Raw genomic sequence first — 72,089 nt, 5'->3', positions numbered from 1 at the left:
TGTGATGTCATATAGTCACTGCTGCATGTTAATGTTCAGGCGGCGCCGTATAGCGCAGTGGTTTAGGAGCCCAGGCTCAAAACAGCTCGAGATCTTGAGGTAGAAAAATGCTGTTTTTGAGGACTTGATTAGAAATACAAAACAATGAATAAAAAAAATATATATATTACAGAGGTGTTCCATAGACTCACAGGAATTGTGTAAAAGTGCCCAAATAGTGAAAGAAATAGTAAAATAGTTCCCCTTTAATATAACGGGCTATAATTCAGACTGGCAGACGGAAAATATGTGTTTTTGACGTTTTTCCTACTGGATTTGGCACAAAAAAAACATGTTATGCCGATTGGTTTGAAGGAGTTTATCTGTCAGGTACTCCCGCCCACAGAAATGGGTCTGGGCACCTGGATGTCCATGCTCGGTTTGTGGTAGAGCCCGGCTTCCAGGCTTGATATGGAGAGAGAAGGAAGAAGATTAGAGAAAGAGAAGGGAACAAGAGAGGGATGCAGAAAGGTTTACAGCCAGACCGTTCTGGCGCTCCCACACTAATTAAGACAATCAGGGTCAGATTAAGTGGCAATTACACACACACACACACACACACACACACACACACACACACACACACACACACACACACACACACACACTCACACACTCACACACACACACACACACACACACACACACACACACACACACACACACACACACACACACACACACACACACACACACACACACACACACACAGAGAGAAACACAGAGAGAAATTGAGAAACAGAGAAAGAGAAGGTGGTCAACTGAGTTTATGTGGGTTTACCCTCCACTACATAAAGGTGTGTTAAACTAAGTTTACCTTTAAACCTAATTGTGCTGCAATTTTTATGTTATCATCGTGTAGAGCCATACAATGTGTGATAAAAGTGTCATAGAATTATGTTTGTGCGTATAAAGTAATATATTTTTATAAAGTAATCAAATATATTTTCTTAAGGGTTTGTAATCTGATCACTGTACTATATGTGACAGTACTGTAACTGTAACAGATTACATTTACCAGTGTGTTTAATCCGATTAAATGTAATCTGTATATTCCCTGCCCAGTGAGACACGCACGCACGCACGCACACACACACACACACACACACACACACACACACACACACACACACACACACACACACACACACACACACACACACACACACACACACACACACACACACTCACACACTCACACACACACACACACACACACACACACACACACACACACACACACACACACACACACACACACACACACACACACACACACACACACACAGAGAAACACAGAGAGAAATTGAGAAACAGAGAAAGAGAAACAGAGAGAGACAGAGAGAAACAGAGAAACTGAAACAGAGAGTTATAGAGAAACAGACAGAGAATCACGCACAGAGAGACAGAGAAACAGAGAGAGAAATAGAGACAGAAACAGAGAGAGACAAACAAGACAGAAACAGAGAGATAGAAACAGAGAGACAGAAACAGAGAAACAGAAACAGAAAGACACAAACAGAGAGAGAGAGAAACAGAAACAGAGAGACACAAACAGAGAGAGAGAAAGCGATAGAGAGAGAAACAGAGACAGAAACAGAGAGACATAAACATAAACAGAGAGACATAAACATAAACAGAGAGACATAAACAGAGAGACAGAAACAGAGAGACAGAAACAGAGAGACAGAAACAGAGAGACAGAAACAGAGATACATAAACAGAGAGAGAGAAACAGAGAGACAAACAGAGAAAGAGAAAAAGATAAATAGAGAGAGAGAGACAGTGGCTCAGAAGGTAGAGCGGTTGTCTGGTAATCGGAAGGTTCCCGGTTCGATTCCCACTCCTCCCAGGCAGCATGTCGAAGTGATCTTGAGCAAGACACTTAACCCCTAATTGCTCCCGATGAGCAGGTTGGCACCTTGCATGGTGGCCTTTGCCGTCGGTGTGTGAATGTGTGAGTGAATTGGTCAAATGTGAGGAACAAATAAAGCACTTTGGATAAAAGAGCTATATAAATGCAGCCATTTACAGAAACAGAGAGACACAGAGACATAGAGAGAGAAACACAGATATACATAGGAATAGAGAGATACATAGATAAACAGAGAGAGATACACACACACACACAGAGAGAGGGAGAAACAGAGAAAAACTGAAACAGACAGAGTAACAGATAGATAAACAGACAGACAGAGAGAAAAACACAGAAACAGAGAGATAAACAGCGCTAAAAACTAAATTACCAACATCACAAAACAAACTGGTCAGACTACTGCTTGACCTGACTCCTAGAACCCACCTCACCCCTGCCCACTTTGACAACCTAGGATGGCTTAGAGTAGACGACAGAGTACAGCAACTTGCAATGTGCCTGGTCTACAAGATACACTACACGACTAAGGTACCCATGTACATGTCAAAATACTTCCCAAAGGTCAGTGAATACCACGCCCACAACCAGTGGTGCAGTGCTGGGCAACCGCGGTCAAACGGCGTTTGGGCTTCGAAGTGCGCGCATCCTATTATTATGCAAAGTCTAGGTGATAAGTGCCTAGACTTTGCATAATAATAGGATACCGTTTGGCCTCCGCCCATATTACGACTGCACCCCTGCCCACAACACCAGAGGGAGCTCCACAAATCATGTTAAACCCAGATACGGCTCAAACAAGGGACTAAACACGTTTCGCAATTATGCCATCAATGTGGAACGCCCTATCCACAGTTGTAAAGGAATGTGAATCACTACCCACTTTTAAAACCACTCTCAAGGAGCACCTACGGGAGACTGCAATTCAAAACTGGCCCTTGTAAATACCCTAACCCAACCCCCTCCAATGTACAGTAAATGTCCTAACCCAGTAATACACGAGACCCTCTTCTTGGACCTAGTAAGGTTTTGTCGATAATCCAATGTACAGTTACCCCCCCCCCCCCCCCCGCCTACCCACCCCCCCGCCCCACCCCACCCACCCAACCACCTCCAATGTACAGAACCGCCCCCCCCCCACCTACCCAACCCCCCTCCCACCCCACCTCCTACAATGTACAGTTTCTTCAACAAATGTATATACTCTCTTCTTTTTTTTTTTTACTCTTTTTGTATCACAAACGGTACTGTATTTGTAAATCTGGTATGTCATAAATGTATAGATGTAGCAGTATTGTCTATCTGTATGTCATGTATGTCATATATGTTATGATGAATTGAAAATGGGGGACCCTGATGTAAACAAGACGAAAGTCTTTCTCTGGTCTGCATCCCCTTAACAATTGTGTGTATTGAGCTGTACTGTATTGTACCCATTCTGCAATCTGTTAATACAATTTTCAATCAATCAATCAATCAATCACAGACAGACATAGAGAAACAGAGAGAAAAACACAGAAACAGAGAGACACAGAAAAACTGAAACAGAGACAGAGAAACAGTGAGATAAACAGACAGACATAGAGAAACAGAGAGATTTGTTGAATAGAACATTGTTTTTCCTGATAGAACGTTGTCTAATTGAAAACAGATTTTTCAGTCAGCTTCATCTTATTTCACTCTTTCTTATTTTTTTTGTCTCTCTCTGTCTCCCTCTCTCTTGTCTCTCTTTCATGGCCTACATTTCCACTCCCTCTCTTCCTTTGATCCGTCTTTATATCTCTACCTCTCTCTCTGTATCTCCCTCCCTCTCTCTCTACCTGTCTTTCTGGTTCTTTATCAGTGTCTCTCTCTCATAGCAGACACACACAAACACATCATACACACACACACACAAACACATCACACACACTCACACAAACACATCACACACACTCACACAAACACATTACACACACACACACACACACATACACACACACACACACACACACACACACACACACACACACACACACACACACACACACACACACACACACACACACACACACACACACACACACACACACACACACACACACACTAAATCACAGATATGAATTGCATACCCTTCTCCCCCTCCCCCCTCTCTCTCTCTCTGTCATGGTAATAAAAGATGAGATGAGGGGAGCAGAGAGAGAGAGAGAGAACGAGAGAGAGATACAGGCCCTGCCCACATTCTAGAACACTGAGAACGGGTTCCATTGTTATCGCTGTTGCCAGGCAACACGGCCCCGGTCGTCATGGAGAGGAGAGTCTCTTCCTCTCTGATAGCTACACCATTACCAAGATGACAGGCACACACACACACACACACACACACACACACACACACACACACACACACACACACACACACACACACACACACACACACACACACACACAGATGCAGCTTCCATCTTATGCCTGCTCTGGCAGAAATTTGACGCACGCAGGAAATATATTGTTCATTTTCACGGGTACTCTTTCTCACTCAGACACACACAACATACACATAACATACACACAACACACACACACAACATACTCACAACATAGACACACAACATACACAGTATACACAGAATATAGACACACAACATATACACACTCAACATACACATACAAAACACACAAACACAACACAGACAAATGCACACTTACACAGACACAACATACACATACATACACACACACAACATACACACAGTATGCATACAATACACACACAACATACACACACAACATATACACGTACACAACATGCACACACACACACTCAACATACATACAAACATACACACAAACATACACAACACACACATACTCCCACACACAAACACATCACACACACAGAATCTAATAGCGTGTGCTGAGAAATGATGCAACTATTAGACATTTTCCTTGACATTCATTCAACCTCCTCTCACACTCCTCTCACACACACACATACACACCACAAACACACACATCTCTATCTGTCACACATTCTCTCCCTGTCTCTCCCTGTCTCTCTCTGTAACACACACACACACACACATACATACACACAAACACACACGTACAAACACATCTCTTTCTGTCACACATATTCTCTCTCTCACACACACACACACACACACACACACACACACACACACACACACACACACACACACACACACACACACACACACACACACACACACACACACACACACACAAACACACACTCCCAGTATTCTTTGAAAGTCTTTATTGTAATGAGAAGAGGTTCACACAGACAGAGACTGAATACAAATCCTCCTCTTCTTCCTGTTTCTTCTAAAACCTTCCACACTGAGATTAGAGCCCACAGCCACGCAGAGCTCTGAGACTAGAGCCTCCGAACTGAGATTAGAGCCCATAGCCACGCAGAGCTCTGAGACTAGAGCCTCCGAACTGAGATTAGAGCCCACAGCCACACAGAGCTCTGAGACTAGAGCCTCCGAACTGAGATTAGAGCCCACAGCCACGCAGAGCTCTGAGACTAGAGCCTCCGAACTGAGATTAGAGCCCATAGCCACGCAGAGCTCTGAGACTAGAGCCTCCGAACTGAGATTAGAGCCCACGGCCACGCAGAGCTCTGAGACTAGAGCCTCCGAACTGAGATTAGAGCCCACGGCCATGCAGAGCTCTGAGACTAGAGCCTCCGAACTGAGATTAGAGCCCACGGCCACGCAGAGCTCTGAGACTAGAGCCTCCGAACTGAGATTAGAGCCCACAGCCACGCAGAGCTCGGAGACTGGAGCCTCCGAACTGAGATTAGAGCCCACGGCCACGCAGAGCTCTGAGACTAGAGCCTCCGAACTGAGATTAGAGCCCACTGCCACGCAGAGCTCGGAGACTGGAGCCTCCGAACTGAGATTAGAGCCCACGGCCACGCAGAGCTCTGAGACTAGAGCCTCCGAACTGAGATTAGAGCCCACGGCCACGCAGAGCTCTGAGACTGGAGCCTCTGTTCTCTATGCTTAACCCTTTCACTACCACACTACAGAAAGTTAACCCTTTCACTAACACTAACACTAACCGTCTGTAGTGTGTTAGTGAACGGGTTAACCTTCTGTAGTGTGGCAGTGAAAGGGTTAACCCTTTGTCGTGCGGCAGTGAACGGGTTAAAGGAGAACTCATTGCTGTGTCCCAGGACAGCTCAGTCAGTATTTGTGAGCACCGCACCACTCTCTCTCTCAAAAGATAGAAATGAGAGGGGGAGCTATCCAATCAGTGATGCAATTGATCTGGGGCAGCTCCACAGACAACGGATGGCACTCTGACTTTATGAGGACATCAAATGTTTGTGTGAGCTCTTTACACCCAAATTAGGTTTAGAATCTGGCATTGAAGGTCTGCATCAGAGTTTAGACCTCATTTGGGTGTAAGAGCTCACACAAACCTTTTATGGCCTTGTAAAGTCAGCTCTAGGAGAGAGTGGCGTGTGTTATGTAAGTTCTTGAATTGGGTGGAATTCTCCTTTTAAAATGGCAGTGTGATTTTCAGCGACATCAAAAAGTGTAATTTGGGACAACAAACATCTCGTCGAGGTCTAGAGATCATGAGGTTGTGTCCATATTCCATGTGCATGTGCACTTTAATGTGCATGTGCAGAGTAGAACTTCACAGAAGACTGTAAAGGTCCTGTGTTCCGTCGCCGTGGCGACTCCGAAGGTTCCGCGTTTGGTCACCTATAGGAAATTGTGATGGTGCCGATAATGCTGTTGTTTGTTCCCATGACAACCGTGTTGCCGGTGGCCAGTATCGTCGTCTGTAGTCACAGCTGTCACAAGGCAAGCTTGTAAATGAATGTTTGGCCGTTTTGCTTTTACACAAATTCTCCTGTTTCACTATGACTGTTACTATGGAAACACAACACATATTACCGTCATGTGAGAGGAGTTTAAATACAGCTTGTTCTCGTTGAAAACAACAACAGCTGTATTGAAATTACCTTTAAAAATCAACAGATTATCGGTGGTAGTGATTGTGAAGCCACCTGATAAACGTGACCAATTTAAATGTTTGGAATTAGAGCCATGTAGACTCAAAGCAACACTATCATGGAATAAACATGTGATTTAATGGTTGAGTCAAAACGCTCCTCGCTGCGATGGGCCCTAACGTGACGACTTAGCGTACAGGATCATCCCACCAAGCGGAACTTGCTTTGAGTCTGTATGGTTCCTATTCCAAACAATCACATATCTTACCGACATGACCTTTAGTTGACCAAACAGCCTTGTGATAGCAAAAAAATAGCAACAGAAAAAGAACGAAAAGCGTTAATAACCAACCTCCATTCTGTTTCTATAGAGACGAGAGTAAAACAAGGCTGGTCCTTTGTGCTGAGAAAGATCCACTCCCCCAGAAGCCATGACACTCACAGCAAACACAGTGTATCAATTCAGAATTACAGTCGTGTCCGTTCATAACATAAAAACCTTTCCTGAAAAGTTGGCATTTAGGAGATTAAAGTTTTTCAAAACGACGGCAGCAAAAGAGATAAATGTTTGTTTGTTTCTTCTTTTTGGAGGAGGTAGAGAGGAGAGACAGAGAACAGTGATGCTGGAGTCCCAGCGTGACAGGGTTTTGTAGTCCTTCGTGGTCCTGGATCACTTCCTGTTGAGGGCAAATTGTAGTTCATTATCATCCTTGGCCACTTCCTTCAGAAGGTCATGTTGTAGACCCAATATTGTCCTTGTTTACTTCCCGTGAGGTCGTGTCGTAGTCCTGGGGGGTGAAGTTGTAGTTATGCTGCATTCCAGTTAAAGTCAGAAGTCGGAAATTCCGAGGTGGGAAGTCTCAAAAAACACCCAGAAGGAGGATCTTTGACCAATAACATATCCTGAACATGTCGGCTATGTGAACTCAATTGCTATTTTCATATTCAGAATAGAAGCCTTGCACTGAATGTTTTATGCATTTGTCTCTCTTCCAAAATGGCTGCCTGTAACCATTGGTAACCACTTTAGAAAGAAAATGCCTAATTTCTGTGAGTAGGTAACACTGGGAAAGCATGATGTTACTGTTCCACTGCGACGTCATCACAAGATCCAGTGATAAATCAAATAAGACGCCAATGTGTTAATTTTTTTTTTAGATATTTGTCACATAGCAACTGTTGTTATGCACATAGCAACTACCATGGTTTCTTCCAACATGGAGGGGAAGAGGGGTGTTCTAAACATTCTGTGAAAGGCCTCTATCGAGATTAAACATGAATTCTAAAGATTACAAACATGTTTACATTAACGTTGTTTGGAGTGTACTGTACTCTTGTGACGTTGTTGAGATATATCTGGAAAACAGCATTATTTAGGGTATTATTTAGAGTCTTATGGTGAGGTGAATTTGTAGTCCTATTATGGTAGTACATTTGTAGTCCTATTATAGTAGTACACTTGTAGTCCTATTATGGTAGTACATTTGTAGTCCTATTATAGTAGTACATTTGTAGTCATATTATATAAGTACATTTGTAGTCCTATTATACTAGTGCATTTGTAGTCCTATTATAGAAGTACATTTGTAGTCCTATTATAGTAGTACATTTGTAGTCCTATTATAGTAGTACATTTGTAGTCCTATTATAGTAGTACATTTGTAGACATATTATAGTAGTACATTTGTAGTCCTATTATAGTAGTACATTTGTAGTCCTATTATGGTAGTACATTTGTAGTCTTATTATAGTAGTACATTTGTAGTCATATTATAGTAGTACATTTGTAGACATATTGTAAGTCATTTGTAGTCCTATTATAGTAGTACATTTGTAGTCCTATTATAGTAGTACATTTGTAGTCATATTATAGTAGTACATTTGTAGACATATTGTAATTCATTTGTAGTCCTATTATAGTGAATGTGTAGTCCTGTTGTAGTGAATGTGTATTCCTGTTGTAGTGAATGTGTAGTCCTGTTGTAGTGAATGTGTAGTCCTGTTGTAGTGAATGTGTAGTCCTATTGTAGTGACCTGAGCCGTGCCGAGCCGTGCTGCCCGCGCTGAACTACCACTCTGGGGGCGGTACCAAAGCTACTATCCGTGCTGCAGACCATTGATTGGTCGATGGAAATTGCCACAAATACGTCATCCCATGTTCATGTTTGTTCATCTGCACCAGCGAGCCATTTTCAAATACCACAAAAGCAGTAAACGTTCACCTAAAACGGTTCACTAAAATGTGTTTCTGACAACATTTTAGGCCAGAAATAGGATATGCAATTGCTGGATGCTAATTCCTATTTGATCTGCAAACATCTAAATTGTGTGAGCCATTCAAATACGACGCAAAACTAAATGTAGAGGCAGCGCAAATGTATACAAGGTCAATGGAGACACGTGAACGGACACAGACCGACACAGCTTCACTCTAGGAGAACAGACACAGATTCACTCTAGGAGAACAGACAGCTTCACTAGGAGAACCGACACAGCTTCACTCTAGGAGAACAGACAGCTTCACTCTAGGAGAACAGACAGCTTCACTAGGAGAACAGACACAGCTTCACTCTAGGAGAACAGACACAGCTTCACTCTAGGAGAACAGACAGCTTCACTCTAGGAGAACAGACAGCTTCACTAGGAGAACAGAAAGAGCTTCACTCTAGGAGAACAGACACAGCTTCACTCTAGGAGAACAGACAGCTTCACTCTAAGAGAACAGACAGCTTCACTCTAAAAGAACAGACAGCTTCACTCTAGGAGAACAGACAGCTTCACTAGGAGAACAGACACAGCTTCACTCTAGGAGAACAGACAGCTTCACTAGGAGAACAGACACAGCTTCACTCTAGGAGAACAGACACAGCTTCACTCTAGGAGAACAGACAGCTTCACTCTAAGATAACAGACAGCTTCACTCTAAAAGAACAGACAGCTTCACTCTAGGAGAACAGACAGCTTCACTAGGAGAACAGACACAGCTTCACTCTAGGAGAACAGACAGCTTCACTCTAGGAGAACAGACACAGCTTCACTCTAGGAGAACAGACAGCTTCACTCTAGGAGAACAGACAGCTTCACTAGGAGAACAGACAGCTTCACTAGGAGAACAGACAGCTTCACTCTAGGAGAACACACAGCTTCACTCTTGGAGAACAGACAGCTTCACTCTAGGAGAACAGACACAGCTTCACTCTAGGAGAACAGACAGCTTCACTCTAGGAGAACAGACAGCTTCACTCTAGGAGAACAGACACAGCTTCACTCTAGGAGAACAGACAGCTTCACTCTAGGAGAACAGACAGCTTCACTCTAGGAGAACAGACAGCTTCACTATAGGAGAACAGACACAGCTTCACTCTAGGAGAACAGACACAGCTTCACTCTAGGAGAACAGACAGCTTCACTCTAGGAGAACAGACAGCTTCACTAGGAGAACAGACAGCTTCACTCTAGGAGAACAGACAGCTTCACTCTAGGAGAACAGACAGCTTCACTCTAGGAGAACAGACAGCTTCACTCTAGGAGAACAGACACAGCTTCACTCTAGGAGAACAGACAGCTTCACTCTAGGAGAACAGACAGCTTCACTAGGAGAACAGACAGCTTCACTCTAGGAGAACAGACACAGCTTCACTCTAGGAGAACAGACACAGCTTCACTCTAGGAGAACAGACACAGCTTCACTCTAGGAGAACAGACAGCTTCACTAGGAGAACAGACAGCTTCACTCTAGGAGAACAGACAGCTTCACTCTAGGAGAACAGACAGCTTCACTCTAGGAGAACAGACAGCTTCACTAGGAGAACAGACAGCTTCACTCTTGGAGAACAGACAGCTTCACTAGGAGAACAGACAGCTTCACTCTAGGAGAACAGACAGCTTCACTAGGAGAACAGACAGCTTCACTCTAGGAGAACAGACAGCTTCACTCTAGGAGAACAGACAGCTTCACTCTTGGAGAACAGACAGCTTCACTCTAGCAGAACAGACACAGCTTCACTCTTGGAGAACCGACACAGCTTCACTCTTGGAGAACCGACACAGCTTCACTCTTGGAGAACCGACACAGCTTCACTCTTGGAGAACAGACAGCTTCACTCTAGGAGAACAGACAGCTTCACTCTAGGAGAACAGACAGCTTCACTCTTGGAGAACAGACAGCTTCACTCTAGGAGAACAGACAGCTTCAATCTTGGAGAACCGACACAGCTTCACTCTAGGAGAACAGATGCAGCTTCACTCTTGGAGAACCGACACAGCTTCACTCTAGGAGAACAGACAGCTTCACTCTAGGAGAACAGACAGCTTCACTCTTGGAGAACCGACACAGCTTCACTCTTGGAGAACCGACACAGCTTCACTCTTGGAAAACAGACAGCTTCACTCTTGGAGAACCGACACAGCTTCACTCTTGGAGAACCGACACAGCTTCACTCTAGGAGAACAGACAGCTTCACTCTAGGAGAACAGACAGCTTCACTAGGAGAACAGACACAGCTTCACTCTAGGAGAACAGACACAGCTTCACTCTAGGAGAACAGACAGCTTCACTCTAAGAGAACAGACAGCTTCACTCTAAAAGAACAGACAGCTTCACTCTAGGAGAACAGACAGCTTCACTAGGAGAACAGACACAGCTTCACTCTAGGAGAACAGACAGCTTCACTCTAGGAGAACAGACAGCTTCACTAGGAGAACAGACACAGCTTCACTCTAGGAGAACAGACACAGCTTCACTCTAGGAGAACAGACAGCTTCACTCTAAGAGAACAGACAGCTTCACTCTAAAAGAACAGACAGCTTCACTCTAGGAGAACAGACAGCTTCACTAGGAGAACAGACATAGCTTCACTCTAGGAGAACAGACAGCTTCACTCTAGGAGAACAGACAGCTTCACTAGGAGAACAGACAGCTTCACTCTAGGAGAACAGACAGCTTCACTCTTGGAGAACAGACAGCTTCACTCTAGGAGAACAGACAGCTTCACTCTAGGAGAACAGACAGCTTCACTCTAGGAGAACAGACAGCTTCACTCTAGGAGAACAGACACAGCTTCACTCTAGGATAACAGACAGCTTCACTCTAGGAGAACAGACAGCTTCACTCTAGGAGAACAGACAGCTTCACTCTAGGAGAACAGACACAGCTTCACTCTAGGAGAACAGACAGCTTCACTCTAGGGGAACAGACAGCTTCACTAGGAGAACAGACAGCTTCACTCTAGGAGAACAGACACAGCTTCACTCTAGGAGAACAGACACAGCTTCACTCTAGGAGAACAGACACAGCTTCACTCTAGGAGAACAGACAGCTTCACTCTAGGAGAACAGACAGCTTCACTCTAGGAGAACAGACAGCTTCACTCTAGGAGAACAGACAGCTTCACTAGGAGAACAGACAGCTTCACTCTTGGAGAACAGACAGCTTCACTAGGAGAACAGACAGCTTCACTCTAGGAGAACAGACAGCTTCACTAGGAGAACAGACAGCTTCACTCTAGGAGAACAGACAGCTTCACTCTAGGAGAACAGACAGCTTCACTCTTGGAGAACAGACAGCTTCACTCTAGCAGAACAGACACAGCTTCACTCTTGGAGAACCGACACAGCTTCACTCTTGGAGAACCGACACAGCTTCACTCTTGGAGAACCGACACAGCTTCACTCTTGGAGAACAGACAGCTTCACTCTAGGAGAACAGACAGCTTCACTCTAGGAGAACAGACAGCTTCACTCTTGGAGAACAGACAGCTTCACTCTTGGAGAACCGACACAGCTTCACTCTAGGAGAACAGATGCAGCTTCACTCTTGGAGAACCGACACAGCTTCACTCTAGGAGAACAGACAGCTTCACTCTAGGAGAACAGACAGCTTCACTCTTGGAGAACCGACACAGCTTCACTCTTGGAGAACCGACACAGCTTCACTCTTGGAGAACAGACAGCTTCACTCTTGGAGAACCGACACAGCTTCACTCTAGGAGAACAGACACAGCTTCACTCTAGGAGAACAGACAGCTTCACTCTAAGAGAACAGACAGCTTCACTCTAGGAGAACAGACAGCTTCACTCTAGGAGAACAGGCAGCTTCACTCTAGGAGAACAGACAGCTTCACTCTAGGGGAACAGACAGCTTCACTAGGAGAACAGACAGCTTCACTCTAGGAGAACAGACACAGCTTCACTCTAGGAGAACAGACACAACTTCACTCTAGGAGAACAGACACAGCTTCACTCTAGGAGAACAGACAGCTTCACTCTAGGAGAACAGACAGCTTCACTCTAGGAGAACAGACAGCTTCACTCTAGGAGAACAGACAGCTTCACTAGGAGAACAGACAGCTTCACTCTTGGAGAACAGACAGCTTCACTAGGAGAACAGACAGCTTCACTCTAGGAGAACAGACAGCTTCACTAGGAGAACAGACAGCTTCACTCTAGGAGAACAGACAGCTTCACTCTAGGAGAACAGACAGCTTCACTCTTGGAGAACAGACAGCTTCACTCTAGCAGAACAGACACAGCTTCACTCTTGGAGAACCGACACAGCTTCACTCTTGGAGAACCGACACAGCTTCACTCTTGGAGAACCGACACAGCTTCACTCTTGGAGAACAGACAGCTTCACTCTAGGATAACAGACAGCTTCACTCTAGGAGAACAGACAGCTTCACTCTTGGAGAACAGACAGCTTCACTCTTGGAGAACCGACACAGCTTCACTCTAGGAGAACAGATGCAGCTTCACTCTTGGAGAACCGACACAGCTTCACTCTAGGAGAACAGACAGCTTCACTCTAGGAGAACAGACAGCTTCACTCTTGGAGAACCGACACAGCTTCACTCTTGGAGAACCGACACAGCTTCACTCTTGGAGAACAGACAGCTTCACTCTTGGAGAACCGACACAGCTTCACTCTAGGAGAACAGACACAGCTTCACTCTAGGAGAACAGACAGCTTCACTCTAAGAGAACAGACAGCTTCACTCTAGGAGAACAGACAGCTTCACTCTAGGAGAACAGACAGCTTCACTCTAGGAGAACAGACACAGCTTCACTCTAGGAGAACAGACAGCTTCACTCTAGGAGAACAGACAGCTTCACTCTAGGAGAACCGACACAGCTTCACTCTTGGAGAACAGACAGCTTCACTCTAGGAGAACAGACAGCTTCACTCTTGGAGAACAGACAGCTTCACTCTAGGAGAACAGACAGCTTCACTCTAGGAGAACAGACAGCTTCACTCTAGGAGAACAGACACAGCTTCACTCTAGGAGAACAGACAGCTTCACTCTAGGAGAACAGACAGCTTCACTCTAGGAGAACAGATGCAGCTTCACTCTAGGAGAACAGACAGCTTCACTAGGAGAACAGACACAGCTTCACTCTAGGAGAACAGACAGCTTCACTCTAGGAGAACAGACACAGCTTCACTCTAGGAGAACAGACAGCTTCACTCTAGGAGAACAGACAGCTTCACTAGGAGAACAGACACAGCTTCACTCTAGGAGAACAGACAGCTTCACTAGGAGAACAGACACAGCTTCACTCTAGGAGAACAGACAGCTTCACTCTAGGAGAACAGACAGCTTCACTCTAGGAGAACAGACAGCTTCACTAGGAGAACAGACACAGCTTCACTCTTGGAGAACAGACAGCTTCACTCTAGGAGAACAGACAGCTTCACTCTAGGAGAACAGACAGCTTCACTCTAGGAGAACAGACAGCTTCACTAGGAGAACAGACAGCTTCACTCTAGGAGAACAGACAGCTTCACTCTAGGAGAACAGACAGCTTCACTCTTGGAGAACAGACAGCTTCACTCTAGGAGAACAGACAGCTTCACTCTAGGAGAACAGACAGCTTCACTCTTGGAGAACAGACAGCTTCACTCTAGGAGAACAGACAGCTTCACTCTAGGCAGCATGAATGGCCTTCACTCAAGTTGAACATATTTGTGAAGATATTTGTGATATAGTGATATTATTGATTGAGTATGATATGTCTCACCTGCTCAGAGACCACATAGTGATATAATTGATAGAGTAACTTATGTTACTATATTGTATTCTTATTATCCTGCCTGTACCTCCTCTCTCTCTCTCCTGTTGCTGCTATGACACCTGAATTTCGCCACAGGGATTAATAAAGATCCATCTTATCTTATCTATTAAAAAACTTTACTATAAAACAAGACAAACACTTCTTTCAATATCTTCAGTTGTTGTCTACACCAAGCTGCAGAGGACGTGTTTGTAAAGGACCAAGCTGCAGAGGACGTGTTTGTAAAGGACTTTAGTTGGATCCATTGTGCGCACTGTCTTTTTAATACGGCAGGGTTTATATACATGCCGCTGCTGTGACACGCCCACCAAACGAGAGAAAACGTACCCCAAAGTCCGCTGCGCACCGGTTCATGCATTTCGAGCAAACATGTCGTTCAACCCGGAAATCGTAGCAAAACAATGCACAGCGTTTCCTGGATGAACGTGTGTCCCTGATCAGTCACGGCAGCGGACCTCTGCTTCCTCCTCCCACCTCCCCAACTGGATTCACAGGTCTGTTGTGTAACGGAGAAGCACACAGGCAACACGGCACAGGGCAGGGAGGCTTGGAGACACACCGTGCCCTTGGTCATTAACATTTGAGGTAATATTTGTAATACTGTTGTTTCTGAGTGAGTTACTTCCCTTTTAAGGTGAAATATAGTCCTTGGTGATTTTCTGGTGAGGTCAAATTGTAGTCCTACTGTTATTTGAGCAGCATATTATTGTAGTCTAGTCGGTTGGGGTCTGAATTATAGTGTTTGGCCAGTCATCGACAAATGGTAAAGTTGGACATTTCTATGTTTACCACCAGCAAATGGTAAATAGTAAACTACCAAGTGGTAAACTACCAAGTGATAAATACCAGTGGTAAACTACCAAGTGATAAATACCAGTGGTAAGCTACCAAGTGGTAAATAAATACCAGTGGTAAACTACCAAGTGGTAAATACCAGTGGTAAGCTACCAAGTGATAAATACCAGCGATAAACTACCAAGTGGTAAATAAATACCAGTGGTAAACTACCAAGTGGTAAATACCAGTGGTAAACTACCAAGTGATAAATACCAGTGGTAAACTACCAAGTGGTAAATACCAGTGGTAAACTACCAAGTGGTAAATACCAGTGGTAAGCTACCAAGTGATAAATACCAGCAATAAACTACCAAGTAATAAATACCAGTGGTAAACTACCAAGTGATAAATACCAGCGATAAACTACCAAGTGGTAAATACCAGTGGTAAACTACCAAGTGGTAAATACCAGTGGTAAACTACCAAGTGATAAATACCAGCTGTAAACTACCAAGTGATAAATACCAGTGGTAAACTACCAAGTGGTAAATACCAGTGGTAAATTACCAAGTGGTAAATACCAGTGGTAAACTACCAAGTGATAAATACCAGTGGTAAGCTACCAAGTGATAAATACCAGCGATAAACTACCAAGTGGTAAATACCAGTGATAAACTACCAAGTGATAAATACCAGCTGTAAACTACCAAGTGATAAATACCAGTGGTAAACTACCAAGTGATAAATACCAGCTGTAAACTACCAAATGGTAAATACCAGTGGTAAACTACCAAGTGGTAAATACCAGTAAACTACCAAGTGATAAATACCAGTGGTAAACTCGGGCAGGTTCCATGATACCCAAGAGTTGTAATGTATCATGTAATTTTCTGGTGCAAACATACTTTATTATGAACATGAAGTATCATGAGACGTCATCAGAAATACCTGCTTCACCTGCTGGGATTCTTAAAAGTTGATCAAACCACCTGCATGAAGAAAAAAAGTACTTAACAACTCTTAATTAAGTACACATGGTCACATGATCAATTTCAGACTTCAGACAAGACCAGCTGAATGCACCAGTAGTCATACTATAAACTAGTCCACTTCCTGTTTTCTGTGTCTGGGTTACGTAGGGTTTGTAATCCACATGATGTCAGATTGTAGTCCTCTACTGTAGTCTGATCCCATTTGAGGTGGGGTTGTAGTTTTCAATTGTAATCCACATGGTGTAAAATTGTAGTTCTATAAAATTCAACTTGTAGTCCTGTGACTTTTGGGTTCACTTCCTGTTGTAGTCCTATATCCTGGCCAATGTATAGTCCTTTTTAGTGATGTGAGGTGACTTCCTGGTTTTCCTCTAGGTGTGATCCCATTGGTGGAGGAGGGTTCTAGAAGAACCAACGGAATGCCTCGCCAGTTGGAACGGAGGGAGGTCGCTGTAAATGAACAGAAGACACAATTAGACTTAGTGTGTTTATGTGTGTGTACATTTTTACTGCGTGTATGATAGTGTATCAAATTATCATGTAGATATACTGAATAGTAGCAAGAGATGTAGTAGGTCATGAGTCATGACTGACACAATATGACATTTCACAATATGAAATTATCTATTGCCTTTATTTATTTTATTGTAACGTATACATTGTCGTGGAACCGGAGAGGTTACATATGCCTGTGATCAAATCATCTTGGTTGATACAAATGTATTTATTAAAACATGGTAATTTGAACACAAATTTGTTTAGGAGTTTGATAGAGGACTTGACGTTCTCTGACTTTCTTGTCATTTCACCTTATAACCTTATCTGACACAAAGGAAGGGGCGGGGAAGGGATTGACCAGGTGAAAGGGGTGAGGGGCGCGTGAATCGCTTCCGCAACGGAATTCGGTTTCCGGGTTCCTCTGATTGGCCGCGACCCCCACGTGACCCGCCCCCCTATCCACCGCTCTGCCACTGCCGCTCGCGGCAGAGCGAGCGGCCGCGGACTCGCTCGCTTCCTCAATTTATACGCATGGAAGTATTGACTGAATGAATGAATGAATGAAAACTTTATTTAACAGATTGCAGAATGGGTACAATACAGTACGGCTCAATACACACAATTCTTAAGGGGATGCAGACCTGAGAAAGACGTTTGTCTTGTTTACATCAGGGTCCCCCATTTTCAATTCATATAGAACGACTACGCCGTAACAAATCATTAAAAAATATATACTGTTAACTGGAATATGTTGTGCCTTTACACATAATTATGTTGGATTATGTAATTGGTTTGTCATGACAAACAAATAAAAAAATCGCGATTTACCCGCTGGCTACAACAACACACAGTGACTGCATGTAGTCACTGTGTGTTGATGTTGTAGCCACCTCCTCCGCGGCAGGAATACTAAGCTCCGGAGAGAGGGGAGAGGCTGAAAACCCGCAGTTCTTGCCCGCCTGATGGGAGCCGAATCCCTGCATCCGATTTGTCTGATGAATACCCAAAAAACTGCATGGCCAGATGCATGGAAGTATTGATTGCGCCGTAACAAATCATTAAAAAAAGATACCGTTAACTGGAATATGTTGTGCCTTTACACATATGTTGGATTATGTAATTGGTTTGTCATGACAAACAAATAAAATATTGCCGGCTGTCTCTGGCTTGCTCCAGCGGACACTGCGAGCGGCATCGCTGAGCTCTGGCTCTGACTACATGCAGTCACTGAGTGTTGTGTTGTTGTAGCCAGCGGGTAAATCGTGATTTTTTTATTTGTTTGTCATGACAAACCAATTACATAATCCAACATATGTGTAAAGGCACAACATATTCCAGTTAACGGTATATTTTTTTAATGATTTGTTACGGCGTAGTCGTTCTATATGAATTGAAAATGGGGGACCCTGATGTAAACAAGACAAACGTCTTTCTCAGGTCTGCATCCCCTTAACAATTGTGTGTATTGAGCCGTACTGTATTGTACCCATTCTGCAATCTGTTAAATAAAGTTTTCATTCATTCATTCATTCAGTCAATACTTCCATGCGTATAAATTGAGGAAGCGAGCGAGTCCGCTCTGCGCGTGGCAGCGGCAGAGCGGTGGATAGGGGGGGCGGGTCACGTGGGGGTCGCGGCCAATCAGAGGAACCCGGAAACCGAATTCCGTTGCGGAAGCGATACACGCGTGAGGGGCACAGGAAGGAGGGAGATATCTTACCTACTTTACCTAACCATACCTTACCTTATCTTAGCATATCTTATCTCATCTTGTCTTTTTTTTTTTATTGATCTTTTTCCCCCTCCTTTTTCCTCCGATTTTCTCCCATCCCAATGTCGTTATGCCAATTCCCAATCCCCTTCCTGGTCGCTGCGCACTTACCCCCCACAGTCGGTCTGGGAGAGTGGAGGCTATCACGTGCTTCCTCCGACACACGTCTAGCCAATCAACCGCTTCTTTTCACCTGGCAGCGCGGATTCCCACTGAGAGGGCGTAGCGTGTGGAAGGATCACACTATCCCACTTAGATCCTATCCTCGCTTAGCAGGTGCCCCGACCGAACTGTAGGAGTCGCTGTTTACAACGACCCGGACCCACCCCGCCAGCTTCTCCCACCCTCTAATACTGCCAATTGTATTAGTGTGAACGGCCAGCCAAGCTGGTGACAACCCCGGAGCTGTGAGCTGGATTCGAACAGGCGAATCCTAGCGTCTCCGGGGTTGGTGAATCTCATCTTGTCTTAAATAATTATTTTTAGTTAGCGTTCTATTCTCTGAGGCCTCAACCCCGTCCCACACGCTGGCTACTAGAGCCGTAGCAGGCAGGTAAACATTAGCCTATTTCACCTCAAAATGTGTCAGGTTTACAAAAGAAGACTTTGCACATCAAGTACCACCAACTGCTCTGATTGGCTGAGAAGGTGTCAGGCTCACATCAAAGAGAAATAATAGGAATGAGGCAATAGTTTGAAACTACCTGAAATACACACACACACACACACACACACACACACACACACACACACACACACACACACACACACACACACACACACACACACACACACACACACACACACACACACACACACACACACACACACACACACACACACACACACCACCACCATGCCACACACACACACACACAAGCACACAGTGAGAGACGTAATATACATCAAGTACATGCCAACCCACTCACTCTTTCTATCTCGCTCTCTTTCTCACACTGTTGACATCCAACTGCTCAGTACACGGATCAAACATTTCAAGTATTCAGGCTGGAGTTTACCCTCCCAGCAACCAAGTCCTAAGTCCCCGTAATGACCAACTGAGCCCACGTGAGAATACAGCAGATTCTTTCCCTGGACTCTGTGGGTCCAGACGAATCTGTCTATGTAAGCCACTCCCGTTTGCATCTAGATACATTTTCCACCATTTTGAATGATGTCCAAATAATCTTTTTTGCTCCTTCTACAAATTCTGAGCATTCATCATCAAATGTGGTACAGAGAATCTCTGGACAGAGCTGGAAAAAGAAAAAAGTTACCTCAATGTTTATTCTTTATTTTATTTTTATTTGGTTACCAAGTACGTCCGCTAAAAGTGCTTGTTTTTGCCACTGAATCACTCAAACATAAGTCTTGCTCTGAAATCCCACGAGGTGTGAGGAACAGTGGAAGTCTGAGAGAGAGTTGGAGAGGAGTAACGTCACCGCAAAAAGGTTGTTTGTTGCGTTGGAATACAGCTAGCTTAGTGTAGATAAAAAAAGAGGCTCATGTTTGTGCATTTCCAAATTGTGCCAACAACATGTCGCCCACTTTGCATAGTGTACCGCTGCAGACAGAGTGGAGGTAATGTGATTATTACAAATGGTAACTGACTGTTTTGACCAGTGTTGTAGTCGATTCACTAAATCTCGAATCCGAGTTTAGTCTCGAGTCCCCAGTGTTCGAGTCCGAGTCCAAGTCCGAGTCACCAAAGAAGAGCCCAAGTCGAGTCCCCATCACCCTAGTCCGAGTCCGAGTCATCAAGGTCGAGTCCACTCCACTCTGGCAGTCAAAGAGCTGACATACAAATAAAAAAAGGTCTACAGTAAACATAAATGACACAGCAGGAGTTTATTTACTTTGTGACACAATAACCAAACAAATGCACTAGCAATCAATATCTTATGCCAAATTATTAGGGCCTATTACAATATTTATCAATTAACAAGTCCGAGTCCTCGTCTGGACCTTCTGAGTCTGAATGCAGTCAATGCTCCAGTCCAAGTCCGAGTCATCAGTGTTCAAGTCCAAGTCGAGTCACGAGTCCTGAAAATAAGTCCTGGACTCGAGTGCTACAACACTGGTTTTGACTGACAATAAGCAGGTAATTATTGGCTATATTGTTGTGCATCGTTATTGCTGCTGCCATGCTTTTTAATCCTTTCACAACCACAGTACCAAAGGGTTAACCCTTTCACTGCAACAATACAGAAGGATAACCCTTTCACTGCCACACGTCAAAGGGTTAACCCTTCCAACTACCACACTACAGACAGTTAACCCTTTCACTACCACACTACAGACGGATAACCCTTTCACTACCACACTACAGACGATTAACCATTTCACTACCACACGACAAAGGGTTAACCCTTTCACAACCACACTACAGAAGGTTAACCCTTCTTTTACTAACACACTCCAGACGGTGTTCTAAACCGATTTCTCTCCGCGAGTAATCTATCACTACTCTAGTACTTCATGCGGTCGATCAATTGATCTTGGAAAACATTACTCAACATGGCCATCCCTAGTGTGTGTGTGTGTGTGTGTGTGTGTGTGTGTGTGTGTGTGTGTGTGTGTGTGTGTGTGTGTGTGTGTGTGTGTGTGTGTGTGTGTGTGTGTGTGTGTGCGTGTGTGTTTGTGTGTGTGTGTGTGTGTGTGTGTGTGTGTGTGTGTGTGTGTGTGTGTGTGTGTGTGGATGTGCGTGCGTGCCGTGCGTGCGTGTGACTGTTGCAGTGGGAATAATTACTGTTGGTTTGTGACGGTTCCCACAGGAGCCCTGAGTCAACCGCACAGTTAAAGACCCATTACACCACAGTTCAGATCGCGCATTGTGATTGGCCGAGCAACATTCCAATGACGGCCAAAATCTCTGTTGTCAGAAAGTCAAACATTTTCTTTTAAATAAATCACAATATCTTGATCGATCACAAAAATATTTCATTTTCATCTCTTTTAGGTTAACACATTCCCGGCCAAGCACGGACATGTCCGTGTTTAGGATCCAACGGTTGACGGCCAACCACGGACATGTCCGTGGCAAGGTTGTTTTGGCTTTTATTCCATTTTACTAACCTACTCAATGTCACCGAGCGGCACTGCAGATTTACCCTACTCTTGGAATTCGGAAAAGTGCATTACCGGCCAGATCCTCGTAGGGGCGCTGTCTCGATAATGCAGTGTTCCCTGTGGCAGAACGGTGTTTTATTTTTTTGGATCTCGAATGGACTTTCCTGTTAGGGTGAATCTATGCGTGTAGCATGTAGCATGGAATACGTTTTGGGAGCTGAATTCAGTGTGCAGTAAAGGAATATATCATCAGCAAATGGACATATGGATCTACCAGATGGCGATCGATAACTGGGAAATCCTTTTTACAGTCCAACCGGCCACAGGTAAGATCTTTTTCATGTAAATTACACGCTGATCAGGCCTTGTTATCATAGCCAACCAGGCGATCAGCGAATGTAGCTACTGAGGCTAACGCCGTTATTGGTAATCAATCATCAGAAACGACGTCCCCCGCCCCCCGCATAATTTCGCAATTATGCCACAACAATGTGGAACGCCCTACCCAAAGCTGTAAAGGAATGTGAATCACTACCCACCTTCAAAAACACTCTCAAAGAACACCTACGGGAGACTGCAATTCAAAACTGGCCCCTACAAATGTCCTAACCCAGTTGTACAATAAAGACCAAGCATGGCTTTGTCAGTATTCCAACGTACCCAACCCCCCCCCCCCCCCCCCCACCTCCAATGTACAGCCCCACCCAACCCCACCCCACCTACCCAACCTCCTCCAATGTACAGTTTCTATGTCAAATGTATGTCAGTATTCCAATGTACAGTGTGTGTGTCCCCTACCCAACCCCCCCCCCCCCCACCTCCAATGTACAGCCCCACCCCACCTACCCAACCTCCTCCAATGCACAGTGTCTATGTCAAATGTATATACACTCTTTTTCTGGATTTTTTTAGTATCACAAACAAAATTACTGTATTTGAAAATCTGGTATGTCATAAATGTATAGATGTAGCAGTACTGTCTATCTGTATGTCGTGTGTGTCATATGATGAATTGAAAATGGGGGACCCTGATGGAAACAAGACGAAAGTCTTTCTCAGGTCTGCATCCTCTTAACAATTGTATGTATTGAGCTGTACTGTACTGTACCTGTTGTGAAGGGCCAGATTAAACCGAATATATATATTTATTTATATATATATATTTAATTGTATTTGTATATTCTCTAATATTCCCTGATATCCCTTGTATATTCCTTGTACAATATGCATTGAATATCCATTCTAGCCTACTGAACATCCCATAATAGTCTCCATTCTACTATTGGTCGAGACCTTGGTGCCAGGCTGCCATACCCCTCAGACCCAGTTCAAACGTACCGCTCGACATGTACGAACAAGTCCTAGTTCCGCGTAGGAATTTGGCTACCGCACCACTAATGGGACTATTTGTTCATAGTGCGTATATATACTGCGCTACTAAAGTAGGACTTTCTTTTCAGTCCAGTTTCTTACCCTCCAATAGAGTCACAGACGTAAAGCCTCCCCGCGATGCCACGTGTGGGAGTAAGGCCAAGTTCGGCCTACCATCGGTATTGAGACATCGTGTATATTAATATTTGAATAGTCATATTTGGCACTATATCGTCGAGTTGGACGTAGTCTATTAAGCTAATAATAGTCTGTTAATATATAGTGCTTCGTGCGGTGAGAATACTACCGTAGTCAGTACCCCATCGTTTCGGGCAGAGAACTGGCTGCTTACCCAGGGTGGTTGACCCTATGTGAAGCTGCACCCGAGGAGCCCCAGAGCCGACGAGCGAGTGGACCTGTATACCGGATTATTCTACCGACGACAGCCCGCCTTCCCAGGCACGGATTATGCTTTGGATACTTTGATTATTCTATGGATAAAGACCCCCGACACTACCGTGTGTTGGAACCCCCCCCCCCTGGAGAGGACGCAAGGTGAGGAGACGCTCTGCAAGACGAGGTCTCTCCACATCTCTCCCCCGTGGACCGGAGAGAGCCGGCCCACAAAGAGTCCACCTGCTTTCATCTGTGGTCCAAGGATCGCCGGCGCATTGAACGGCACTACAGTGGGTTCACCTGGGATACCCTTGGCCGGACGAGGCAGCTGGATTCTACCCCCCCCCCCTCCTACTCCTGTCGGCTTACAAGCGACCGGATTAACCCCCTCTAGTGTATCCAGCCTATAATCATTAAAGTATCATTGCTGTTATTCCTTAACTATTCCAGGTCGTATATTTACCACCTGCGCCTTCAGAGATTGGACATTATCTATTGATATACCGACGAATACTCCTTGCCATAAAAGTGCATACTATTTCAATTCATAAATGTAATTAAGTGATTAAGTGCTTATTCTACACACCATCGCTGTGTAGGAAATAAAGACCTGTTTCTAATTCGTACATTTGTGTTGGATCCGTTTCATCTACGTGAGAGTGTTCATGATAATATATTTATGCCGTGTACTGGGTGGCCGAATATTAAGTACAAAGGTAGTGGTAGTAAGTATCATATCTAGTAATACAGTCAGGGAATTGTACCCCTCAGTTACAATTGGTCCTTCGAGCCGGAGGGTAATTAGTGTAATATTAATATAGTGTTATTAATATTGAAATGGCCTATGATGAACACTCCACGAAACGATCCTCCTAACCAACGCCCGCAGCGCGAACGACGGCTCCCTCAGTACTTAGAGGCTTACGCTGTCAGTCAACAACCTAGTCTTCTACTAACAGTAAACGCGGTAAAACTAGAAAGTAAAAGTATGTCTAACCCCAACGCCCAGACTACCCCGACCATAGAGGCCCCTACGGGCTCTAATGTAACTGACCAAGTTCACGGTGGGGACCAGTGGGAACCAGACATGACTTCACACCCCGCCAGTACTGAAGAAGTAGTCCCCGATGAGTCCCGGGAGGAATACAACGCTACCGAGAGAGAACTCGGCACGGAAGAAGACGGGGAGAGCACCGTGGAGATAGAGCTCCAAGGCTCCGCAAGGAGTACCCCGAGGGAAGGCTCCCCTATACAACCGCTTTCTCCCAGCGAGGCAGAGAGGACCCTACAGCAGGCATTCCTCGTCAGCCTGAAAGCCTCTACTGAACGCGATAGACTCCAGGGTGAACGCGATCGATTGCAGCTACAGCAACGGAGCGAAGAAGAGCACATACGCCTGGAAATAAGACGCATTCAGATGGAAGAGAATGTGGCCCGAGACCGAGCAGACAGCCAGCGAGCAGCTGCTGGTGCTCTACGGGACGCAGAGCGCGACAGACAGCAAGCGCAACTAATAGAACAGCTGATCAGACGGACAACACCCTCTCCCTCCGCCAGAGGCTCCAGGAACTCGTCTAGACACACCTCCAGGGCGGCATCCCCTAGCCGAGTAAACAACCCTGAACTTGACCAACAGACGAGGTCTATACCCCCCACAGACCACCTCCCCCCACCGGTCCAAGCGAGACCTAGCAACCGGGAAGGAGCAGCATATCCTGTGGAGAGGCTAAACCAGAGACTACAAGCACTGGATGACCTAACTGAAGACGAAGAGGAAGAGGAGGAGAACCGCGCCCGAAGACAGCACAGTACTCTACCGGACCAGGAGGTCCGGTACAGCCCAGGCTATACTCCCGCGGAGCTGCGCTACAGACCCCCGACTCTATACACGGGTGAGCACGACGCACGACCCGCACCGAGGAACAGCACCTGGACAAGCGGGCCATGGTACACTGCCGGTACCAGCCCATACCAAGGAGCGGGAGGAGACTCGCCTAGGAGGCCTCTCCCCCAACGCTCGCCGATGTATCCACAGTCAGCGTCATACATTGGCACGCCTATGGTACCCGACTTCACCCAAAAGAACCGGGCCCAGTATACAGAACTCTGCATGTGTCTGGAGACCATGTTGGTGGATGTATTGGATGAACGCCACAAATACGCCATCCTACTGCAGCACTTAAAGGTGCCCCGCGCACATAATATAGCGCTCGCCTACGCGACTTCCACCACCCCATACACAGCAGCGCTGGTAGCATTGGACCAGAGGTATGGGCGCATATGGGATTACGTGATCCAGGAGATCCGACACATCGACCGCTTACCCCCAGCAATAGACAATCGAGCACTGGACGACCTGTCCATCAGAGTGCAGTCCCTGGTAGGGATGTTGGGAGCGCAAAGAGAGAAGGGGAGGCATGAACTTTACGCCAACTCAAATGTGGAAAGGATCCTGGAGAAGCTGCCGCCCGCTCGTCAGGAGCGCTTTAGGCGGCAGAGGGACCACAGAGACCCGAATGGCCCCGAACCGAACCTCCTCGATCTAGCAGACTTCCTGGCGAGAGAAGTCAGCAGCCTACGGCTAGATACATTCGGACGGAGCACCCCTGGCTCCAGAGAAGGAACCAGACGACTAAATGATGGAAGAAGATCGGTGACTGTGATGCACCAATCGGAGTCAGTACCGAGCAGCAGGAGCCACAGTACCCCCTCCAGAACGGAGAAGTGGAAGATAGTGTGCCCCTACTGTGAGAAAGAACACTGGCTAGCGCAATGTGACTCCTTCCCTAAGCTGAACGCGGAGGAAGCAGGTCAATGGATAAAGTCCAACAAGCGCTGTTTTCGCTGTGCGCGCTCACACATGGCAGCCGAATGCCGCTTAAAGAAAAGGTGCACCAAGTGCGATGGAGCCCATCTGGACATACTTCACGACAGTAACAGACGGCGCCCTTCACCTGCACCATCCAGCCGCAAAGCGAGCGTCATGTACATCGATCCCGCCAGCAGCAGTGGAGCCCGAGTACTCCTAAAAGTAGTGCGTGTGACACTAAGCTACCAGAATAAAGTCCTGGACACTTACGCCGTCCTCGATGACGGGTCAGAGAAGACCCTGCTGCTCGCCTCCGCTGCGGCCCAGCTAGGGCTGCGGGGAAGCGAAACCCAAATGACAATTCGGACAATAAGACGAGATTTGAAGACGATAAAGGGCGAGAATGTCTCATTCTCTATCGCAGCAAGCGGCCAGCCTGAGCGACGGTACCAGATTGCAGACGCTTTCACCAGCCAAGAAATAGGACTGTCGCGGTACACATATCCCGTCGCCAAGCTGATGGAGAAATATGCACATCTGCGCAAGTTACCGATCCCGCTCATAGACAATGCTATGCCGACCCTGTTGATAGGCTCCGACCATGCAGACCTCATTGTCCCGATAGACCGGGTTCATACCGGACCCCGAGGCTGTCCTGCAGCAGTCGAGACCCGTTTGGGATGGACTCTCCAAGGCCCGCTCGCCAAATCTCTCAACCGAAGTACAGCCACTAGATGTCTCCACTCCCGAGTCACAGAGGGAGAAACCGCACTCCTGCAACACGTAGAGCGGCTATGGAGCTTGGAACAAATGCCCTTTAAGAATGGAAAGAAAGACATTCGCTCTAAAGATGACATTTACGCCATTCACCTCCTCGAGACAGGGACCAAGAGAGTCCCGGTCAACGGCGTGTTGAGATACGCCACGCCACTCCTGCGGCGAGAAGGAATGCCTACTTTCCACGCCAAGACAGACGCCATAGAACGGTACCTGCTGAACACGGAGCGGCGCTTAGCCAAGAACCCCGCCCAAGAGAGTGTATACCGCGCTGAGATTGAGAAGCTCATCACAGCGGGACACGTCACAAAGATGGACATTAAAGAGGCTGACCAGACCACTGAATCGTGGTACGTGCCCCACCACAAGGTCCATCACAACGGTAAAGACCGCATAGTATTTAACTGCAGCTACCAGATCGGATCCCAAAATCTGAATAAAGAGTTACTGCCCGGTCCCACACTCGGCCCCTCCCTACTCGGCGTTCTACTCCGCTTCCGCCAGGAAAAGGTGGCCATCAGCGGGGACATTAAAGGAATGTTCCTGCAGGTGAGATTAGTAGAGGCGGACAAGCCCCTGTTACGGTTCCTATGGAGAGAGAAGCCAGGAGATGAGCACCCAGCCATCTACCAATGGGAAGTCCTCCCCTTCGGAACGACGTGCAGCCCCTGCTGTGCGACATTTGCACTACAGAAACATGTAGCAGAGGACCCAGCAGCGGACGAAGAGGTCCAACACAGCGTAAAGAACAGCTTCTACGTAGACAACTGTCTACAAAGCCTTTCAACCCAGGAAGAAGCCGAGGCTCTCCTGATTAAACTCCGCGCCTCATTGATCAAAGGCGGCTTTGATCTCAGGCAGTGGGCCAGCAGCGATCCGCAAGTACTGCGCAGCCTCTCCTCCGAGGACAAGGCAGCCAGCAGCGAGACCTGGATGGCTACAATCCCGGGAGAAGCCCAGGAGATGACCCTGGGATTGGTGTGGCGATTCAAAACAGATTCGCTTCACTACAGACACAAGCCCCTGACTACGGAGCAGGGAAGGCCGGCGGCGGCGCCGACCACCAGACGGAGTGTGTACACAACACTCGCCCGACAATATGACCCGCTAGGATGTATTCTACCGTACACCACCAGGGCAAAAATGATTGTACGAGCATTGTGGGACAAGGACCAGGGCTGGGACGACCCCATTCCCGCACACCTTGCATCCACCTGGAGAGAGTGGGAGATGGAGCTCCACTCACTCCCAGGCGTTAATATGCGCCGAAGCTACTTCCCACCCACGGTGAGGCCAGAGACATGTAAAATGGACTTACACGTCTTCAGTGACTCCTCAGAGGTCGCATACGGATCAGTAGCCTACTTGCGGGCCCAAGACCAGGGGGGAGAGATCTACACAGCATTTGTCCTCGCCCGCTCGAGAATAGCCCCACGCAAGCAACAATCTATCCCACGTCTAGAGCTCTGCGCAGCCCTAGCCGGAGCGCACCTAGCCACGCTCATCCAACGTGAGCTCACCATACCGGTGTCTAGAACAATCCTGTGGTCAGATTCCACGACGGTACTCGCCTGGATCAAATCGGACTCATGCAAGTACAAAGTCTTCGTGGGAGTCAGAGTCACCGAGATTCAAGACTTAACCGAAGAGTTAACCGGAGAAACAGAGTGGCGCTACGTTGATACAAAACAGAACCCAGCTGACGTCATCACCCGGGGGATGCCCCTGGATGACCTCACCCGTCGCAATGTCTACAGTGACGGCCCCGCATTCCTAAGACTCCCGGAAGGACAGTGGCCCATGCCTATCCCGAGGGAAGCAAGTCCAGAGGAGGTGGAAATTAAGAAGTCTGTGTTCTGTGGATTGAGCACCGTAGCCTCCACCGACCCTAACATAAACGATTGCACGTCCATAGAGAGTGCACAACAAAGAACATTCCTGCGGTACCACCCGGAGTGCAAGTCCCCCGCTGATATGTCAGCGGCTAACTACGAGGAAGCAGAATTGCTTCTACTGCAGCGAGCCCAGAGAGACTCGTTCCCCGATGAATTGGCCTGTCTACAGGGAGGAAAGCCCGTCCCATCCGACAGCAGATTAATTCACCTGGCCCCCGAGAGCGACGCTCACACCCTCATCAGAGTGGGTGGTCGCCTACGCAGAGCCCCCAATCTACCGGATGACATTAAATACCCGATCGTATTGAACAGCCGACACAAGGTCACAGAGCTGATTATAAAGAAATACGATGAGGATGTACATCACGCAGGAGCAGAAAGAGTCTTCGCGGAAATCAGACGTCGTTACTGGATCCTACAAGGAAGAGAGGCGGTACGACGCTTCCAACGAACATGTCTAGACTGCCGCAAGTGGCGCGCGCAGCCCAGCATACCAAGGATGGCTGACCTTCCTCCATGTCGCCTCCGAATCGGTGACAAGCCATTCCACTCAACGGGTATGGACTGCTTTGGCCCGCTGCACATAAAGAAAGGAAGAGGAACCGAGAAGCGGTGGGGTATTGTATTCAAATGCATGACCACCAGAGCGATACACATCGAGCTTCTCCCGACCATGAGCACAGACTCATTCCTTATGGCCTTCCGTAGATTCATATCACGGAAAGGAAGACCGTCTACCCTATTGTCCGATCATGGGACAAACTTTAAAGGCGGCGAAAGAGAGCTGAGAGAGAGCTTCCAAGCTATGGGCCCAGAACTTAAGACCCACCTCGCTCCAGCACAGGTTGATTTCCAATTCAACCCCCCAAACGCACCCCACTTCGGTGGCACTTGGGAACGAGAAGTGCGCTCCATAAAGACAGCCCTGTACGCAGTACTTGGGGCCCAGACTGTGGCGGAAGAAGTCCTAATGACAGTCCTCACGGAGATTGAGGGAGTACTTAACTCGAAGCCCCTCGGATATGTCTCCAGTGATGTGGCGGATATCGACCCAGTTACCCCCAACACACTCCTGATGGGGCGGCTAGATCCCACATTACCCCAGACAATGTACCGGCCTGAAGAAGCGAACGGCCGACGAATGTGGAGGTACAGCCAAGTATTAGCCGACAAGTTTTGGAACAGTTTCCTACTGCACTACCTACCGTCTCTACAGACCCGCCAGAAGTGGGTAAAGGAGAGAGACAATTTGACAGAAGGAACAGTCGTCATGATTATTGATCAATCACTGCCCAGAGCTATGTGGCCGGCCGGCCGCGTAAGCAAAGTGATCACCGGTGCCGACGGCAAGGTCCGAGCAGCTGAAGTGCTCGTCCAGGGTCGCACTTACACCCGTCCCGTGGCAAGGCTCATAGAACTGCCTCGACTCCCAGACACAATCGATGATGACCATGACCCTACAACCCTATGACTTTGTGAAGTTGACTGACCCCTACAGCAAACCCTTATGTGTAAATAGACAACGCGATTAATCTGTCTCCGTTTAACTGATTAGGTCTGGGACCTATTCAGGGGGTGGCTGTTGTGAAGGGCCAGATTAAACCGAATATATATATTTATTTATATATATATATTTAATTGTATTTGTATATTCTCTAATATTCCCTGATATCCCTTGTATATTCCTTGTACAATATGCATTGAATATCCATTCTAGCCTACTGAACATCCCATAATAGTCTCCATTCTACTATTGGTCGAGACCTTGGTGCCAGGCTGCCATACCCCTCAGACCCAGTTCAAACGTACCGCTCGACATGTACGAACAAGTCCTAGTTCCGCGTAGGAATTTGGCTACCGCACCACTAATGGGACTATTTGTTCATAGTGCGTATATATACTGCGCTACTAAAGTAGGACTTTCTTTTCAGTCCAGTTTCTTACCCTCCAATAGAGTCACAGACGTAAAGCCTCCCCGCGATGCCACGTGTGGGAGTAAGGCCAAGTTCGGCCTACCATCGGTATTGAGACATCGTGTATATTAATATTTGAATAGTCATATTTGGCACTATATCGTCGAGTTGGACGTAGTCTATTAAGCTAATAATAGTCTGTTAATATATAGTGCTTCGTGCGGTGAGAATACTACCGTAGTCAGTACCCCATCGTTTCGGGCAGAGAACTGGCTGCTTACCCAGGGTGGTTGACCCTATGTGAAGCTGCACCCGAGGAGCCCCAGAGCCGACGAGCGAGTGGACCTGTATACCGGATTATTCTACCGACGACAGCCCGCCTTCCCAGGCACGGATTATGCTTTGGATACTTTGATTATTCTATGGATAAAGACCCCCGACACTACCGTGTGTTGGAACCCCCCCCCCCTGGAGAGGACGCAAGGTGAGGAGACGCTCTGCAAGACGAGGTCTCTCCACATCTCTCCCCCGTGGACCGGAGAGACCGGCCCACAAAGAGTCCACCTGCTTTCATCTGTGGTCCAAGGATCGCCGGCGCATTGAACGGCACTACAGTGGGTTCACCTGGGATACCCTTGGCCGGACGAGGCAGCTGGATTCTACCCCCCCCCCCCCCCTCCTACTCCTGTTGGCTTACAAGCGACCGGATTAACCCCCTCTAGTGTATCCAGCCTATAATCATTAAAGTATCATTGCTGTTATTCCTTAACTATTCCAGGTCGTATATTTACCACCTGCGCCTTCAGAGATTGGACATTATCTATTGATATACCGACGAATACTCCTTGCCATAAAAGTGCATACTATTTCAATTCATAAATGTAATTAAGTGATTAAGTGCTTATTCTACACACCATCGCTGTGTAGGAAATAAAGACCTGTTTCTAATTCGTACATTTGTGTTGGATCCGTTTCATCTACGTGAGAGTGTTCATGATAATATATTTATGCCGTGTACTGGGTGGCCGAATATTAAGTACAAAGGTAGTGGTAGTAAGTATCATATCTAGTAATACAGTCAGGGAATTGTACCCCTCAGTTACAGTACCCATTCTGCAATCTGTTAATAAACTTTTCAATCAATCAATCAATCAATCAATTCAATCAATTCCCCCCCCCTTTCATGCATTCATGGTGGAACATTATATCGATCATATGCATTTTGATTTTTAGCTCTAGCTTCTGTAGGGCCGAAACGCCATTCGATTTAACGTTATTAGCTTAGCAGCCTGTATCTCGTTTTGCAGGAAATATACCAGACCAATCCCATATAAGAAATAAAAAATTATTTCTTTAAGCCATTTTGAAGGGACGGTTTATAGTGTCAATTGACAATGAGAATGGACAGATAGCAATAGTATAAAGTATAAATTTAGCTCTACAAACAGCCTCACGTACAATGAAACCTTATTATGATATGCTGGCCTTATAGAGTGAGATTAGACGGATCCAAATGGCCCCGAATGTGTTAAGGGAGGTTTGTGAGGTCTCTCTACTGGGGTTAAAGGGACACTTCACAAAAATAAATGCTTGTTTATTTTGCACATAATCTCACACATTCAAAAACGAAACAGTTTTGCACACATTCGTTTAGTTTGACAGTTACTGAGAGTGAATGAGTTTGAATATGGCCACCAGTGATGTCATCGGGGACATTGAATCCTTGTGTTGTGTCAATTACAGCTCCATGAAATGATATGTAGATGATAGAATAGCAACACCTTGTCTTGTAGGGGATAACATCCCTGGTGGCCACGTTCAAACTAATTTACCTGTATGTTTTGTTTACTGCTAGTAGCCGAAGTGTTTGTTGTTAACCCTTTCACTACCACTCTACCAAAGGGTTAATCCTTTCACTACCACACAAACAAAGCTTGTGTGGTAGCTTGTGTGGTAAATTAAACTTAATTTTCAACACATGTGATGAGATGGAAAAGAGAAGAACGAGACAGAGACACAGAGATAGAGAGAGACAGACAGAAGAACAGAAGAAGAGAAAGAGAGGGAAAGAGATACAGATAGAGAGAGAGAGAGATGTTTCCCATGTCAATAAAGCCCATTTGAATTGAATTGAATTGAATTGAATTGAGAGAGAGAGAGAGAGAGAGAGAGAGAGAGAGAGAGAGAGAGAGAGAGAGAGAGAGAGAGAGAGAGAGAGAGAGAGAGAGGAGTTTTATAAGGTAATCAGGGAGGTCTAATGTTGCTGTCAATACACTATTGATTAAAAATGTTTCCCAATGACCACATACTCTTCTCTCTCTCTTAGACACACACACACACACAAACACACGTGCGCGTGCACACACACACGCACACACACAGACTATTTTCACCCTTGAGTGAGAAAAAGCGTGGATAAATAAAATTTCCTTTCTCTGTCTCTCACTCCTTCACTCACATCCTCTCTCTGAGTGCACACATCTGTGTGTGTGTGTGTGTGTGTGTGTGTGTGTGTGTGTGTGTGTGTGTGTGTGTGTGTGTGTGTGTGTGTGTGTGTGTGTGTGTGTGTGTGTGTGTGTGTGTGTGTGTGTGTGACCAACTGTGTACGTGCCTGTGTGTGTGTGTGTGTGTGTGTGTGTGAACACCTTCAAGTGTGTGTGTGTATGTGCATGCCCATGTGTGTGCGCGTATGTGTGTGAGTGTTTATGCGTCTGTGCCAGTGTTTATGTGTGTGTGTTATACAGATGGTGGGTAGTGAGAGGAAACACCACTTTACCCCGCTGTGGCTTGGCGGGTGGCCAACACACACACACACAGAAAGAGAGAGAGAGAGAGCAGCCAACACACAGAGAGAGAGAGAGAGAGAGAGAGAGAGAGAGAGAGAGAGAGAGAGAGAGAGGAGAGAGAGATAGAGAGAGAGAGAGAGAGAGAGAGAGAGAGGAGAGAGAGAGAGAGAGAGAGAGAGGGGAACAAATACACAGGGAAGCAGACACATGCACACAGAGAGAGAGAGAGAGAGAGAGAGAGAGAGAGAGAGAGAGAGAGGAGAGAGGAGAGAGAGAGAGAGAGAGAGAGAGAGAGAGAGAGAGAGAGAGAGAGAGAGAGAAACCAACACACACACACGCACACAGGAACACAGTTTAGGGAAGGCTTCCAGCTTTATCAATTCAATTCAAATGGCTTTATTGGCATGACGTACTTCTACATGTTGCCAAAGCAATATTAAACATAAACGTGGATTACAAACAGATATAAGTACATACAAAATATCATTGTAAAATAAAACATCAAGTATTACGGCGTAAACATGTCAAGTGACTGTCACTCACTGTCCCTCAGTTTGTGGCACGCAGCAACATATGCTGCTGCTAGCTCACAGCTTGTTGAGGCCTCCCCTAGTAGGACTGGTAGTTTTTCTGTATCTGGTAGTGCGAGAAAGCCTTTTTTTATTAATTCAATTTTTTTTAAATGCGTTTCTCTAATATATTTATATTTTTCACATTTGGTGAGGAAGTGCCACTCAGTTTCAGGCTCACTGAGGGTGCAATGGCAGCACAGCCTTTGCTCTGCAGGAAGCCAGGTTTTCCTGTGCCTCCCCTTTTCAACAGCGAGGCTGTGCTCACTCAGTCTGTATTTTGTCAAGGTTCTTTTTAGTTGTTGATCAGTCACCATGCTCAAATAATCTGCTATGGTGTACTGTCGATTTAGAGCCAGATAGCACTGCATTTTGCTCTGTGCTTTTGTTTGTGTTTTCCAATAGGTGATGTAGTTTTGTTTTAGCTGTGTAGTAATCTGATTTATTCTGATTGGTGACGTGTTCTGTTCCTGAGGTGTGTTAAGAGAGCAGGTTTGTGGACTCAGCCTCAGGACCAGCTGGGTAAGGGGGTTCCTGATGCTCCTCAGCTCTTGGCACTGCAGGGCTTGATAATGGTACGAGAGGGGGTCACTTTGTTTTAGGTGTGTCCAAAAGTTAATTGCTCTTTTTTGTATTTTTAGTATTAGTGGGTAACGGCCTAATTCTGCCCTGCATGCATTGTTTGTAGTTTTCCTCTGGACATGTAGGATAATCTTACAGAACTCTGCATGCAGGGTCTCAATGGGGTGTTTGTCCCATTGGGTAAAGTCTTGTTTTGTAAGTGGACCCCACACCTCACTGCCATAGAGTGCAATTGGTTCAATAACACATTCAATTAATTTTAACCAGATTCAAATTGGTATTTCTGTTTGTATATTTCTTTTTGTGGCATAGAAAGCCCGGCGTGCTTTCCCTCTCAGCTCATTGACTGCTTCCTTAAAATGTCCAGTTGAACTTAGTTTTAGGCCTAAATAGGTGTAATGTGTGCAGTACTCTACATGTTTTGTACCAATTGAGAACTTTGGTAGGACGTCTTGAGATCTGGATCTTTTTTGGAATATCATTATTTTGGTCTTTTTGGGGTTTACTGCCAGGGCCCAGGTCTGACAGTAATGCTAGCAGGTCCAGGCTCTGCTGTAGGCCGTCTGCTGTGGGGGACAACACAACCAGGTCATCTGCAAAGAGCAGGCATTTCACTTCCCGATTGTGGAGACTTACACCGGGTCTCTCTGCCAATAAGCAGGGTTAAGACACACATACACACACACACACACACACACACACACACACACACACACACACACACACACACACACACACACTCACACTCACACTCACACTCACACTCACACTCACACTCACACTCACACTCACACACTGGTGCTGGTAATTCCAGTTAATTGCTGCTGGCAGAGGAAGGACTGGATGAAAAGAGAGATAGAGATGTAGAGAGGCTGAGAGGGGGGGTGGGGAGAGTGAGCGATGGAGAGAATGTTGCAAGGAGGAGAAAAATAGAGACTGACAGAGAGAGGTAGAGAGACAGTGGGAGCGAGAGAGGCAGAGGGAGAGTGAGAGAGAGAGAGAGAGAGAGAGAGAGAGAGAGAGAGAGAGAGAGAGAGAGAGAGAGAGAGAGAGAGAGAGAGAGAGGAGAGAGAGAGAGAGAGAGAGAGTGAGAGAGAAGTGCAGAGAAAGGGCTCAAGTGAGAGAGAAAGATAGAGGAATAGTGAGGAAGAGAGAATGAGAGAGAGACCAAGAGACACAGAAAGAGATAGACAGAGAGATATGGAAATGGATAGAATGATGTAGTTAACCCTTTCACTACCACACTACAGATGGTTAACCTTTCACTACCACACTACAGAAGGTTAACCTTTCACTACCACCACACTACAGAAGGTTAACCTTTCACTACCACCACACTACAGAAGGTTAACCTTTCACTACCACACTACAGAAGGTTAACCTTTCACTACCACACTACAGAAGGTTAACCTTTCACTTCCACACTACTGACGGTTAACCTTTCACTACCACACTACAGACGGTTAACCTTTCACTACCACACTACAGACGGTTAACCTTTCACTACCACACGACACTACAGGCTTGCCGCAGTAGTCTATATGTTACGTGTTAAGGCTTCACTGAGTACATTACTTGCCCACTCGCCCCCAAATATTTCAAATTAAACCCCACAGCAACTCGACTGGAGAGGCTGAGGACCAGTCCAGACCAGCAACAGTATGTTTGCGCGATAAGGCTACAGCTACATTGATCCGTCAATGAAAGGATAGAAAATTTACGTAAGGTATTACTGTCTCCGGTGGTTTATTTTTTTAAATTAGAACATAACGTCAACTCTGTCTGTCCAACAAATGGATACTTAAAAACAGACTTAGATGCACAAACAGTGGATCACTGTAGACGTATAATGTTAAAGATCAAAGTAAGCGCTCTACAGATATTGAGCGTAATTTTGCTAAATGTTTTAAATTAATTAAACATGATCGTTCACCATATTGACACATTCCATTTTGACCGTCTGCTCTTCTACATCAAACCAAGCACTTCCTCATTCCTCAGCTACATTGTCTGGCCAATCCTTTTGTTTATGTCGGTAGCCTCAAACAAAGTTGGAGAGGAAATCAAAAGAGCTCTTCTTTAAATGAAAACGGTTCACAAGATGAGGTATCGGTGCTTTTAAAAAGAGCATCGTTTATCATTTGGAATAACTTTTTGCAATGAAGTAAAGGTGCTATAGATAAAATATTTGGGGGGGGGGGGGGGGGGGGGGAGGAATGTTTGTCTAATGTCTAATGTCCTTTGTGTTTGTGGTGTGTTTTTTTATTTATTTTTTATTTGGTATATTAGTTAAGTTTAGATCTGTAGCCTATTTATTATTTCTTATTGTTTTGTCATTATTATTATTATTATTATTATTATTATTATTATTATTATTATTATTATTATTATTATTATTATTATTATTATTATTATTATTATTATTATTATTATTATTATTATTATTATTATTATTATTATTATTATTATTATTATTATTATTGTTGTTAACTCTTTGGACGATGATAGTCGGGTTATCTCGCCATGCGTTGAGCGCCAATAGTCGGGTTTTCATCGTTATTTCTTTTATTCGATATTTCCATTCATTACAGGCACACAGACTCGGGGTTAATAGCCCATGTGCTGCACACAGCAGCATCACACCTGGACAAGAGGCAGGGGAACTATGTGAGAATGCTGTTCATCGACTACAGCTCAGCATTCAATACCATAGTCCCCTCCAAACTCATAGCCAAGCTCAGGGACCTGGGCTTGAACTATGACCTCTGCCAGTGGGTCTTGGACTTCCTGACGGGCAGACCCCAGGTGGTGAGAGCAGGCAACTGCACCTCCTCATCCATCACTCTCAACATAGGTGCCCCCCAGGGCTGTGTTCTGAGTCCCCTCCTCTACTCCCTGTACACACATGACTGTGTGGCACAGCGGAACAACAACACAATCATCAAATTTGCTGACGACACAGTAGTGGTGGGCCTGATCTCTGCAAACGACGAGAGGGCCTACCTGGAGGAGGTCAAGGTTCTAGCGGGATGGTGTCAAGAGAACAGCCTCTCCCTGAACGTCAGCAAAACAAAGGAGATGATTGTGGACTTTAGGAGGTCGGGGGTCAGGGACTACAGCCCCCTCAGCATCGACGGGGCACCGGTTGAGAGAGTGAACAGTTTTAAGTACCTCGGAGTCCACATATCCGAGGACTTGACATGGACCACACACATTGACAGTGTTGTGAAGAAGGCACGGCAACGCCTCTAATTCCTCAGGCGCCTAAGGAAGTTCCAAGTCAGTCAGAAGATCCTTAAGAACTTCTACTCATGCACAATAGAGAGCATCCTGACTGGCAATATCACCTCCTGGTTTGGGAATAGCACCGCACAAGACCGTAGCAGACTACAGAGAGTGGCCCGTTCAGCCGAACGCACAATTGGAGGGGGACTTCCCACTCTCCAGGACATTTACAACAAGCTACTGTAAGCATGGGCATGGGCAAGCATGGGCAAGGCTAAGAGAATTATCAAAGACTCCAGCCATCCAAACAACTGCCTCTTTGAACTGCTGCGGTCAGGCAAGCGATACCGGAGTCTCATGGCAAGCACAGAGAGACTCAGAAGAAGCTTCTATCCCCAGGCCATCAGGATGCTCAACGAACAATAACACTGTAACAACCATCAAATGCACTCACAGCACACACATCCACATGCACACACTCACTTTAAACAAACAACCCACTGCAGCACCCACTTTAACCACTTTAGAACACCTAAACACACTTTATATTTATTGGTAAAGAATTTGCACTACAACCCATACCTCATTACACCTTACTGTAAATTGTACCTAAATTGTACCTCATCCCATTTCTGCTTTGCACTGTATAGTATATTGTATGGTAACTCAGTTACTTCTACTCTGCATTGAGCATTGTATATATGTATATATTGAACACTTGTGTCTACGTACTTGACTTCTATTTTATACTTGCTATACTTATTTTATACTGTGCATATTTTATACTAACAGAAAGAAGCATTTTGTATAAAAGTATTCTGTACTTCTGTATGACAACTAATAAAGAAACTTGAACTTGAACTTAACATGGGGAATCATCCTGAGAATGCCCAAGTGCAATACCGGCCGCATCCACCCAGGTGGCAGTATCGAACACCCTTTGAAACATTATATCTTGGCCTGTGCATCAATCAAATGTCTCCGGTCGGACTTTTCTTTGTCGGGCAAGTGGAGCGGTTGTCCCGATCGGATTGAGAAGTGTGAAATGCTCCCGATGCATGATGTGTGGCGGATTATGTTGGCGACACGATCGACACCAATACTGGGACTCGTACTCAGATAATTGGAATATTCTTTTTGGGGTACATCCTAGTGAAGGTAAGGGCTATATGATATCAATCCTGCTGTGATCCACCTCGATCACAACATATGTGTGTAACGTTACTCCACAACGTATGCCGTTGGTGACGATCAAAGCATCAAAAAATGACCCCCCCACCCTTTCATGCATTCATGATGAAACATAATACCGATAATATAGATTTGATTTTGAAATAGTAGCGTTTACAGGCGAGAAACGGCAATGCTTTTAGTGAAATGCACGTATTGCTGCATAGCGTCATTTTCTGGGATTAGACAGGATTACTCTAAAACTATACTCATATTCACCACGGTATAAAACGGGAATGTATGGATGAAAATAATATAAATTTTTCACATATTGAGCGATAGATAGTCGATGTCAAATGGGCCATAGTATTGTATCCATAAGCTATAATATAGAATATAGTTATAGCCCTGCAAACACCGCCACTTATTCCTATCTCTTATAGCTTGATGTGGTAAGTACAAACGATGCTCAACTGCGTGGCGTCCATTGAGTTAATGTTGATGTTGATATTGTGTTGTTTGTTGTTGTTGTTGTTAAAAAAAATTATAAAAAGATTTGAATTTTTTTTTTTGAATACATCCACAGAGCTTTTAGAAAGGCGCGGAATAAAAGTATTGCTTTTCCCCCCAAAAGATTATTGATTAATGATAAATTAATTAAAGTTTTTTTTGCACGTCCAAAGAAAATGTTGTCGTTTACATGTTGCATGCATGTATCCCCTCCCCCTACTTCCCATTTCCCCACATACAGTAGAATGCACCTGATTGGATAAATGAGCATCACAGAGGTAGGCTGTTAAACATAATTCCATACCAACACTCCGGTTTAGCCTTCTCCCGATTATGTCTTTCCTGTGAGCCACATCACGCGTTCCTTTACACATGGGAATCTCTGAGTCTGTATGTGTGTCTGTGTGCGTGTCTGTGTGTGTGTCTGTCATTTGCTCGGGGGGTTGTAGCGGTGGTCAGCCCAATATAATCAAATATTTAAAAAATGCAATTATGCTTTGGCCGTCAACAAATTAAATAAGCAAAATAAAGCTTATTGCCAAATACCAGTAAACTCAGGAGTAACCTCCACTACAGAAAATGTGCTTTTGATAATGAATTGAAGAGGCAGGCAAAGAGTAGTTTAGTTGAAATTATATATACTGTATTCAATGACACAAACACAGCAATAAATAAAACACAAGTGCAAAACGGCAATAAGCAACAGATTTTTTTTTTAAACTGTTCAGATTGTGTGCGTTCAGTGAGTGTGACAATAGAGACCTTGAGTGATCCAAAGCAATGTGGTCAAGTCCGGGATGTTTGGGGTTTTGAAGACGGGAGACATTTCAGTGAAGTAGTTGAAGTGAAAAAGGAAGGTGATAATTAACATAATTTGTAACCAGCTGGGTACCTCGGAGTCCACATATCCGAGGATTTGACATGGACCACACACATTGACAGTGTAGTGAAGAAGGCACGGCAGCGCCTCTACTTCCTTAGGCGCCTAAGGAAGTTCAAAGTAAGTCAGAAGATCCTTAACACAATGGCGGCCGACCACAGAGATCTCCGTGTTTCGATTCCACCCGTTGTGGACAGAAGCACGGATATATCCGTGGCAAGCTGTTTTTGCTTTTATTCCATTTTAATAACCTATTCAAGGTCGCCGAGCGGCACTGCAGATGTACCCTACTCTTTGAATTTGCCAACGTGCATTACCGGCCAGATCCTCTTAGGGGCGCTGTCGCGATAATGGAGTGTGCCCTGTGGCTGAACGGTGGACAATTTTTTTTGACTTTCAATGGAGTTTTCAGTTAGCTCGATTCTGGATGTGCAGCCTGTAGCTTGGATTACGTTTTGGATAGCAGATTTCACTATGCAATAAGGGGATTTATCATCAGCCAATGGACATATTGATCTACCAGATGGCGATCGATAACAGGGAAATGCTTTGGGGGATCCCACTGGCCCACGGTAAGATCTTTTTCACGTAAAGTACATCCCGATCGGGCCTTGTTTTGATAGCCATCCATCCGATCAATGAATGAGGCTAATGAAGCTAACGCGGTTATTGGTAATCAATAATCAGAAACAATGTCCCCCGCCCCCCCCTCCCCTTTCATGCATACATGCTTGAGGATTGTGCCGATCATATGCAGTTTGAGTTTTAACTGTAGCATATGTATAACAGAAATGCCATTGGATATAACGGTAGTAGCTATTAGCCCTTTATCTCGTCTTCCAGGAACTATACTAGACCAAATCCCGCATAACGCTTATATTCACGGCGCTATAAAATGAGAACGTATTGATGAATTTTTTTTCTTTAAGCCATTTTGAAGGGACGGTTTATGGTCTCAATTGACAATGAGAATGGACAGATAGCAATACTATAAAGTATAGATTTAGCTCTACAAACAGCCCCACGTCTGTTTACATTTGCCGGTCCTCTAGAGATTTATTAGACGCATCCCAATGGCCCCGAATGTGTTAAAGGGGAACTATTTTACTATTTCTTTCACTATTTGGGCAATTTTACACAATTCCTGTGAGTTTATGGAACACATCTGTACGTTTTTTTTCCAAAAAAATGCATTGTTTTGTATTTTTTATCAAGTACTCAAAAAGAGCATTTTTCGACCTCAAAATTTTAAGCCGTTTCGAGGCTGAGAGAGAGAGAGAGAGAGAGAGAGAGAGAGAGAGAGAGAGAGAGAGAGAGAGAGAGAGAGAGAAACCAACACACACACACACACACGCACACAGTTTAGGGAATGCTTCCAGCTTTATCTAAGGTCTCTCTGCCAATAAGCAGGGTTAAGACACACACACACACACACACACACACACACACACACACACACACACACACACACACACACACACACACACACACACACACACACACACACACACACACACACACACAGGGGCGGACCTTCCTACAGGCGATATAGGCGGTCGCCTAGAGCGCCACCCAGAGGGGGGCGCCAAAAAAAATGTTTAAATTTTTTTTATTTAAATAAAAAAAAAAAAAAAAAAGTGCAGTTTTGGCCCCCCCCTCTATATCTGCAACCATTATTTTTACAGTCAGAACATGCTAGAGCGCTGTACATTGATGGGTATCGGTCAAGTGTTTATAGAATTGAGCATGGGAGGAAAGAAAGACTAACGTTAGAGAACTACGAAGAGGCAAAAGCCATAAAAAAAAAGTGGTGAATCTCGCCTAGGGCGCCAAATGTGCTAGGTCCGCCCCAGTGAGAGAGAGAAGATCTTATAGAACACAATAGCGAGCATCCTGACTGGTAACATCACCTCCTGGTTTGGGAATAGCACCACACACGACAGCAGAAGACTACAGAGAGTGACCCGTTCAGCCGAACGCACAATTGGAGGTGGGCTTCCCACTCTCCAGGACATTTACACCAAGCGTTGCAGGGCCAAGGCTAAGAGAGTAACCAAAGACTCTAATCACCCAAACAACTGCCTCTTTGAACTGCTGCGGTCAGGCAAGCGATACCGGAGTCTCATGGCAAGCACAGAGAGACTCAGAAGGAGCTTCTATCCCCAGGCCATCAGGATGCTCAATGACTCTATGTAACAACTCTATGACTCTCTATGACTCTATGATCTACACTGATTGCACACACAACACATTCACACATCGATGGCGGAGGCAACCATGCAAGGTGCCAACCTGCTCATCGGGAGCAATTAAGGGTTAAGTGTCTTGCTCAAGGACACTTCGACACACTGCCTGTGAGGAGCGGGAATCGAACCGGGAACCTCCGGATTACATCATAAATCCCATTATTCCAGGCTGAAATCTGCGAATCGAAACGTGAACAACGGTGCGGGCCCTTCTTTTTGGATCAGGCTCATATGAAACGCCCATAGACAGTAAAATAATTTTTTTCCCCATTCGCCCTCAATGATACTGCAGTGGAGCGATGGCGCCCCTAAGAGGATCTGGCCGGTATTGCATGTTGCCGAAATCACAGATGCGGGTAGATCTGCAGAGTTGATGGGGGATGTTGATACGGTGATTAATATGGAATAAAACAATAACAACTTGCCACGAGTTAACTCGTGGCTCTGGTCCTCAACGCATGGCACCGAAACCTGAGTTAACTCGTGGTTGGGCGGCAAAGTTATACAAAATGGCAAATATATAGCCTACATGAAAGGAATGTTGGATATTCACATGCTTATTTACAGAATGTAGATGTGTCCATTCTATTCCATTAAGGCTATATCCACGTGATCGAGTTTAGTGCTTGTTTATTTATTCACAGCCATTTGCAGTGTTCGTATTTATTTATTTTAGGACATCACAATACCTCATAGAATCATGACTATAAATATGAAACATAATTGTTAATGATACAAATATTCTCATATTTATTATTATTATAATTATTTAAATGTGAACATGTTTGTGGAATTTATGTGAACGCAATCACTAATGATTTCTCACAAATTCAGCCCACCATGGGCACACTCCAAAATGGCTTATCTACGACTGCTTTTCTGCGTTCTTAAATCCTGTTCTTAGCTAAGAACGAATCCCAGATAAGAAACCATTCAAGAATGCCAGAATTGTCCCGAGGACTTTGTAAGTGGAGTTACAAAGAAATTCCTTTGTAACCTTTTCTTAACTGTGTTCAGGAATGAGGTCCAATGAACTTTACCTTAGAAATTTGCATTCTGCTATGAAAAACAAGGCCAGTATGTCACATACTGTATCCCACATACTATATCTCACATACTGTATCTCACATACTGTGTCACATACTGTCTCACATACTGTAGCTCACATACTGTATCCCTATTACTTGTATCTGATTATGTGACTGTATTACTTGGATCTGTGATTATGTGACTGCATTACTCGTATCTGATTGTGATTATGTGACTGCATTACTCATATCTGATTGTGATTGTGTCTGACTGCATTACTCGTATCTGATTGTGTCTCTGACTGTAATACTTGTATCTGATTGTGATTGTGTCTGACTGTAATACTTGTATCTGATTGTGATTGTGTCTGACTGAATTACTCGTATCTGATTGTGATTGTGTCTGACTGCATTACTTGTATCTGATTGTGATTGTGCGACTGTAATACTTGTATCTGATTGTGATTGTGTCTGACTGCATTACTTGTATCTGATTGTGATTGTGTCTTTCTGTATTACTTGTATCTGATTGTGTCTTACTGTATTACTTGTATCTGATTGTGTCTTTCTGTATTACTTGTATTTCTGATTGTGTCTTTCTGTATTACTTGTATCTGATTGTGTCTTTCTGTATTACTTGTATCTTTGTGTCTTTCTGTATTACTTGTATCTCTGATTGTGTCTTTCTGTATTACTTGTATCTCTGATTGTGTCTTTCTGTATTACTTGTATCTGTGATTGTGTCTTTCTGTATTACTTGTATCTGTGATTGTGTCTTTCTGTATTACTTGTATCTGTGATTGTGTCTTTCTGTATTACTTGTATCTCTGATTGTGTCTTTCTGTATTACTTGTATCTGATTGTGTCTTTCTGTATTACTTGTATCTCTGATTGTGTCTTTCTGTATTACTTGTATCTCTGATTGTGTCTTTCTTTATTACTTGTATCTGATTGTGTCTTTCTGTATTACTTGTATCTCTGATTGTGTCTTTCTGTATTACTTGTATCTCTGATTGTGTCTTTCTTTATTACTTGTATCTGATTGTGTCTTTCTTTATTACTTGTATCTGATTGTGTCTTTCTGTATTACTTGTATCTGTGATTGTGTCTTTCTGTATTACTTGTATCTGATTGTGTCTTTCTGTATTACTTGTATCTGATTGTGTCTTTCTGTATTACTTGTATCTGATTGTGTCTTTCTGTATTACTTGTATCTGTGATTGTGTCTTACTGTATTACTTGTATCTGATTGTGTCTTTCTGTATTACTTGTATCTGTGATTGTGTCTTTCTGTATTACTTGTATCTGATTGTGTCTTTCTGTATTACTTGTATCTGATTGTGTCTTTCTGTATTACTTGTATCTGATTGTGTCTTTCTGTATTACTTGTATCTGTGATTGTGTCTTTCTGTATTACTTGTATCTTTGTGTCTTCTTACCTCCATCCCTCCTCCTCCTGGCTTCTTCTTCAGCTCTTCACACTTCCTGAACTTACAGATCTGATGACCCGTCTTCCTGTTCCGACAGGAAGAACACACCCCACAGTTAATCAGCCTCCTGCACGGCCCGCATACCCCACAGCGCTTCCTCTTCCTTTTAGCAACCGCCCCTGATGACGACCCACCCCCTCCCGTCACCCCCGACGATGAGGGGGAGATTGATGGACAGGGGGAGGAGTTCGAATGCTGCTGGCAGTCCGATAAACCCCTCTGATTGGTTGTCATCTGGAAGGCGCTAGCGTCCGTTGAAATTCCGCCCCCGGCTGAACCCATTGCCATGACGATGACCCCAGGAGGTAAGCCCAGCCCCCCCAGGAAGCTGCCGCTCATAACCCCGCCCCCATTGCAGTTCCCAGCATCCGATAGGCCCATCATGTCTGACTGGGCGTGTCCCTGTTTGTTCATGACACCACAGTCCGCTGCAGATCCGTAACCATGAAGAAAGTTCCCATTGCTGTGTGTCATGTGGTGATGGGTTTCCTGTCCTGGGAGGGCAGCAGATTGTCCATGTTTGTTGGCCCCGCCCCCTTCATTACTCCCTCCTCCCCCACTCGCTCCCCCACTGCCCTGGTGCATGCTGGTCCGATGAGGGTGCGGCGAGGTCATGTGACCTGCCGCCGCCGCGACCCCGGCAACAGAAGGATGATGGTGGTGATGATGCGTGCCCGCCGTCACCGGTTTGGGACGCCCCCAAAACATGGCAGCGGGGTGGTTCATGTTCATGTTCATGTTCATGTTCATGTTGTCGTGGCAACCCCACGGGGCCGTCGCCATGGCGCCCAGCCTGGCCGCGGCGGGGGGGAACATAGGCGCGGCAGCCGCCAGACGGGCCGCCAGCTTCGCCGACTGCGGGAAGGCCGCCGCGGCCGCCGCGGCCGCGGCGTTGGTCATGTTCACGTTCATGTTGACGTTGGTCTTGTAGAAGTTGGCGATGGACGAGCGGTACCGGTCCATCTCTGCACTGTAGTCCAGCATGGTGGGAGTCAAGCTGCCACACGCTCCCATCTGTAACACACAGCCGGTTCATTCGGTAGGGTTCCCATAGAGTTGGCATTAACCCTTTCACTACCACACTACCAAAGGGTTAACCCTTTCATTGCGACAATACAGAAGGTTAACCATTTCACTGCCACTCGACAAAGGGTTAACCCTTTCACAAAAGGTTAACCTTCTGTAGTGTGGTAGTGAAAGGTTAACCGTCTGTAGTGTGGTAGTGAAAGGGTTAACCTTCTGTAGTGTGGTAGTGAAAGGTTAACCGTCTGTAGTGTGGTAGTGAAAGGTTAACCTCCTGTAGTGTGGTAGTGAAAGGTTAACCTTCTGTAGTGTGGTAGTGAAAGGTTAACCTTCTGTAGTGTGGTAGTGAAAGGTTAACCTTCTGTAGTGTGGTAGTGAAAGGTTAACCTTCTGTAGTGTGGTAGTGAAAGGTTAACCGTCTGTAGCGTGGTAGTGAAAGGGTTAACCGTCTGTAGTGTGGTAGTGAAAGGTTAACCGTCTGTAGTGTGGTAGTGAAAGGTTAACCTTCTGTAGTGTGGTAGTGAAAGGTTAACCTTCTGTAGTGTGTCTGTAGTGAAAGGCTAACCTTCTGTAGTGTGGTAGTGAAAGGTAACCTTCTGTAGTGTGGTAGTGAAAGGTTAACCTTCTGTAGTGTGGTAGTGAAAGGGTTAACCTTCTGTAGTGTGGTAGTCAAAGGTTAACCTTCTGTAGTGTGGTAGTGAAAGGTTAACCTTCTGTAGTGTGGTAGTGAAAGGTTAACCGTTTGTAGTGTGGCAGTGAAAGGTTAACCTTCTGTAGTGTGGTAGTGAAAGGTTAACCGTTTGTAGTGTGGCAGTGAAAGGTTAACCTTCTGTAGTGTGGTAGTGAAAGGTTAACCGTCTGTAGTGTGGTAGTGAAAGGTTAACCTTCTGTAGTGTGGTAGTGAAAGGTTAACCTTATGTAGTGTGGTAGTGAAAGGTTAACCTTCTGTAGTGTGGTAGTGAAAGGTTAACCGTCTGTAGTGTGGTAGTGAAAGGTTAACCTTCTGTAGTGTGGTAGTGAAAGGTTAACCTTATGTAGTGTGGTAGTGAAAGGTTAACCTTCTGTAGTGTGGTAGTGAAAGGGTTAACCTTCTGTAGTGTGCTAGTGAAAGGTTAACCTTCTGTAGTGTGGTAGTGAAAGGTTAACCGTCTGTAGTGTGGTAGTGAAAGGGTAACCTTCTGTAGTGTGATAGTGAAAGGTTAATCTCCTGTAGTGTGCTAGTGAAAGGTTAACCTTCTGTAGTGTGCTAGTGAAAGGTTAACCTTCTGTAGTGTGGTAGTGAAAGGTTAACCGTCTGTAGTGTGGTAGTGAAAGGGTAACCTTCTGTAGTGTGCTAGTGAAAGGGTTAACCTTCTGTAGTGTGCTAGTGAAAGGGTTATCAACATTTGGGTCGGGATGTCCACGGTATGAGATATTGATGGTACGATTAAAGATGAACGATTAAAGAGTAATTATCACAGTTTCACATTATTAACATGTCATTTATTTTGCAACATTATGGAGGGGGATAACATAAGCATTTTATAATTTCATAAGTACGCTTTCTGGTAAATTCTTTGGAGTCCTACAAAGGGAGACGTAGGGCTAGATTTAGGCTAAAAGTACATTTTGAAATTCTATAGTTTCATTTTGATATAAAAATTATCATAGAATATTGTAGACACAGATACCATAATGTCTAAAATCATCACAGTTCTGTTTCATTAGGGGATCCGCTTGGCATCACTCATGCACTCCCTCGCGTACGTGCACGCGCACTGAATACATTCCACAAATGTACCTTTAATACCAGTATTAGTCTGACCACACCCCTCATCAGCTTACCTTCATAAGCAGGTGTGTGGTCACCTGCTCTCCTCCTTCTCGCTTTCACCACAAGGAAGTGCCCGGTAGTACCCCACTTGACGTGTTGTTAGTTGAAAAGAGTTGTGACAAGTCTACATTGTGCTTAATTTTTTCTTCTCTCATATCTGTTGTAAAGAAAAAGTTTGGGTCATAATGTATTCTTCGGAGAGTAGACCCGCTAGACCTACTCTTCACCAGCGGTTCTCCATTCCCGCCTCCGTCGTGCGTTCTGGTGCTGGGCTGTTGCCACTTTCGTGGTTGCCGACCCAGCCCAGGAGACAGCCGATGGATAGTTTGCCTCTCCGAAGAGCCGAGGAGTCGGTGCCGTCGCTCCGGCGGTGGCCTGATCTCGACTCTGGTTCCTCTGGTTCCAGGGAACCACCTTGGCCTCATCAGCAGGATGCCCTACTATCGGCCACATCAGACTGTGGCTCCTTGACCAGTTGCAGCCTGCTGCATGTGAGGGATGCAGGTTCGGTGGAGGAAGGTCCGCAGGGGGAACTGCAGGCTTTGTTTCCCGAGCTCATGGCGGTAGCCGCCGCCGCAAACGGCGTGCCGCTGCCCCTGCCATTGCCTGCTCCTGTCCCTGATGATCTCATAGGTCATCTCTGGCAGCGTCGCCCAGTGAGAGGGGCTGATGTTGTCTACCCATTTTTCCCCTCAATGGGGACGTATGTTCGTCAGGGTCAGGCGGTTTCCAACATCATGGGACTAACCCCCACCTACGTACCAGTTACGCGGGTGTCGGGGTTAGTCAAAGGTATGAGGGAGGGCGTGCCTCGGCTTGATAGTCCGATGGCCGCTCTCCTCTGTCCGGATATGGTGTGGGAACCCTTATGCAAGCCGGTCCTCCAGGGTAGATCGGCTAGGCGATTGGCATATTGGGGTGACCAGTCATTCATCGCTGGTACACAATCGCTGGCTGCGGCGTCTAACATCGCCCACCTGGCTAGATTTGTATCAGGGATTATGACGGGCGGCACAGATCTGACCGAGGTAAAATGCGATCAGATCACCCAGGCGTCAGGAGCTGTCCTGCACCTTACCCAGGTGCTGGCCATAGCCATGGGGAAAGTGCGCGCCCTGGCCACCCTGGGCCAGCGTCATCTTTGGCTGGAGCAGGCCCGTGTGCCGGAACGGAAGAGAGCCCCTCTTCTGACGGCCGCCCTCTCCGACGCTGGTCTGTTCGGGAAGGCCCTGCGGTTGATGACCTCAACATGCAGAGAGATGGCAGAGGAGAGATCCATCCTTCAACCCCATTTTCCGCCTCCCGTCCTTGCCGGTGGAGTCAGAAGGCTTCCACGACGTCGAGCTGCCTCCGTCGTCCCTACCACTGCCTCTACCGCCGCTGCTGGCCCTTCCAAGAAGGCCAGGAAAAGAGACGGCGCTTCTGCTACCGCCGGCCCATCCACGACCGGAGGAGACGGTAGGGAACGTCGAGACCAGCAGACAGTAACCTACCGTCCCTCCGGGGCTCCTCGGGGTGGCAAGACTCGAGCGGCGCGAGGTGGCAGACGCCGCTGAGAGTGACTTTTCCCCTCTGTGTCCCCTCTCCTTTACACCCTCCCGACCCCTCTATGATTGTGTTTTTGTGCCTTAAAAAACGTGTGATAATAAAAAGTTCCCCGACATAAGACACATTTTTTCTTCAACAAATCATATGGTGGGGTTGTGTAAATATGAATCTGCACTTTTACATTGTGAGATGAGTCGTGTTGTGTTACGAGATTAAGCAAGGTCTGCAACATACACTCAGTCATAGGGGGTTCTATTAGCCTGACGCTCCACATGCAGGTAGAAACTGGTGTTATTCCGTTGCTTAAACTAAGTATATGTGTCTCACAATGCTGTTGTGTTAGTTGCAGTAATACTCGTACACACACGTTCCACGGCCTAGCCGTTACTCTCGGTCAGCGTTTTTGCTATGTACGACATAGTCAACAGGTGTAGGATTCACACACATACGACTTGTTTTTGTTGTAAATCCTGTTCACATTTTGTGGGTAGCGGGCATTGTATTAGCTTACGCTATACGGCAGAGCGGCACGGTGGTGTAGTGGTTAACACTGTCGCCTCACAGCAAGAAGGTCCAGGGTTCGATTCCCGCTTGGGGACCAGGTTTCCATGATGCCAGTTACCCAGGTGGGGTATCTCCCAGGCCTTTCTGTGTGGAGTTTGCATGTTCTCCCCGTGCTCGCAAGGGTTTCCCCCCCGATAAGATAAACCCAATGGAAAAACATGCACAACAATAGATCGCTAACGCTGTGGCGTCCTTGACGAAGACGGACAGGAGCACTTGGATTGGTCCCCTGGCGCGGCTCACGTTGACGCCTGTCTGCTCCCGGCTGCCCTTGGGGGGGAAGGACGACGGGATGGGTTAATCGCAGATACGAATTGCATGCATGCATCGCATGTGTGCCGATTGATGACCTCTGAGCAGGTCCTAAATTATTATTATTATAAATTATTATTATATACATTAGCATTCTACCGGAGGTTTTCAAAATGGCTACAGTTGTTTTTTGTGTGTAGGGAACGAAGGGTTTTTTGTGAGGGGGTGTCGAATAAACCCCTCCTTCCCACTTGATTGGTTTAGGAGATTTTATCTCTTCTGCTGAGCCAGTCAGGGCCGAGCCGTTAGGACGTCTTGGCAGGGGGGGGGGGGGGTTATCCTGCCAACTCCTATTACAAACAGGAGCCGTGTGCAGGGTTTCCCCCCGTCGTAGCGGTGTTGCTATGGCGACGCCTTCCATGAGTTACGGTGTCTTAAGGTGTCGAGTTAGAGCGTAGGGCTCACGCTGCTGCGCTCGATTTATGTGTAACTTGAGTCAGTTGGTCACGTGACTCACAGTTGGCATGTCTTTCTCATGACTACAACTCGTGTGGGAAGGTTTTCTGGGAGGGTCTAGTCTTTACTCTCTGATTAAAGAGAGTGACTGGATGCAAAATCATGTGAAAACGGGTTTTTTACTCCCAGCTGTGCAGTTGGGTTCATAAGGGTGATGCTTCTTCTTTATTATTATAAAGAGTTGGATGTGTCTATATGAATTGGAAATGGGGGCCCCTGATGGAAATAAGACTAACGTCTTTCTCAGGTCTGCCTCCCCTTACCGATTGTGTGTATTGAGCCGTACTGTGTTGTACCCTTTCTGCAATCTGTTGGTTAAAGTTTTCATTCATTCATTCATGGAGTTGGTTGCATCCCGCCCTCTTGTCGTTCCCCTGGGCGTCTTGGGGATTCAATAAGATGGTCTAAATAGCCTATTATTGATGTGGATATGCCCAACGCACACATAGTGCTAGCTCAGGATGTTCTGTTGGACATTAGGTAACTGACTGGCGCGCCTTGATTGCTTGGGGTTAAAACAGCGTTTTTATAAAGCAATTGGGATGGGGGTTTTTCCTCTTCCGACGCCCTGTGTGGTTGTCGACGGGTTCTCGTTCATATCAGGGGATGATAACGGAATGGATCTGAACATATGTGGAAGGGTCTCACGCCCTGGGGGTGGGCCGCCGGGCGCGGTTCGCACCGAAACGTCTGAGTGGCGCCTTCTTTTTATGTTTAAGATCAACACGCATATCTGCCCCTTCTCCTGGAGTTGGCATGTCGGCGTGGTTAGGGCACGGGACTGGTTCTGGTCGTGCTGGTCCGGATCAGTTAAACCTGTTGTCCGCCGGGGATGCAGATCTGCTGTTCTGGTACCCTGAGGGACTTGGGCTTTTTTCAGGGGGAAAAATGCTAGGTCGGTCCGGGTGTCACAGGGTTGAGCGCTATGGAACCCTTGTTGGGTACATTGTATTCTACACTGTCGTAATGGCTTACGGCCGTGCCAACCTGTATGCGCCCGATCTCGTCGGATCTCGGCCGCCACGCAGGTTGGTCTTGGTTAGTACTTGGTTGGGTGACCTCCTGGGAATACCAAGTACGGGGTGCTGGGGCTGGTTTTCCATTCTTACGCTCTTCTCTTAAGCATGGCGAAGAGGGGCCTGTTGGGGTGGTCTTGACCTCCTCGGGGGACCCTGTGCTCCCCGTATCACCGGGCCCGGTCCGAAGTAATGTTTTCGCTGACCCGTAGGCCCGGGATAACCCTGTTGGAAACTGGAACACAGGCTGCGGCAGTGCCGCAGGTGTGTTTTGGGGTTTTTTCCTGAGAGGTTATGGGACCAACCACCGCATAGGGTAACACCTGGGTGGTTGGTTCTCTGGTGTGTTGCTGCAGTGTCAACTCCCGGGTTAACCGGTTTGAGGGTGCCCCTGCACGTTCATGACGTCTGCCAATCGTGTCAGCCTTCTCTGCCTCGACCCCTCTGGGTGTTTTTTTTTTAAATGGAGGCTTGGTCATGCAACAACGCCAGCATACGCCCCTTCCGCCGGGGCGGCTGTGTTCAGCTGTCCTTTCTGGCGCCTGTCTCGTCCGCAGTCTCCAGGCTAGGGTTAACAGCCTGTTGCCTGGTTTTCCCCGGTGCGCTGCCTGCTTCCGTTGGTTAACCTTTTTTGTGTGCTTTACGGCCATGCTGACTGCCTGTTGCAGGGTCAGTGTGCCAGGCGGTGTACTGTTGGGGGGGACAGGGCCCGCTCGGCTGAGGGGCCTTTGTCCGAATACGCTGGCGATGTAGGGGGCGGGGTCACTAAGTGCCCACCTGGTGGGGTCTTGATGCTGGCATCATGGACTTCTCCGGGCCCCCGTTCCAGGGGGTCCAGTCCCTTTGGTGGGTCTGGGTCTTCCTTCGCGCTCCGCTGCTACGGCCTTGCCACAGGGTTGGGTTTGCCCTTGACCCCGTGATTCTGGGGGCAGTAACGAGGTTGTTCCCTCCGTTCGTTCCCGGGTGGCATGCGGGTTGTGCGTGTGTGTAGTCGTGGGGTCAAGCCACGGTCTGCTCACCCTGTGCGTTGAGTTGCTTGAGTGCCTCTTCGCACGGTCGGGTCCGTCGCCCTCCCGGGAAACCTCTAATAGGGGGGGTGCCCTCCATTAGGGGGGGTCGGGGGGGCTCGGCCATCCCTGTTCTGTTGGTTGTGGGGGGCCTTCAGCGGGGTGTATTTGTCGGCCAGTGGCTCCGCTTGGCCTCCATATGTGCATGAGTGATGCCAAGCGGATCCCCTAATGAAACAGAACGATAGGTTATGACTATAACCAAGTTCTGTTAATTAGGGGTGACGCTTGGCATCCGACGCCGCTGCAGCCCTTGACCTCACCTTGTGGTGAAAGCTTGGGTAGGAGGAGAGCAGGTGACCACACACCTGCTTATGAAGGTAAGCTGATGAGGGGTGTGGTCAGACTAATACTGGTATTAAAGGTACATTTGTGGAATTTATTCAGTGCGCATGCACGTACGCGAGGGAGTGCATGAGTGATGCCAAGCGTCACCCCTAATTAACAGAACTTGGTTATAGTCATAACCTATCGTTAATTAACCATGATGTCTTTAATCACAATTAATAGTGAAATAGGCTAATTGTGACATCCCCATATTGCAGTCAGGAATCCTCACCAATAGTGCGGGAACAACAGATTAGGAGACTGAATACTTTTACCTAAATATCCTTATTTTTCACTGCCACACGACAGAAGTTTAGCCCTTTACTATCACACAACCGACGGCGATGCTCCATCATTAGCATCATTAGCTCCGCATGATGATGCTAATGATGGAGCATCGCCGTCGGTTGTGTGATAGTAAAGGGCTAACCTTCTGTATTGTCACAGTGAAAGGGTTAACCGGCTGTCGTGTGGCAGTGAAAGGGTTAACCAACTACTTAAAACTAGTGTCTCACCTGTCCCTGCCCACCGTAACTATGGTGATTGGGGTGATGGTGGGAGGGGGCGGAGCTTCGCTGGAGCATTGAGGAGAGGTCACTCTCCACACACACACCGCTGGTCATGCCCGACATGACCATGCACACGCACACACACACATAGACAGTCACTCACTCTCACACACACTTACACAGACACACACAGACACACACACACAGACACACACACACACACACACACAGTGGTTGAAGGCTTAGTGGTGGTTAATCCTGTCTGGTCGCTGATGTTCACTCTGCCAACAGAAACAGACATTAATAAATCAATCAGTCAATCAATTAATCAAACAAATAGTCAATCATTCACTCCTGGGACATTATAATATATAAAATGTATAGTTCTTCTTCTTCTTCTTCTTTGGCCCATTAACTCCAAGTGGAGCATAATTATACCATCTGCGACTTGTCTCCATCCAGCGCGGCTTTGGGCTGTCTTCTCTTCTAGTACTGTACCACTATGTGTTACTAAACTACAATAATCATACTGTATGTTACTAAACTACAATCAGCATCATACTGTAAGTTACTAAACTACAATCGTCATCATACTGTATGTTACTAAACCAACCATCATACTGTATGCGTTACTAAACTACAAGTGTCACACTGTATGTGTTACTAAACTACAATCATTATACTGTATGTGTTACTAAACTACATTCATCATCATCATACTGTATGTTATTAAACTACAATCATCACCATCATACTGTATGTGCTTTGGGCTGTCTTCTCTTCTAGTACTGTACTACTATATGTGTTACTAAACTACAATCATCATACTGTATGTTATTAAACTACAATCATCATCATCATCATCATAATGTATGTTATTAAATTACAATCATCATACTGTATGTGTTACAAAACTACAATCATACTGTATGTGTTAACTATAATCATCATAATGTATGTTATTAGATTACAAGCATTATACTGTATGTTATTAAACTACAATCATTATACTGAATGTTACTAAACTACAATCATTATACTGTATGTGTTACTAAACTACAATCATTAAACTGTGTGCGTGTTATTAAACTACAATCATTATACTGTATGTGTTATTGAACTACAATCATCATACTGTATGCATTACAAAACTACAATCATATTGTATGTTATTAAACTATAATCATCATACTGTATGTGTTATTAAACTACAAACATCAGGACATCCTATCTTTCAACAGTAATATACTGTATACGCCCTATTGCTTACATTTGGTTCAATGCCTCCAAATTATTGTCTTCTAATGTATGTTGACATGAGATAGAGTAATGCTAATAATTACATGAATAGTAAATGTTTCTTAATAAACTCAACAGCCTGTAGGCTCTGCAAATGTAAACAAACCTCCTTCCTCTGGAACTGTGTAGTGCAGCTTTAAATAAAAGACAGAAAGGCTTCTGTCAAGCACAATGATGAAGAAATTATACTACTGCAGCGACCTGTCAAAATGAACCTCTCTGTTCAACTTGCGGGTCTCTCTCTGTCTCTGTCTCTCTCTCTCTCTCTCTCTCTCTCTCTCTCTCTCTCTCTCTCTCTCTCTCTCTCTCTCTCTCTCTCTCTCTCTCTCTCTCTCTCTCTCTCCATCTCCAACTCTGTCTCTCTCTACCTCTATTTCTCTGTCTCTACCTATATATCTGTCTGTCTCTAACTCTATCTATCTGCCTCCCTCTGTCTCTCTATATTTCTCTCTCCTTCTGTCTCTACCTCTGTCTCTCTGTCTGTCTCTACTTCTATCTCTCCTTCTGTCTCTACCTCTGTCTCTCCTTCTGTCTCTACCTCTGTCTCTCCTTCTGTCTCTACCTCTGTCTCTCCTTCTGTCTCTACCTCTGTCTCTCTGTCTGTCTCTACCTCTCTCTCTCCGTCTGTCTCTACCTCTGTCTCTCTGTCTGTCTCTACCTCTCTCTCTCCGTCTGTCTCTACCTCTGTCTCTCTGTCTGTCTCTACCTCTATCTCTCTGTCTGTCTCTACCTCTATCTCTCCTTCTGTCTCTCCTTCTGTCTCTACCTCTGTCTCTCTGTCTGTCTCTACCTCTCTCTCTCCGTCTGTCTCTACCTCTGTCTCTCTGTCTGTCTCTCCTTCTGTCTCTACCTCTCTCTCTCTGTCTGTCTCTACCTCTGTCTCTCTGTCTGTCTCTACCTCTCTCTCTGTTGGTCTGGAGGGTGTAGACTACTCTGTTGGTCTGGAGGGTGTAGACTACTCTGTTGGTCTGGAGGGTGTAGACTACTTTCTGTTGGTCTGGAGGGTGTAGACTACCCTCTGTTGGTCTGGAGGGTGTAGACTACTCTGTTGGTCTGGAGGGTGTAGACTACTCTGTTGGTCTGGAGGGTGTAGACTACTCTGTTGGTATGGAGGGTGTAGACTACTCTCTGTTGGTCTGGGGATGGTGTAGACTACCCTCTGTTGGTCTGGAGGGTGTAAACTACTCTGTTGGTCTGGAGGGTGTAGACTACTTTCTGTTGGTCTGGGGAGGGTGTAGACTACCTTCTGTTGGTATGGAGGGTGTAGACTACCTTCTGTTGGTATGGAGGGTGTAGACTACTCTCTGTTGGTCTGGAGGGTGTAGACTACTCTCTGTTGGTCTGGAGGGTGTAGACTACCCTCTGTTGGTCTGGGGAGGGTGTAGACTACTCTGTTGGTCTGGGGAGGGTGTAGACTACTCTGTTGGTCTGGAGGGTGTAGACTACTCTGTTGGTCTGGGGAGGGTGTAGACTACTCTCTGTTGGTCTGGAGGGTGTAGACTACTCTCTGTTGGTCTGGGGAGGGTGTAGACTACTCTCTGTTGGTCTGGAGGGTGTAGACTACTCTGTTGGTCTGGAGGGTGTAGACTACTCTCTGTTGGTCTGGAGGGTGTAGACTACTCTCTGTTGGTCTGGAGGGTGTAGACTACTCTCTGTTGGTCTGGAGGGTGTAGACTACCCTCTGTTGGTCTGGAGGGTGTAGACTACCCTCTGTTGGTCTGGGGAGGGTGTAGACTACTCTGTTGGTCTGGGGAGGGTGTAGACTACTCTGTTGGTCTGGGGAGGGTGTAGACTACCCTCTGTTGGTCTGGGGAGGGTGTAGACTACTCTGTTGGTCTGGAGGGTGTAGACTACCCTCTGTTGGTCTGGGGAGGGTGTAGACTACTCTGTTGGTCTGGAGGGTGTAGACTACTCTGTTGGTCTGGAGGGTGTAGACTACCCTCTGTTGGTCTGGAGGGTGTAGACTACTCTGTTGGTCTGGGGAGGGTGTAGACTACTCTCTGTTGGTCTGGAGGGTGTAGACTACTCTGTTGGTCTGGATGGTGTAGACTACTCTGTTGGTCTGGAGGGTGTAGACTACCCTCTGTTGGTCTGGAGGGTGTAGACTACTCTGTTGGTCTGGGGAGGGTGTAGACTACTCTCTGTTGGTCTGGAGGGTGTAGACTACTCTCTGTTGGTCTGGAGGGTGTAGACTACTCTGTTGGTCTGGGGAGGGTGTAGACTACCCTCTGTTGGTCTGGGGAGGGTGTAGACTACTCTGTTGGTCTGGAGGGTGTAGACTACCCTCTGTTGGTCTGGAGGGTGTAGACTACTCTGTTGGTCTGGAGGGTGTAGACTACCCTCTGTTGGTCTGGAGGGTGTAGACTACTCTGTTGGTCTGGGGAGGGTGTAGACTACTCTCTGTTGGTCTGGGGAGGGTGTAGACTACTCTGTTGGTCTGGGGAGGGTGTAGACTACTCTGTTGGTCTGGAGGGTGTAGACTACTCTGTTGGTCTGGGGAGGGTGTAGACTACTCTCTGTTGGTCTGGAGGGTGTAGACTACTTTCTGTTGGTCTGGGGAGGGTGTAGACTACTTTCTGTTGGTCTGGAGGGTGTAGACTACTCTCTGTTGGTCTGGGGAGGGTGTAGACTACCCTCTGTTGGTCTGGGGAGGGTGTAGACTACTCTGTTGGTCTGGGGAGGGTGTAGACTACTCTCTGTTGGTCTGGAGGGTGTAGACTACTCTCTGTTGGTCTGGAGGGTGTAGACTACTTTCTGTTGGTCTGGAGGGTGTAGACTACTCTCTGTTGGTCTGGAGGGTGTAGACTACCTTCTGTTGGTCTGGGGAGGGTGTAGACTACTCTGTTGGTCTGGGGAGGGTGTAGACTACTCTCTGTTGGTCTGGAGGGTGTAGACTACCCTCTGTTGGACTGGGGAGGGTGTAGACTACCCTCTGTTGGTCTGGGGAGGGTGTAGACTATACTCTCTGTTGGTCTGGGGAGGGTGTAGACTACTCTCTTGGTCTGGGGAGGGTGTAGACTACTCTCTGTTGGTCTGGGGAGGGTGTAGACTACTCTGTTGGTCTGGGGAGGGTGTAGACTACCCTATGTTGGTCTGGAGGGTGTAGACTACTCTCTGTTGGTCTGGGGAGGGTGTAGACTACTCTCTGTTGGTCTGGGGAGGGTGTAGACTACTCTGTTGGTCTGGGGAGGGTGTAGACTACTCTGTTGGTCTGGAGGGTGTAGACTACTCTCTGTTGGTCTGGAGGGTGTAGACTACCCTCTGTTGGTCTGGGGAGGGTGTAGACTACTCTGTTGGTCTGGGGAGGGTGTAGACTACTCTGTTGGTCTGGGGAGGGTGTAGACTACTCTCTGTTGGTCTGGGGAGGGTGTAGACTACTCTGTTGGTCTGGGGAGGGTGTAGACTACTCTCTGTTGGTCTGGGGAGGGTGTAGACTACTCTCTGTTGGTCTGGAGGGTGTAGACTACTCTGTTGGTCTGGGGAGGGTGTAGACTACTCTCTGTTGGTCTGGAGGGTGTAGACTACCCTCTGTTGGTCTGGGGAGGGTGTAGACTACTCTCTGTTGGTCTGGAGGGTGTAGACTACCCTCTGTTTGTCTGGAGGGTGTAGACTACTCTCTGTTGGTCTGGAGGGTGTAGACTACTCTCTGTTGGTCTGGAGGGTGTAGATACTCTCTTCCGACTTTAGTTGTCACCTCCATTTTTTGTACCTTTCCTTCTCCATCACCCTTGTTGGTTTTATGGTAGGTTACGTACATTACAGCCTTTCCCTGGGTGTCCCCTTGCTGCCCAAGGCTCCCCGTTAGCCAGGACAGTTTAGGGCAGCCCTTCTGGCAATTGATAGTCTAACTATAAGCCACAGGCAGCGCCATTGTCTGTTGCGCGCTATCGTTTGTATATTTGCAGAATAAGCTGAAATGTTTGTGAGCTTGGCTCTGTGTTGTGGATAGTTGTACAGATTTACTTGAGCTGCAGTGTGCTGTAGAGACCAGTCTACTGTGTGTCCGTGTGTTGAGCTTTGTAGCAGGTATTCTGGTGTGCTTTTAACCCTTTCACTACCACACTACAGAAGGTTAACCCTTTCACTGCCACACTACAGAGTAAAGGGTTAACCTTCTGTAGTGTGGTAGTGAAAGGGTTAACCTTCTGTATTGTCACAGTGAAAGGGTTAACCATTTGGTAGTGTGGTAGTGAAAGGGTTGAAAGTATTTATAGTGTGTTCTACTTCCTAATCTTTTTGCTGACACTAAACGTCAGTGTTACGTGACCCACGTTACCTACTGTATCTCAGCGCCAGTTTGCAGAGGGCTGGATAGGGTTGTGCGGCCCCCTCATACTACCGTCATCCATCCGCCCTGAGTCCTGACACCTCCTACTCTGCGGGGATAGACATTCAGCCATCTCCCCCGCAGCTAAAGGGACATTGCATGTATTTTGTGTCAAGTTGTGTCAATAAAGTGTTATTCCTTTTTTTCCCCTATCCGTTGTATCTGTGTACTTTGTTGGGAACCTACTACATTAGTCCAGGTTCAATGTCCTCTACCTGTGACACTACTACTTGTTATTGACAGTTATTGAGAGTAAATTAGTTTGAATATGGCCTCCAGTGATGTCATCGGGGACATTGAATCCTTGTGTTGTGTTAATTACAGCTCAATGAAATTATACGGTAGAAAAAGTGTTGCTGTTGTTTCATCTACATCATTTCATGGAGCTGTTATTGACACAACACAAGGATTCAATGTCCCTGATGACATCACTGGTGGCCGTATTCAAACTCAATCACTCTCATTAACTGTCAAACTAAAGGAATGTGTGCAAAACTGTTTAGAGCTTTTGAATGTGTGTGAGAATATGTGCAAAATAAATCGGCATTGTTTTTTGGTGAAGTGCTGTAATATTTGACTGAAATAACAGGACTTCTACTTGAGTGATATATTTGAGTACTCTTTCAACCTCCGGATAATTTTATCCAAACAGTGATGATTTCTACCAGGCTACTTTGTGTCTTTCTTTCTCCATCTATTATATTTAATCCCTCTCTTCTCTTACACAATAAAAAAAAATCTAATTTCCATTCTCTTTCTCTCTCTCCCTGTCATACTTTTTGTGTTTTATTTCAGTTCTCATCTCCCTCAGACATGTTTCTCTGTATCACACGCACACGCACACACACACACACACACACACACACACACACACACACACACACACACACACACACACACACACACACACACACACACACGCACACACACACACACACACACACACACACACACACACACACGCACACGCACACACACTAATGAGCGAACCTGATCCTACAGATATGGCATCTTAAAAACATCCCCTTTCATGCGCGTGTGATAGATAGAATAATGAATGTGCGGCGTGCACACATGCCTGCCCTCGTGCACAAAGAGATAAAGACAATAATGAACTCTGTGTGTGTGTGCGTGAGTGTGTGAGTGTGTGTGCGTGAGTGTGCGTGTGTGTGTGTGTGTGCATGTGCATGTGCATGTGCGTGTGCGTGTGTGTATGTGTGTGTGTGTGTGCATGTGCATGTGCATGTGCATGTGAGTGTGTGAGTGTGTGTGCGTGTGTGTGTGAGTGTGCGTGTGCGTGTGTGTGTGTGTGTGTGCATGTGCATGTGCGTGTGTGTATGTGTGTGCCTGCCGGCGCGTGCCAGGCCCCTTGCTGCGCGCGTGTGTGTGCTTGTGTGTGAGTGTGTGTGTGTGAGTGTGCGTGCGTGTGCATGTGAGTGTGTGCATGTGCGTGTGTGTATGTGTGTGCCTGCCGGCGCATGCCAGGCCCCTTGCTGCGCGCGCGTGTGTGCTTGTGTGTGCTTGTGTGTGTGTGTGTGTGTTCCTCCCCCGAGGCGTAACTAATTACCCTGTCTGGTCAACCGGGAGGAGCGCGAGCTCCGACAGAAGGTCACAGCGGCCACCGGCCACGAGGGGAGATGATTCTCCCACGCAACACATTAAACCCCCGCCTCGCGCTCCGCCGGGGGGCGGGGGGGGGGGAGGTCAGTCAAACCCAGCCGGCCGTGCGAGCCAGAGAGAGAAAACCGATTAAAAAAACGGTAGAACCCGATAAAACGCAGCATGCAGTCAGGCAGAGAGAGAGAGGGAGAGAGGGAGAGAGAGAGAACGAGGAGGAGGCGGGAAAGAAGAAGATGGACGGCGCGTGCTGTGCTACTTACCGGCCCGCAAGGAGGAAGAGGGTGATGAGAAGGAGACCGTCTGGGAATTAGCCCGCCACGGATCATGGCTGGCGGGAAGGAGAGAGAGAGAGAGAGGGAGAGAAAGAGGAGAGAGAGAAAAGGAGGGAGGGGAGCCAGGGAGAAGCACCAGGAGGGATTTGTCGGTCTGTCGTTTTTTTTTTGTTTTTTTTTCTCCCAGGGAGCGGAGGGGATAACGGGGGAGAGGATAATCACCGGGGCTTGGCACGAGAGCCAGGCGGGAACGAGGGGGCTATAGAAGCCACGTCGCGAGGAGGCTCTTAGGAGACCTGTGGGGCGGGAAAAGAGGAGTGTTAAAAGAGCTCGAGGAGAGCGAGGGAAAAATGGATAGAAGGCGCACAAGGGGGGGGGGGGTAATGAATAATGGCGGAGGTTATGAACGGATACGTGCGTCGTCCTCACGACAGACGCGCGCAGTGAGTGAAGGGAGAGGGGGGGGGGGGGTACATGCGACGTTGATGTTCTGTAACGGAGAGGAAGGAGGGGGGTTGAGCTCCTCCCGGGGCGTTCACAGAGAGGTGTGATTGTGTGTGTGCGTGTGTGTGTGTGTGTGTGTGTGTGTAGGTGTGTGTGTGCGTGCGTGCGTGCTGGGCTGTGTTAGCGGGTGGGCGAGCCCCAGCCCCCCATCCCCCGCGAGTGCCGCTCTTGCGTTCATTCGTTCGCGGCTCGTGCCCTCCCCGTGTCTCCTGTCGCGCTGCGCGCGGTGAGCGGGCTGATTGGCGCGAGGCGAGGTGAGGAAAACAGGAGGGAGGCGCGAGACCCCGCAGATCATTGGCTGCCAGCAGGGAGAGAGAAAGTGTGTGTGTGTGTGTGTGTGTGTGTGTGTGTGTGTGTGTGTGTGTGTGTGTGTGTGTGTGTGTGTGTGTGTGTGTGTGTGTGTGTGTGCGTGCGTGTGTGTGTGTGTGTGTGTGTGCGTGCGTGCGTGCGTGCGTGCGTGTGTGTGAGTGTGTGAGAGACAGAGGGAGAGAGAGATTACAAGGAAGGGAGAGTGACAAGAGAGGAGAGAGACAGAAGGGAGGAAGAATAACGGAGAGAGATTGAGAGAGACAGAGGGAGAGAGAACGAGGTAGTGACAGTAAATAAGGCGAGGAAGAGAGAGATTATCATCTAGATCAAATGACAGCAAGAAGGTATTGACAAGGAAACTGAGAAATGTCTTTAAAAAAATTATCTTAAAAAAATACATCTTTTGATTTACATTTATTTTAATTATCTTTCAAAAGCCCAACCGTGTGTGTGTGTGTGTGTGTGTGTGTGTGTGTGTGTGTGTGTGTGTGTGTGTGTGTGTGTGTGCGTTTTTGGCGTTTTTGGCTACCATCCTTTTGTTTATGTCATGATTCAGAATTGGATCTTTAATTAATTTGTAATTAATTCCCATGGCCCATGATGATGGCAAGAGGGAGCGACAGAGAGGAGGTTGAGAGAGAGAGAAGAGCAGCGATGGAGAGAGAGAAGAGGAGCGATGGAGAGAGAGAAGAGGAGTGATGGAGAGAGAGAAGAGGAGCGATGGAGAGAGAGAGAAGAGGAGCGATGGAGAGAGAGAAGAGGAGCGATGGAGAGAGAGAAGAGGAGCGATGGAGAGAGAGAAGAGCAGTGATGGAGAGAGAGAAGAGGAGGTTGAGAGAGAAGAGGAGCGATGGAGAGAGAGAAGCAGAGTGATGGAGATAGAGAAGAGGTTGAGAGAGAAGAGGAGCGATGGAGAGAAGAGGAGGTTGAGAGAGAGAGGAGAGGAGAGATGGAGAGAGAGAAGAGGTTGAGAGAGAAGAGGAGCGATGGAGAGAGAGAGGAGGAGCGATGGAGAGAGAGAGAAGAGGAGCGATGGAGAGAGAAGAGGAGTGATGGAGAGAGAGAAGAGGAGCGATGGAGAGAGAGAAGAGGAGTGATGGAGAGAGAAGAGGAGCGATGGAGAGAGAGAAGAGGAGCGATGGAGAGAGAGAAGAGGAGCGATGGAGAGAGAGAAGAGGAGTGATGGAGAGAGAGAAGAGGAGCGATGGAGAGAGAGAAGAGGAGCGATGGAGAGAGAGAAGAGGAGCGATGGAAAGAGAGAAGAGGAGCGATGGAGAGAGAGAGGAGGAGCAATGGAGAGAGAGAAAAGGAGCGATGGAGAGAGAGAAGAGGAGCGATAGAGAGAAAGAGGAGGAGCGATGGAGAGAGAGAAGAGGAGCGATGGAGAGAGAGGAGGAGCGATGGAGAGAGAGAATAAGAGCGATGGAGAGAGAAGAGGAGTGATGGAGAGAGAGAAGAGCGATGGAGAGAGAAGAGGAGCGATGGAGAGAGAAGAGGAGCGATGGAGAGAGAGAAAAGGAGCGATGGAGAGAGAGAAGAGGAGTGATGGAGAGAGAGAAGAGGAGCGATGGAGAGAGAAGAGGAGTGATGGAGAGAGAGAAGAGGAGTGATGGAGAGAGAAGAGGAGTAATGGAGAGAGAAGAGGAGGTTGAGAGAGAAGAGGAGCGATGGAGAGAGAGAAGAGGAGCGATGGAGAGAGAGAGGAGCGATGGAGAGAGAGAAGAGGAGTGATGGAGAGAGAGAAGAGGAGCGATGGAGAGAAGAGGAGTGATGGAGAGAGAGAAGAGGAGCGATGGAGAGAGAGAAGAAGAGTGATGGAGCGAGAGAAGAGGAGCGATGGAGAGAGAGAAGAGGAGGTTGAGAGAGAGAGAAGAGTGATGGAGAGAGAAGAGGAGCGATGGAGAGAGAAGAGGAGCGATGGAGAGAGAGAAGAGAAGCGATGGAGAGAGAGAAGAGGAGTGATGGAGAGAGAGAAGAGGAGTGATGGAGAGAGAGAAGAGGGGTGATGGAGAGAGAGAAGAGGAGTGATGGAGAGAGAAGAGAGGAGCGATGGAGAGAGAGAAGAGGAGCGATGGAGAGAGAGGAGAGGAGTGATGGAGAGAGAGAAGAGGAGCGATGGAGAGAGAGAGGAGTGATGGAGAGAGAGAGGAGGAGCGATGGAGAGAGAGAAGAGGAGCGATGGAGAGAGAGAGAGGAGTGATGGAGAGAGAGAGGAGCAGCGATGGAGAGAGAGAAGAGGTTGAGAGGAGAGAGAGGAGAGTGATGGAGAGAGAAGAGGAGCGATGGAGAGAGAGAGGAGGAGCGATGGAGAGAGAGAGGAGGTTGAGAGGAGAGAGAGGAGATGGAGAGAGAAGAGGAGCGATGGAGAGAGAGAGGAGGAGCGATGGAGAGAGAGAGGAGGAGCGATGGAGAGAGAGAAGAGGTTGAGAGGAGAGAGAGGAGATGGAGAGAGAGAAGAGAAGCGATGTAGAGAGAGAGGAGGAGAGATGGAGAGAGAGAGGAGGTTGAGAGAAGAGGAGCGATGGAGAGAGAGAGGAGGAGCGATGGAGAGAGAGAGGAGGTTGAGAGGAGAGAGAGGAGATGGAGAGAGAAGAGGAGGTTGAGAGAAGAGGAGCGATGGAGAGAGAGAAGAGGAGCGATGGAGAGAGAGAAGAGGAGCGATGGAGAGAGAGGAGGAGTGATGGAGAGAGAGAAGAGGAGTGATGGAGAGAGAGAAGAGGAGTGATGGAGAGAGAAGAGAGGAGCGATGGAGAGAGAGAAGAGGAGCGATGGAGAGAGAGGAGAGGAGTGATGGAGAGAGAGAAGAGGAGCGATGGAGAGAGAGAAGAGGAGTGATGGAGAGAGAGAAGAGGAGCGATGGAGAGAGAGAAGAGGAGTGATGGAGAGAGAGAAGAGGAGCAATGGAGAGAGAGAAGAGGAGTGATGGAGAGAGAGAAGAGGAGCGATGGAGAGAGAGAAGAGGAGGTTGAGAGAGAGAGAAGAGGAGGTTGAGAGAGAGAGAAGAGTGATGGAGAGAGAAGAGGAGCGATGGAGAGAGAGAGAAGAGGAGCGATGGAGAGAGAGAAGAGAAGCGATGGAGAGAGAAGAGGAGCGATGGAGAGAGAGAAGAGGAGCGATGGAGAGAGAGAAGAGAAGCGATGGAGAGAGAAGAGGAGCGATGGAGAGATAGAAGAGAAGTGATGGAGAGAGAGAAGAGGAGTGATGGAGAGAGAGAAGAGGAGTGATGGAGAGAGAGAAGAGGAGCGATGGAGAGAGAGAAGAGGAGTGATGGAGAGAGAAGAGAGGAGCGATGGAGAGAGAGAAGAGGAGTGATGGAGAGAGAGAAGAGGAGCGATGGAGAGAGAGGAGAGGAGTGATGGAGAGAGAGGAGAGGAGTGATGGAGAGAGAGAAGAGGAGCGATGGAGAGAGAGAAGAGGAGCGATGGAGAGAGAGGAGAGGAGTGATGGAGAGAGAGAAGAGGAGCGATGGAGAGAGAGAGGAGTGATGGAGAGAGAGAGGAGGAGCAATGGAGAGAGAGAAGAGGTTGAGAGGAGAGAGAGGAGATGGAGAGAGAAGAGGAGCGATGGAGAGAGAGAGGAGGAGCGATGGAGAGAGAGAAGAGGTTGAGAGGAGAGAGAGGAGATGGAGAGAGAAGAGGAGCAATGGAGAGAGAGAGGAGGTTGAGAGAAGAGGAGCGATGGAGAGAGAAGAGGAGCAATGGAGAGAGAGAGGAGGTTGAGAGAAGAGGAGCGATGGAGAGAGAGATTGAGAGAGAAGATAAAGAGGAGAAGGGGAAACCTAATTGCATCTTTTAAAAAGAGGGAGAGAGTGGAATTTATTAACCTTTATTTATCCAGTTGATGGTCTCTTTTTCAGCACCATTGGGGCAGCGGTGGTCTAAAGAGAAGCGGGCTTGTGACTAGAAAGTTGCTGGTTCGATCCCCTGGACCAGCAGAAAACATCTGGGTGGGGAAGTGGATGAATAACACTCTTCTGTCCCTCAGTACCAATCGCTGAAGTACCCTTGAGCAAGATACTTAACCCCCAACTGCTCCAGTCTGTGGTTGTACTGGGCAGCTCCTAGTGGTCAACAGTTTCAGACTGTGGTTGTACTGGGCAGCTCCTAGTGGTCAACAGTGTCAGACTGTGGTTGTACTGGGCAGCTCCTAGTGGTCAACAGTTTGTGGCTGTACTGGGCAGCTCCTAGTGGTCAACAGTTTGTGGTTGTACTGGCCAGCTCCTAGTGGTCAACAGAGTCAAACTGTGGCTGTACTGGGCAGCTCCTAGTGGTCAACAGTTTGTGGCTGTACTGGGCAGCTCCTAGTGGTCAACAGAGTCAGACTGTGGCTGTACTGGGCAGCTCCTAGTGGTCAACAGTTTGTGGTTGTACTGGGCAGCTCCTAGTGGTCAACAGTTTGTGGCTGTACTGGGCAGCTCCTTGTGGTCAACAGTTTGTGGTTGTACTGGGCAGCTCCTAGTGGTCAACAGTTTGTGGTTGTACTGGGCAGCTCCTAGTGGTCAACAGTTTGTGGTTGTACTGGGCAGCTCCCAGGTGTGAATAATGTGGGACCGTGTGAGTGTGAAGCAGGGTGTTGCTGAAAAAGAGCATCTGTACTCAGAGAACCTACTCTGATAAATAAAGGTAAAATAATAACCATATGAACTCACTATGTTGTCAGCAGTCTGTCATCAGTGTTGAAGGGAGTGTTGATTGGTGGCAGGAAGGCTTAGAGGTAAAGAGACCCACTTGTAACTAAAGGGTTGCAGGTTAAATCCCCAGGCAACAACAGTGTGTATTTCAGCGGTGAGCTGGTGCCTAAAGGGCGGCTGGTATTACAGCTACTCTGTGCCAAACATCTCTATTGAAGCACCCTTGAGCAAGGCACTGAGCACTCAATTACTCCAGGGGGTGCGGCACTGCAGACAACCCATTGCTCTGACCTCTGACCTCTCTGATGAAGTGTATATAGGGTGTGTTCTGTGTGTATCTGGGAGGTATGTGTGGAAAGCCTTGTGGAAATACCACAGGATTCTCACACGGAAATGACCTGCATTTATATCGCGCTTTCATCCAAAGTACTTATGTCACACATTCACCCATTCACACCGACAGAGGAGGCGACCATGCAAGGTGCCGACCTGCTCGTCGAGAGCAGTGAGGGGTTAAGTGTCTTGCTCCGGGACACGTTGACACGCTGCCGGGAGGAACCCGGCAGAACCTTCCAATTACCAGATGACCGCAGAACCTTCAAATTACCAGACGACCGCTCTACCTCCCGAGCCACTGTCGGCCCCCAAGTGGGAACAATGACGAATTGAAATGAATAAATAAAATTTAGCTCAACCTTTCTTGTGAAATATAAGTGTATATACGTGAAATAGCATGAAAAGGGGAAACTAATGATGATTCTTTGGTGTCACATCAAAACGGTTAAGAACTTCTAGTGTTGAGGGCGGCTGGGTAGCGCAGTGGACTAAGCACTCGCCCACCACCGCAGAGACTCTGGGATAGAATCCAGCTGTCAGCGGTACCTCCGGCTTGGTCAGTCGTCCCTACTAACACAATTGGCAGTGTTAGCGGGTGGGAAGCCAGGTCGTTGTAAACTGCGACTCCTGGTTGGTCGGGCGCCTGTTCAGCAGGGAGGGGATCTGGGGGAAATAGCGTGAACCTCTGCACGTGTTACGTTCCCCCAGTGAAACTCCTCGCTGTCAGGTGAAAAGAAGCGGCTGGCAACTCCACACGTATCGGAGGAGGCATGTGGTAGTTCTACACCCTCCCCAGGCCGACAGTGGGGCAATGCGCGCAACGACCAGGAAGGGAATTGGCATAATGACTAAATATGAAAAAATACATTAAAGAAAGAAAGAAAGAAAGAAAGAAAGAAAGAAAGAAAGAAAGAAAGAAAGAAAGAAAGAAAGAAAGAAAGAAAGAAAGAAAGAAAGAAAGAAAGAAAGAAAGAAAGAAAGAAAGAAAGAAAGAAAGAAAGAAAGAGAAAGAAAGAAAGAAAGAAAGAAAGAAAGAAAGAAAGAAAGAAAGAAAGAAAGAAAGAAAGAAAGAAAGAAAGAAAGAAAGAAAGAAAGAAAGAAAGAAAGAAAGAAAGAAAGAAAGAAAGAAAGAAAGAAAGAAAGAAAGAAAGGCCCCCCCAAAAAAAAAGGATTGTGTTGTTAATATCCAGGGGAAAAAGGCATCTCCTTTAGATTAGATTAAAATGTATTGTCATCATGCAGCACAAGTACAGTACAAGGAAAATAAGTTGGCATCTAATCAGTGCAAAGGTAACAGTAAAGTGCAATAACAACATTTATACAACAGGTAGGTCCAACCACGCATTGTGATTGGTCGAGAGTGTTCTAAACCGTGAGTATATTCATGATACACGCCTACATCTAACGGTATTCATAACAACAGCATTATTAGAAGATGAGCTGGACGCGCTGGAGAAAAGCCGCAATTATCCGTCAACACCACCAAGTCGACGGCCAGGGCGTTGAACCGGCCCAACTCCCGGAACTGTCTGAGGTGCTGATGACTTTTTCCGACTTTCGCTTGACCAGCGGTTCTCAAACTACGGGTTGCGACCCATATTGGGGTCGCGGGTAGGTGAAATTGCATTGGCAATGAAAAAAAAAATATATATGTTCTGGCAACATATTCTGGCTAAATATGCCTCGTTTTATAAATGTGTATTGATAACATAGTGCTGTAATTACATTTTCTAATAAATATGCATGTTCAAGTTCAACAACGTGTGCTTTTATTTTGATATTCCTTAATTCCACGTTGAAATTACGCGATACATTAACTCATTGGGCGCCATAGCCCGAGATAAATCGGGTTATCTCGCCAACCGTTGAGTGCTAAAACCTGTGAATTCTCGGGTTTTGATCCTTTGATATTTTTCCTTTGATCCCTGTTCTATACACTCAGCCGGAGCTCTCTAGGTCTCCCTGGCTCATCTGCCTACGTTGGAATTGCAATGACGATCGAATCTCACCAGGTGGCAGTATCGCCTACCTTTTGAACTGGGAACTGGGGATATCGCTTGTCTTGTGATCCACTCCAGCTGTTTCCGCCTAGGAGTGGATCACAACATAGTGATTTGGTGCCTCAGAGCTATTCTTTCCCGTAGGGTATCCATGCCCAATATACACGAGTAATTGCGATCGCCATGGGATTTATTCATTTTGGAGTACTTTCTGACTGAGGTAAGGTCTATCTTGGGTAACCTGCTGGTATTTTTTTTTACGTAAAACAAGCTTCTGTACCAATCACAGTGTCGTGTTTTACCGGACATAAAACATGCTCGACAAACACAAACAGAAACACAATCGAACCCCCCCCCCCTTGATGATTTTGTGAAGACACATACAGTATGTGTGAGGTTTTGCCCGCTGCTCACTACCTTTTCTCTGGTTCTTTAAGCCTATACTGTTTATTTCCCTTCTGTACTGTTTATTTTCCCTTCTCACTCACTCTCTCTAGCCCCCACCCTCTCGTTTCCTTACCCTTAGTGGCCACACCTGTTCGATATTCTATTATCTCTCGCACCTGTGGTGGCAGGCTAATTAGTTCCCCTGTGGGCTTTAAATACCAGGGCTCTTCCCCTCGTTTCGGCGTGGGGTCGTGTTGTATACTTGCCGAGTCATATTCTCTAAACATCTAGACTCTTTCGGGAGATCCTCTGTCTGCCTATGCTGTTCCATTCTCCGGCGTCGAGATGTTTGCTCCAGCCTTCGCCAGCTGTCGCCGTTGCCTGTGGGGGAGACTGGTCTGCGCTCCCTGTACTTCCACGGGAGGCACCCCAGCGTTCCACTGCAGACCCCCGCGCAGCTGTTTGTCCTGACGCACATCCAGACCAGCGCAGACGCTCTCCAGTCCTCAGCGCGCAACGCGCATCTTCCAAGGACGCTCGAGCTTGGCACGCTCTCCAGACCAGCGCGCAACGCGCATCTTCCAAGGACGCTCGAGCTTGGCACGCTCTCCAGACCAGCGCGCAACGCGCATCTTCCAAGAACCCTCGAGCTTGGCACGCTCTCCAGACCAGCGCGCAACGCGCATCTTCCAAGGACGCTCGAGCTTGGCACGCTCTCCAGACCAGCGCGCAACGCGCATCTTCCAAGAACCCTCGAGCTTGGCACGCTCTCCAGACCAGCGCGCAACGCGCATCTTCTAGACCTTCGTGCTTGGCACACTCCTCCTCGCAGACGCACCCCGACGCGTCCCTCGGTTCCGGTGCGCACTCAAGCAGTGGCGCACCACTCTGTTCCTCGGCTCCGACAGTCGGCTACCCGGTGACGACACCTTCGCCACCGCCGCCTGTTCCAGCACCACTCTGTCCTCGGCTCCGACAGTCGGCTACCCGGTGACGACACCTTCGCCACCGCCGCCTGTTCCAGCACCACTCTGTCCTCGGCTCGGACTGCCGGCTCCCCGGTGGCGATACCCTCGCCACCGCCGCCTGTTCCAGCACCACTCTGTCCTCGGCTCGGACAGCCGGCACCCCGCCGCTGCTGTTCCTGTACCATTACGCATACGCTGGGTGAGTTTTGATTGTGATGTCACTCTCCCAGCGTATTGCCTCTGTTAGTTAGTTTGGACATTTCATCTCCCAGCGTATTGCCTCTGTTAGTTAGTTTGGACATTTCATCTCCCAGCGTATTGCCTCTGTTTTTTGGTTCTCACTTAGAATAGTATTTTTGGACTTTACATCTCCCCCTGTGTGTTTGTCACACGAAGATATTATTACTTTGTTCACTTTGTTATTTGGACTGTTCTGCACCTGCTCTGTTTTTTCCCTTTGTGCATTAACTATCTCCTCTGTCCTGCAGAGCGGCCCAGATGATTTCCACCAGTCCTCCCAGTTCCTCCCTGTTCCCCAGCCCGCCTCCGCGGGCCTCAGTCCCCTAGTCCCTAGTCCTCTATCCCAAGCTCTCCTAGTCCCTAGTCCTCTTTCCCTAGTTCTCCTAGTCCCTAGTCCTCTATCCCTAGCTCTCCTAGTCCCTAGTCCTCTTTCCCTAGTTCTCCTAGTCCCTAGTCCTCTATCCCTAGCTCTCCTAGTCCCTAGTCCTCTTTCCCTAGTTCTCCTAGTCCCTAGTCCTCTATCCCTAGCTCTCCTAGTCCCTAGCCCTCTCTCCCTAGTTCTCCTAGTCCCTAGTCCTTTATCCCTAGCTCTCCTTGTCCCTAGTCCTCTCTCCCTGGTTCTCCTTGTCCCTTGTTTACCTAGTCTCTAGTTCCTCTGTCCCAAGGCGTTCCCTTAACCTTCCCTTAGGCGTTCCCTTACCTTCCCATAGTGTTCCCTTTTTCCTGCCCGCCTCTTAAAGGCACCCTTCCTTCCCCTCATATTATATTCCTGTATTTGTGATTCTCCCTTAAAGGGACAGTGCCCTTTTCCCTGTTTTTCCCTGTGTTTCAATAAATATCTGTTTCTT

At 46.9% G+C, this 72,089-nt stretch overlaps 1 protein-coding gene across 1 annotated transcript; it reads right to left on the bottom strand.

Moving 5' to 3' along the window:
- Positions 1-17,049: 17,049 nt before the first annotated feature.
- On the bottom strand, positions 17,050-54,472 carry LOC311242721 (uncharacterized protein; the record flags this gene model as incomplete). Its single annotated transcript, XM_084331733.1, has 3 exons — positions 17,050-17,179; positions 45,664-46,728; positions 54,356-54,472. 3 exons carry the CDS (start codon positions 54,470-54,472, stop codon positions 17,132-17,134), a joined length of 1,230 nt encoding a protein of 409 aa, XP_084187859.1. The 3' UTR covers positions 17,050-17,131.
- Positions 54,473-72,089: the final 17,617 nt, after the last annotated feature.

The sequence above is a fragment of the Notolepis coatsorum genome (assembly GCF_963971535.1).
Source record: "Notolepis coatsorum genome assembly, chromosome: 1".
Lineage (NCBI taxonomy): Eukaryota > Metazoa > Chordata > Actinopteri > Aulopiformes > Paralepididae > Notolepis > Notolepis coatsorum.
Note: the sequence above shows the minus strand (reverse complement) of the source record. Positions and strands in the feature narration are given on the sequence as shown.